This window comes from Triticum dicoccoides, chromosome 3A, assembly GCF_002162155.2.
Source record: "Triticum dicoccoides isolate Atlit2015 ecotype Zavitan chromosome 3A, WEW_v2.0, whole genome shotgun sequence".
Classification (NCBI taxonomy): Eukaryota; Viridiplantae; Streptophyta; class Magnoliopsida; order Poales; family Poaceae; genus Triticum; species Triticum dicoccoides.
Genome location: NC_041384.1, coordinates 90,432,494 through 90,504,582, shown reverse-complemented (window position 1 = coordinate 90,504,582; position 72,089 = coordinate 90,432,494).

Below are 72,089 nucleotides of genomic sequence, written 5' to 3'. Positions count from 1 at the left end.
TCATTTCCTTATATTTATTTGTTCACCTTTCGAGGCGTCGCTTCAGACACCCGATCGATAGTTATTTATGTTTTGTTGGGATTTTAGGCGGACTACCGCCGTTTCCCTTTTACTTACCTTGTTATGCTAATTTTTGAATGTACATTGGTGAATTATTCATGACGCATCCATGCATGCATTTGTTATATCTTACGTCCGAACTGTCTTGCGAGTACTTTCAAAGTACTCACTGGCTTGTTGATTTGGCCAGATGCTGACGAAGGCGATCTCATGGATGAAGAGTTTGATAGCGAGTCCGACACCTAGAGGAGTCCCAGTCAGTCTCGTGCGACCCTCGATTTGGTCACTGTTTTATATCCACTTCCGCTACCAAATAAATTCATCGAGCCTCACCCCGACGCTCGATGAGATGATAGACTTAGAGTCTTGTATTTCCCTCCCTGCTGTGTTTCTCCACCACCGCCCTATCCTCGAGTCAGTAGTATGCCTCCACACCACTGTGTCATGTCCGCCATTATGTATAATTATTGGCATGCTTGTAATAATTTGGTTGAGCAACCGTAGTTCGACCCTGTAATATATTTTATGCTACTGGCTTATTGTATCAAGAATTTGTCTACCAGTGAGGAGGATTTCTCTCATACTGGACTCAAAAGATTGGTTTCTCAATAAATTTTTTTATTGGAAAACCGGTCGTGACATGCTCGACGTGGGGAGGAATTTGTTGGTGCTGGTTTATGGTGGCGGCATCAGTGGCAGTAGCTGGGTGTTGTGGATGACCCATGGGCACACGCCGAGCTCGCGAAATAGCGGCGCCACCCGTGGAGTTGCGAGGATCAACATTGTTGTTGATGGAGGGTGTAGTCCGCAACTCATCAAGACGTGACAAGATGTCCTTTAGCTGTGTGTTTGCAACACCCTGTGCATCCTCTATGGCCTTGAGCCTTTCTTCGGTCGCAATCTGAGCACCCTCAAGTTGGGCAAGACGCTCGCTGGTGACTTTCACATCCGCGGTGAGACCCTCAAGTGTGGGTTGATCCTGTGACATTGTTAGCAAAAGAGAAAAAACACAATTTATAATCCCTATCAACTAACAGGATGTGGTGGACAAAATTTCTCTCACACTTAAGCTTAGTATGAAATTCTTACTTGTTCTTACCAATGCAACAGGTGGTGATTGGCGCGTTGGTGTTGGCCTCAAACGACCGATGAAGATTGGATGGAGCGATAACCAGGAATCAGTAGAGCTGGAACCTATACTTATTGGTAAAAAAAGTGTAGCTTGGCAAAGGCTTCTCAACTCACAATATTAGTGGTACAATTTAGCAAAAAGCAATGCAAGTTGAATAATTGCTCAAACTCCTAACTAGTGCTGGTAGTCGACTAGTAAGAGAGAAAACAATCTAAATCCAGATACTGAATCAAATGAGTGGAAAGCCGGTGAATAGCTCTAAGTAGATGGTATTAAGTGAGGTATAAATGGCAATGTAGAGTAGCCAAGTGCACAAATTTATGATAGATGGAGTGGTGATCACAGAGCAGCCAAAATTAATATCCTAATGGCAATTAGAACAGAGCAGTTCAAAAGCGATGCTAGTCGGCCTGATTTTTTTTCTTTTTCTTCTCTTTTTTGTTTTCCTTTTTTTCTTTTTTTTGTCACTCTTTTTTTCTTTTTTTTAGGCCGTTACCAACAAGTATACGCACGAAGATGCGAACTGAAGAGAAAAGATGCTACTAAATCAATTGCCACTAGAAGCTCAGAGTCATGTACTAATTTGGCACTAGAAATAATCAATCAACGAATGCGTGTCACTACAGAACTCCAAAGGTGCAATGATTAGTAGCAAGTAGGCGGCCGCTGGATGGCACAGGGGACAGCGGCGGCGATGCCAGACACAGGTGGAATTGTGTCTGGTTTGAAGCGTGGGCAGGCGGTGGAGGCAAAAACAAGGGCGTAGAAAGGTCTAGGCCTACACGGCAAAAGTTAGACGGAAGCAAAGTAAAAAAAGGATCTCCAGAAATAGCAAATAATTTTTTTTACGGCCGAACAAATGCGATTGAGCGGAAGAGATTTTTTATTTTAGGGTGGACAAAAATCAGAACGATCTAGTAGATGATTTTCTTTCGCACTAATCTAAACCAGCACTAGTATTAGATGAATGCAACCAAAAATTCAACTACACAAATACTAGAAGCAAAAATTACTAAAGGCTAAAAAGGTAGGTGTAGCGGATGAACTAATCTAATTCTTTTTGGCTTTTTTGAGGGTTATAGGATAGAAAATCTAATCTAATAAAACAGTAAATCTCTCACCGGTGAACCTGAAAACTGAAACCACTTGATGTGAACTGGGGACCCGATCTTTCGATGAGAGGAAGATAACTACGATTTTGGGTGGGACTTGACCCTCACGATCCGGCTACCAACCGTACAGGAAGAACCGTACACGACTGATATCCATGGCAATCGCTGAACCAACTCCACGGCGTTATCGACCGAGCCAACAGCGCAATCGACCTATCCACGAAGAATTTTTCCTGCAAGCAAATCGAAGAACATGCAAGAAAATAATAGCCAAGCAATCTCAAAATTGCGAATGTGCTAGATGGGATTAATCTCACAAGATGGGGTTCCGATAGGATGTCTTGACGGTCGCACTAGACGCTACGAGCGAAGACAAATAAAAGTAGCAATAGCTAAACTTCTCTAAACAAAACCCGAGTCTAAACCCTAATAGATGACGACTATTTATTAATTACGGAGACGCGTCCGATCCAGACTGCAGCAGCCACCGCGGACGTGTTGGACCGTCCCAACTCCTTCGTGAGGTTCACGCAAGCGACAATAAATATTGGCCCACGCTGGCCCACCTATTTGCTGCTCGTTGCATGCATTGCATGGTTGCAGGACTTGTTGGACGTTGTTATGCATGCTCAAGGGCCCACCATCTTGATTGATTTTGACATGTTGATTGGAGGCCGCATCATGACCGTGGCACTTTGGTAGTGCCAGTGCATGCATACGCACACACGCCTGTATGCATATATTGATAAACATCTTCATACGCTCTTCTTTAATTCTGCACACAATAACTAAATGTATAATATATTTGTATCCATTACTAAAACAAATAATTAAATACTTGCTATTAGAAATCACCTGAAAAACATGTCATTTAATATTTATAGATGCAACTATGTCCACATCAATGGTATAGGTATTTTTTCCCTTGTACAAGGTGGTTTTTGCCAACCGTAGGTTATACGGTGAGGATCAATCCAGACCCATTTCCTGCAGGAGAAACCATAAATGGTTGACCACCATGAGATATCGATAGTTGTTTAGTATTGGTGCCAGACCCGTCAGCTAAGAAGACCCAGTCACAGAAGAACCTTACCTAGATGAAAGACACAAGAATTGAGGAAAAGGTTATGCCACTACCGAAATAGCCCAGATAAGGAATTATCCTGAAGATCTGAGAAGACCGACACTGTTAACAATATGGATGAAGTATATGAGTTTTGATGGAACCGTAACCATGCTTCTAAGGGTGGTAGCACCCCAAACCCCCTCCTGCGATAATCAATGGATTTGAGGAGACCCCAAACCTAACCTATTTCTTTCTAGCCTCTCCGAATCTCGAGGACGAGATTCATTTTAAGATTGGTAGGTTTGTAACATCCCAAAATTCTAAATTTTGGAATGTTATATTAAATAGATAGATTTGATTGATTGTTTGATTGATTGTGTGAAATTGAGTGAAATTCGAAACTTTTGGAAGTTAAATGAGAGGGAATAAAAGGACTTTCCCAAACTTTCATTTTACATTCGTGGTCTCTGTGAATTCAAATTCTTTTCAAATACAAAATCCTTGAGCGAAGATGATATGACTTCTTCCATTTAATTAAATGAATGGGTATTTGAAAATAATTGAATTTCATTTGGAAATATTTCAATTCATAAAATTCATGCAGCTCAATGATTTTCATGAGAGAAGATAAAATGACTTCTTCAAATTATATGAAATTTGAGTTGGGAGTTTTAAAGAATTAAATTCAAAGTTCTTTTGAATTTATTTTCAATTTGGAATTATTTGAGTTTTATTCAAATTATTTTTCTCCAAAAATAAAATATATGGAATTTAGGGTAACATGATTCCATACAACAGAGAATTGGAGAGAAATAAATTTGAAATCATTTTGATATTTTTAAAATGATTTTTATTGGATTTTATTAGACCAGTAGCACTCTTTCAATTATCTAAATTTGTGTGGATTTTATTTGGCATTATAAAAATATCCATGTTGTAGAAAATATTTTTCTGCAAATTTTGGTATATTATATGCCTATATAAAATTTTTATTTTATCTTTGCTATTTGGTTTTCCTTCTGTTTCTATTTAAAAAATAGTATGTGCGGCCCATATTTATTTATCGCATACATGCGCAGTATAGTAGCTTCTGGCGCCCCATTGTTTTTTTCTCTCTTAAATGGGCCAGGCCCAGCCAGCCTTTTCATCTTTTAGGCCGAATTTTGTTTAAAAAAAACTGCAGCCGCAGCGTGCGCGCGGCCGGCCGAAGGCCTTTAGGCCCATCCGTCTCTTTTCTTCTCTGTTTCGTATATTTTCGTCTATGTTTAGTCCCACATTGCCTAGCCTTTGACCCCTAAGACTCTTTTCCACCAATAAATATAGACCCATAGAGCCTCCAAAAATCATCCGATTCGGATTAAATCAATATTTTGGTTTGACTAGATTCATTTAAGAAAAATATTTTTCTCCTCTCCGGCGCGACTTCTGGAAGTTGTCTCCTCTCTCCAAAGTTGTCTTTTCTCTACCTTATAAAGGTATCTTTCTTTGTTTTTTTTCTTCTTATACTTCCGTAGTTTATTATTTTTAGACTAATACGATAGAATAATTAGATTATCAATTAGTCTACGTATTTATACTTTAGACCTTAACCGTAGCTATTTTTCATTCGTAAAACAGGTTGGTCCTGATTTTTTCAAATAGCCATAACTTTTCACTCATTTATCCAAATTAGATGAAACCAACACCTATAGCTTCGTCTTGTTTTCACCTATCCAGTGAACCTGCCACAACAACTGTTTAAAATTTTCAAATTTCGAAATTTGTTCATATTCATATTCAAACTTCTTTTGTTCATAACTTGAGTTTCATAACTCCGATTTAGTTGATTCTTTTTGCAAACCGAAGCTCTTGACCTAAACTTTCTGATAAGGCCAAATTCACATAATTTTGGTACTGTTAGAAATTGTTTTATGTTGCAAGATTTATTTGCTTGGTTTTGATGTTTTCCAAACTGTCTTCTTCGTTCTTCCCGATCTTCTGAGTGATTGCTTATGTGTGGTTACTATTGCTTGCTCCCGATAGATTGAACGGAGTGTGACGAGTAGAACTATCAAGAGTTTTGAGTGCGAATCATCTTCATCAACATTGCAGGCAAGTTCACACTTTGATCATACCCCTTTATCACCCAGTTTTTATGCATTAGCTCCAATCCTCAAACATTGCATGGTTAGGATGTGATTTAACATGTGGGTTGGGAAGTAGTTGATGAGGTAGAACCTATTGCCCTGTTACATTCAAACCCTTGGGAGTTACTTATACGTGTTGCTTATATTGCTATGCTATGCTCGTAGACGTGGTTTGGGAGAGTGAAATCCATGACAGATGTGAGATTGTTAATTAATGGTTCAACTTAAGGTGGCAACTTAAATACACATCTGGGTGGATTGAGGCACCTGGAGTACCCGGTGTTGCCTGTATTTTTGGAAATCCTGGACTACCCATGTGATCTTCCTATGGACCGCCACCTAGGCTCAAAGGGATCATAAGATTATTCATGCTTGAAACTTCCGTATGAAGCCACAAGCTATTATGGGCTCTAGCATAGTTGAGTAAGTTACGTGAAGCTCTCGAAGAGGTAGAACAGCAGGTAGTGGGTTGTAGGTTTGGTATGGTCTGCCCGGAGTAGAGAGTTAATGTTTCTGAAAGACTGTGTCTCGGTCATCCGTTTCTCAAACGCCCTGTAATGCGAGAAATCCAACGGAGGCGATCGAGTCTTGTGGGGAAAAGTGCGCAAACCTCTGGAGAGTGTACAAACTAATCATGGTTAGCCGTGTCCCCGGTTATGGACATCTTGAGTATCTGGTTCTTGGATTATCATATTGATCTCATCACGTTACTTAAATAATTTGTTGGGTTAATGATTATTATTTTGAGATTGACTTGGAGGAACCTTCTCAATATTTTCAACCAACTTTGTAGTTAAATAAAATATATTCCTTTGCAGTAGGGAAAAATTGGCTTTTTGAAAAAAACTATAACCATAGAGCTTTTCCACCAGGCAAATATGCATGTAGTGATAGCCTTTATTCATCATTCTCCTATGGTGTGAATTCGCCAGTACATTCAATATACTGACCCTTTGTGGCTGCAACGTCTCATGTTGCAGGACTTCTTACGACGAGTAACTGATACGTTAGGGTTACGATTTCTACACTCAACTTTGCCGTTGGTGTTGATGGGAATCCACAACGTTTGTTACTTCCGCTATTTGGATTGAGGTAATAATATTTACGTTATTTTATACATGTGATTTACCTCTGTTATAAATCCTCGAGTACTGTGTGTGTTAACATACCGATCCAGGGATGACACTTAAGCACAGAGACTTGACCGTCTGAGGTCGGGTCGCTACACGACATTCGGTCATCGGAGCCATCATAATCATGTCCTTCCTCCTCCATTGTTCGATAACCGTAGCCTGCTTCACCCTCTCCTTCCAGACCATCGGTGTCGTTGAGATACGTCATGACATCACCTTTGGCTGCGATTACGTCCCCCAACACATGTTCTACTTCCTCGTCTCGTCCGTGCTCCATAGTTTCTGCAATTATTACAACATGGCAATTATTATACAAACATGACATATGGATATATTAGTGCCAAACATAGACCTAGCTAGCTAATCACAACAAGGAATCATATTAGTGGCCTCGACGCTTCTCTAGGATTTGGGGTGGCCTCAACAACACTTCTAGGGTTCGGGTGGCCTCGATGGGAACACTCTTTTAACTTGGTAAATTTGGGTGGCCTCAGCAGCGCTTCTAGGGTTTGGATCAACTTTTGCACATCCATAATGGGGGCATTCTTGATAAGTCTGGACCCTCGACCCCTAGACGACCCTCTACCCTCGACTACTCGGTGATCAACGACCCTCTACCCTATTTCCCGACCCTCGACACCCTCATGTCACGATTGTCTTGTGTCAAAGGATTCAACAAAACCATGTCTTCATCATTAGGCGAAAGTAACAAGCGCATGATGGTACGAAGTTCTGCAAGGTTGTTCTGGAACAAAGTCCCAGATAGGATAATTCGCTTTTTGGTACAAAGTTCAGCAAGAGCCTTCCGGATATTGCTATTTGGAAGGCCTTTGCTGAAATTCATACAAAAAGGCGAATTATCCTATCCAGGACTCCGTTCCAGAACAACTTTGCACAACTTCGTACCATCATGCCCTGGTTACTTCCGGCTAATGATGAAGCCATGGATTTCCTCAATACTTTGACACTAGGCAACCTCTCGAGCCGTCGGTGATCCTCGACCCTCGACCCTCAAACCCTCGGCAACCCTCGACCCCTCGGCATTCCTCGACCCTCGACCCCTCGACAACTCTCGACCCTATGTCATGTCCGACGTCCCCCCTCATGTCATGTCTGACGTCCCCCCTCTTGTCATGTCTGACGTCCTCCCTCATGTCATGTCCGACGTCCCCCCTGCTGTAACCCTCTCAAATTAAGAAGAGGAAGAAGAATAAAAAAGAGGAGAAAAAAAGGAGAAGAAGAAGGAATAGAGGAGAAGAAGAAAAATATATTCTTCTTCTCCTCTATTCCTTCTTCTTCTCCTTTTTTCTACTTCTTCCTTCTTCCTTCTTCCTTCTTCCTCGTTTCTTCTTTTTTGTTTTTCTCCTATTTTTCCTCTTCTTCTTCTTCTTCTTCTTCTTCTCCTTTTCTTTTTCCTTTTCTTTTTCTTCTTCTTTCTTCTTCCTTCTTCATTCTTCCGATCCTCGAGAACTAACCTAAAATGCAATAAATCAACTAAGCTAAAATACACTAACCTAACATCGATATCTACTAACAACCTAAATAAAACATTAATACATATATGAACAAAAAAATTCATCATTCATCTCATTTTCTACATCCATGCATACATATGAACAAAAAAACATCAAATATATGATCATCTATGAAGAAAAAAGCATAATATGAACAAAAAAGCATATATATGATCAGGGGAGGAAAAGGGGCCAGCCGCCGGACTGAACGGGGAGGGGTGGCATGCACCGTCAGGGAAGGGCACGGGCGCGGGCGGCGTGGACACGGCAAGCTCTGGGCAGGGCGTGCAGGGGCGCGACAGCGGAGAGGATACAGTGAGCTCGGGGCAGGGTAGGGCGAGGGCGTCGATGGCGAGCACTGTCAGGGGCGTGGCGGCGGCGCCTCGATGGTGAGCTCGGGGCAGGGCGACGGGCGTGGCGGTGAGCACGGGCAGCCTGGAGGCGTCGATGAGCTCGGTGTCGTCGGGGGGGGGGGGCAATTGGCGATGAAACTGCCAAAATTTCTAAGTGCGGACTTATATACCCACACCATTGGTCGCGGTTCGTGGCACAAACCGGGACGAATGCCCCCCTTTGGTCCCGGTTCGTGCCACCAGCCGGGACCAAAGGTCTCTTTTCGGCAGCCCAAAGGGCGGGAAGCAGAGACCTTTGGTCCCGGTTGGTGGCACCAACCAGGACTAAAGGGGGGCATTAGTCCCGGTTGGTGGCACCAATCAGGACCAAAGGGGGGTGCTGCTGCCGCGGCCAAAACTTTAGTCCCACCTCGCTAGCTGAGAAGGGCTCAGGGTGGTTTATAAGCCCTGTCGAACCGACCACTTCGAGCTCCTCTCTACTGCAGGCTTACAGGCCTAAATCCACTCTCTGTGCCTGTGGGCCTACTAGGCCTACCGCGGGCCTGCATCCTGGCCCAACAAGCGGGTTTCTAGTCGTATGCAGGTCGTGGTGGCCGAGTAGGCGACATTTTTTTAAAAAAAATTCCGGTATTTTTGTTTTGTTTTTTTGCATTATTTATTTTCTTTTGTTTTTTTGCTTTATTTTTTAGTTCTTTTTACTTTTAGGTCAGAAAAAATATAAAATTTCTGTAATGTCCATTACTTTTCAAATTTAAATAGTTTAAATTTTAATTCTTTGAAATATGTGTGAATCACTAGTTTGTGATTAACTTTACTATAAAAATATATTTTGGAGTGATTCTTTTTCCTACTATTTAATATTATTGTGTTTTATCATTATATTCAAAAAAAGTTTTTGTTAATTTAGTTTCTAACAAAAAAATCTTTATGATAATTATTTTTGCTATTAAAGTTTCTAACAAAAAATTTCTTTATGAAAAGTACTTTAGATGAACTCTGAAGAGGTTGAAAATTGGCATGGTATCAGGGTTTCGGACGAAAACTCATCTGTTACAAAGGGATTTCAATTTTTTTGAACTTATTTGAACTCCAAACTTTTTTTGTGTTCAAAATGCACCATTCGAAGCGACATCATCAATTTTCAACCCTTTCTGACTTCATTTGTTATTTTTCATGCATTTACTGATTTTTTAGCTATATGACCCTGAAAATGAAAAGCACTACAAATGAACTCTGAAAAGGTTGAAAGTTGGCATGGTATCATCATTTTACCCAAATAGCATGTGCTAAAAAGTTAAGAGGGTTACGGCAAAAAATGGATGCACTTCGTGTATGAAACGGACAATCTGTTTCAAAGTATCAGGGTTTCAAACGAAAGCTCATCTGTTACAAAGGGATTTCATTTTTTTGAACTTATTTGAACTCCCTACTTTTTTTGTGTTCAAAATGCACCATTGAAAGCCACAACATCAATTTTCAACCCTTCCTGACTTCATTTGTTATTTTTCATGCATTTATTGATTTTTTTGAGCTATATGACCCTGAAAATGAAAAGCACTACCAATGAACACTGAAAAGGTTGAAAGTTGGCATGGTATCATCATTTCACCCACATAGCATGTGCTAAAAAGTTGAGAGGGTTACGGCAAAAACTAGATGCACTTCGTGTACAAAACGGACAATCTCTTTCGAAGTATTAGGGTATCATACGGAAACTCGTCTATTACATGGATATTCTAGATCAAAGGCATCATCATAATAGTTGTGGAGAGAAAGTCTTCACCTTTTCTTTGCTTGTGTCCTTTGCTTATTGCATCGTAACCATGGATAATCTTCATCGTTTAACAGGGTGCTTGGGTCAGCCTTGACTTTGAAGGGAGGAATTTCAAGAAACATTTCATAATGCTCGGACATGTCTGTCTTGCCCTCCACTCCCATGATGTCTCTTTTTCCTGAAGGAACTATGTGGCGCTTTGGCTCATCGTATGATGTGTTCGCTTCCCTATATTTTCTTTTTCTCGGTTTGGTAGACATGTCCTTCACATAGAAAACATGCACCACATCATTGGCTAGGACGAATGGTTCGTCTATGTACCCAAGATTGTTCAGATCCACTGTTGCCATTCCATACTGTGGGTCTACCTGTACCCCGCCTCCTGACAGATTGACCCATTTGCACTTAAAGAAAGGGGCCTTAAAATCATGTCTGTAGTCAAGTTCCCATATGTCCACTATGTAACCATAATATGTGTCCTTTCCCTTATTGGTTGCTGGATCAAAGCGGACACCGCTATTTTGGTTGGTGATCTTTTGATCTTGGGCGATCGTGTAAAATGTATTCCTATTTATCTCATATCCTTTGTAAGTCAATACAGTCAAAGATGGTCCCCTAGACAACGAGTACAACTCATCAGAAACAGTGTTGTCACCTTTGAGACGTGTTTCCAACCAAGTGCCGAAAGTCCTGATGTGTTCACTTGTAATCCAGTCGTCACACTACACCAGGTGTTTGGAGCGCAGACTATTCTTGTGTTCATCGACATATGGGGTCACCAAGGTAGAGTTCTGTAGAACTGTGTAGTGCGCTTGAGACCAAGAATGCCCATCCCAGCATATTATTGAGTGCCCTCCTAGCGTGCCTTTTCCAGCCAGTCTCCCCTCATACCGCAATTTAGGGAGTGATACGTCTCCGTCGTATCTACTTTTCCAAACACTTTTGCCCTTGTTTTGGACTCTAACTTGCATGATTTGAATGGAACTAACCCGTACTGACGCTGTTACCAGCAGAATTACCATGGTGTTATTTATGTGCAGAAACAAACATTCTCGAAATGACCTGAAACTTCACGGAGCAACTTTTTGGAAAATATAAAAAATACATGCAAAAGCTGAAGGCCAGGGGCCCACCACCTGTCCACGAGGGTGGGAGGTGTGCCTACCCCCTAGGGCGCGCCCCTACCTCATGGGCCCCCTGGTGCCTCTCCGACTCCAACTCCAACTCTATATATTGTGTTTCGGGGAGAAAAAAACCAGAGAGAAGGATTCATCACATTTTACGATATGGAGCCGCCGCCAAGCCCTAAAACCTCTCGGGAGGGCTGATCCGGAGTCCGTTCGGGGCTCCGGAAAGGGGAATCCGTCGCCATCGTCATCATCAACCATCCTGCATCACCAATTTCGTGATGCTCACCACCATGCGTGAGTAATTCCATCATAGGCTTACTGGACGGTGATGCGTTGGATGGGATCTATCATGTAATCGAGTTAGTTTTGTTAGGGTTTGATCCCTAGTATCCACTGTGTTCTGAGATTGATGTTGCTATGCTTAATGCTTGTCACTAGGGCCCGAGTGCCATGATTTAAGATCTGAACCTATTATGTTTTCATCAATATATGAGTGTTCTTGATCCTATCTTGCAAGTCTATAGTCACCTATTATGTGTTATGATCCGTTAACCCCGAAGTGACAATAATCGGGATACTTACCGGTGATGACCGTAGTTTGAGGAGTTCATGTATTCACTATGGGTTAATGCTTTGTTTCGGTACTCTATTAAAAGGAGGCATTAATATCCCTTAGTTTCCGTAGGACCCCACTGCCACGGGAGGGTAGGACAAAATATGTCAGGCAAGTTCTTTTCCATAAGCACGTATGACTATATTCGGAATACATGCCTACATTACATTGATGAACTGGAGCTAGTTCTATGTCACCCTAGGTTATGACTGTTACATGATGAACCGTATCCGGCATAATTCTCCATCACCGATCCATTGCCTACAAGCTTTCCATATATTGTTCTCTGCTTATTTAGTTTCCCGTTGCTATTGCTATCATCACTACAAAATACCAAAAACATTACTTTTACTACTATTACCTTTTGCTACCCTTACCACTACTATCATATTACTTTGCTACTAAATATTGTGCTACAGATACTAAGTTTCCAGGTGTGGTTGAATTGACAACTCAGCTGCTAATACTTGAGAGTATTCTTTGGCTCCCCTTGTATCGAATCAATAAATTTGGGTTGAATACTTTACCCTCGAAAACTGTTGCGATCCCCTATACTTGTGGGTTATCAAGACTATTTTCTTGCGCCGTTGCCGGGGAGCATAGCTCTATTCCTTGAGTCACTTGGGATTTATATCTGTTTATCATTACGAAGAACTTGAGAGATCCAAAAACCAAGATTTATCCCTCAACTATGAGGGGAGGTATGGAACTGCCATCTAGCTCTGCACTTGATTCACCTTCTGTTCTGAGTAAGCTTGCGACACCTAAAACTGCTTCTGTTATTCGTTCTGATATGTCACATGTTATTGATGATGATACTTCTGCTATACATGATACTTATGATGAAACTACTTCTATGCTTGATACTACTGTGCCACTTGGTGAATTTCTTGATGAACAACTTGCTAGGGCTAGAGAGATTGAAAATATTGAATCTGATAATACTGATAAAAGTGATGGTGAAGAATCACTTGTTATTCCTAAGGGTTATGTTTTTGATCAAGAAGCTTCTTTAGCTATTTTAGCTTGCAAAGATAGATACGAACTTAAGAGGTTATTAGCTAAATGGAACAAGCAATCTCTAAATGCTAGAATGAAACCTGACCCTGCTTTTGTTACGTCACCTATCTGTGTTACCGATAAGGATTATGAATTCTCTATTGATCCTGATATAATTACTTTGGTTGAATCTGATCCTTTTCATGGCTATGAATCTGAAACTGTTGTGGCACATCTTACTAAATTGAATGATATAGCCACCCTGTTCACGACTGATGAGAGAACTCATTACTTTTATATCCTTAACATATTTCCGTTCTCATTAAAGGGTGATGCTAAGATATGGTTTAATTCTCTTGATCCTGGTTGTGTGTGTAGTCCCTAGGATATGATTTATTACTTCTCTGCTAAATATTTCCCTGCTCATAAGAAACAAGCTGCTTTAAGGGATATATATAATTTTGTGCAAATTGAAGAAGAGAGTCTCCCACAATCTTGGGGGAGGCTTCTCCAATTACTTAATACTTTGCCTGATCATCCTCTTAAGAAAAATGAAATACTTGATATCTTTTATAATGGACTAACTAATGCCTCCAGAGATTACCTGGATAGTTGTGCTGGTTACGTTTTCAGGGAAAGAACACCGGATGAAGCTGAAATTCTATTGAATAATATGTTGACGAATGAAAATAATTGGACACCTCCGGAGCCAATTCCCGAGCCTATTCCCAAACCAACTCTGAAGAAGAGGGGTATTCTATTTCTCAGTCCTGAAGATATGCAAGAGGCAAAGAAATCTATGAAAGAAAAGGGTATTAAAGCTGAAGATGTTAATAATTTACCTCCTATTGAAGAAATACATTGTCTTAATTTACCGCCTGTTGAAGAAACATATGATCTTAATCCTCTACTTATTGAAGAAACTCATGGTCTTGATAACCCGACACAGGTAGTAAAGGTAAATTCTCTCTATAGATATGATAAAGCGGAAATCCCATTTACTAAGTTTGCTAGCCCATGCTTAGATGAGTTTGATAAATTTATGGTTAAGCAAGAAGATTTTAATGCTTATTTTGGTAGATAATTGAAATACAATTCAAATATGCTTGAACACTTGGGTGATTATATCGCTAATGTTAAAGGTGAACTTAAACTTATTAGTAAACATGCTTCTATGGTTACCACTCAAGTAGAACAAGTTCTTAAAGCTCAAAATGATTTACTCAATGAATTGAATAGTAAGAATAATGATAATGATGTTAGAGTTATGACTAGAGGTGGTAAAATGACTCAGGAACCTTTGTATCTTGAAGGCCATCCTAAGAGAATTGAGCAATATTCTCAGAGAAATAATATAGATGCACCTAGTCCTTCTAAAAGGAAGAAAAAGAAAAATGATAGGACTTTGCATGCTTCTAGTGAACCTGTTATTGAAACACCTGAGAATCCAAATGATATTTCTATTTCTGATGCTGAAACTCAATCTAGTAATGAACCTGAAACTAGTAATAATGTTAATGATAATGTTCATGATGATACTCAACCTAGTAATGATAATGATATAGAAATTGAACCTGTTGTTGATCTTGATAACCCACAGTCAAAGAATCAACGTTATGATAAGAAAGATTTTGTTGCTAGGAAACACAATAAAGAAAGAGAACCATGGGTTCAGAAACCCATTCCTTTTCCTCCCAAACCATCCAAGAAAAAGGATGATGCGGATTTTGAGCACTTTGCTGAAATGATTAGACCTATCTTTTTGCATATGCGATTAACTGATATGCTCAAAATGAATCCTTATGCTAAGTATATGAAAGATATTGTTACAAATAAAAGAAATATACCGGAAGCTGAAATTTCCACCATGCTTGCTAATTATACTTTTAAAGGTGGAATACCTAAGAAACTTGGAGATCCCGGTGTACCAACTATACCATGCTCCATTAAAAGAAACTATGTTAAAGCTTCTTTATGTGATCTTGGAGCCGGTGTTAGTGTTATGCCTCTCTCTTCATATCGTAGACTTCAGTTGAATAAGTTAACACCTACTAAAATATCCTTGCAAATGGCTGATAAATCAACTGGTATACATGTCGGTATTTGTGAGGATGTGCCTGTTGTAGTTGCAAACGTTACTATTTTAACGGACTTTGTTATTCTTGATATTCCCGAGGACGGTAGTATGTCTATTATTCTTGGAAAACCCTTTTTGAATACTGTAGGGGCTGTTATTGATTGCACTAAAGGCAATGTCACCTTTCATGTTAATGGTAATGAGCATACGGTACACTTTCCGAGGAAACAACCTCAAGTTCATAATATCAACTCTATTGGAAAAATTCCATCGATTATATTTGGAGGTTTTGAATTTCCTCTATCTACTTTCAAGAAGAAATATGGTATTTTTATTATTGGGGATGTGCATATCCCCGTTGAGGTAACATAGTGTTATTCGAAATTTCTCCGGTTCCATGTTATTCGGAATAAGTTCGTTAACAAGACTTGATCAACCTTGTTAGTGGATTCCTTTTGATGATCATGAGATGGATGAAACTAGAAGGCACAACCTGCTATACCCTCCTTTTGCTTCCTGATATTTATATTAAATAAAATAAAAATAGTATTTTTCTGTCTGTTATCTGATTATCCGTGCAATATAAAAATATCCCGAAAATAAAAGTTCTCCAAATGCCCTGAAATTTAAATATGATCTTTTCTGGAATATTTGAGAATATTTGGCACTGAGAACACAGCAGGGGGGTCAACCACCTGCCCACGAGGGTGGAGGGCGTGCCCCCCGCCTCGTGGGCCCACGGTGGCCCTCCTCCACTTACTCCTGTACCCACACACTTCTTTTTCCTCCCACAAACACGAATATCCAGCTCAAGCACGAGTTCTAGCTCATCTTGCTGCCATTTTCGATCTCCTTGCTTAGAGCACCTCTCACAAAACTGCTTGGGGAGATTGTTCCTTGGTATGTGACTCCTCCATTGGTCCAATTAGTTTTTGTTATAGTTCTTTATTCATTGCAATTTTTTGCCGCTTAGGTGACCCTGTTCTTGAGCTTGCATGTCAAATTTATATGGTCAAAAGTAGTTTTGATGCATGATATAGGCCCTAGGCACTTGTAGGAGTAGTTGCTATCAATATTATTTAGTTTGGTTTACTTTTATTTTTGAAGTTACTAAAAGTTTCATATTTTTTTAGAAAATGATGAAGAGACTTTTGAGGGGCTCATCGAGCAAGTATAATCTGCCTCGCACCGCGGAGGTTCGGGCGTGTGAATGGCCATCCGATGATTTCTTGAGAGCAGTCGGGATTTATGAAGATTTTTATGAATTGGCTAAGAATGCAGGCCTCACCGCTTTCCTCCACGACCAATGTGATCAGTATCTCTTACTCACAAATATCTTTGTACAAAACTTTCATTTCCATTCTAGGATCTCACCACCTACGGTGGAGTTTCATTTATATGACGAGCATAAGGAGATGTCACTTTATGATTTTTGTCGGGTCTGTTTAGTCCCTTTAGAGGGCAAGACAGAGGAACCACATCGTGAGGATGTGGATGGGTTCATTGACACTATCACTGTAGGGGAAACAAGGAATGTTTCCGATGCACGAATCACTAGCATACATTTTCCTGTTTTACGCTATTTTGCATTATTTGCTAGTCGTTGTTTAATTGGTCGCGGGAACTATGGAAACCTTAGTGCCCCTGATATTATTATTTTGCTCCACGGTTTATACGATGATAACTCTGTTAGTATGGGCGGCATTATTGCTAAACAGTTAAGTCTGAACCGTACCAAGGGCCCCATCTTTGGAGGCATCTATGCCTCATGCCTAGTTGTGCATTTTAACACACCTATTAGGCATTATGAGAAGGAAGAAAAGGTTCTGCCGCGTGTTTATTTAGATTATAAAAGTATGGTGGCACATGATTTTATTGTTAAGAATAGGGAAGGAGAGCATAAATACAAATTGTTGTTTGATAAACATCATCCTGAGACTATTACCCTACCTGCTCCTTCTTTGTTTGATTTATCTGCAGGCTAGTACCTTGTTCTGTTAAAGGCTATTCAAGCCTACCGGAACCCTGCACCAGCTATGGAGCCAGAGCCGGAACCACGAGTTGATCCTTCACGACAGTCTAATTACTAGTGGGATCCAGAGATGATTGCCAGCCAGTAGCAATCTGAGTCTATTTCTTCATCGCAGTGCGACCCCAACTACTATTATGGATATCCGCCAGGCCAGCCGTGGCCATAGACCAACTTAGGCCAAAAGCCTAAGCTTGGGGGAGTACGTATTTCCCACCGACATTACATTCATGTTCACACACTCATTGCTAGATGTCGGTGCTCATACTTTTTCATTGTATCATCCATGCTAGTTTATTTTCTTTTTTATGCTTTCTTCTTGTGTGTTTGATAAACCTTAAGAAAAACCAACAAATTAGTTGTAGCTTTTAATTAGTTTACTTTCCATGCTTGTAGTAGTAATTAAAAAGAAAACCCAAAAAGATTTCCTGTTCTTCTTTTACTTGTTGGGAGCTCTCCCGTGTAAATAGTTTTATTTCTTTTCTTTTCTTTGGGGGTCGATAGGAGAAGACCATGATCAAATTGTCGAAGTGGCTCTTATATGCATAAATGTTGATCTGACAAAACAGCCCATATTTCCTTGTCTTCTCATCTTTATTGAATGCTTGCAGATTCCAGCTTAGTCCAATGCACGCGCACTATTATTATTATTCACATCATTCGGTCGTGCAAGTGAAAGGCAATTATGATGATATATGATGGACTGACTGAGATGAGAAAAACTGGTGTGAACTCGACCTCTTTTGTTTTTGTAAATATGATTAGTTCATCGTTCCTGATTTAGCCTATTATGAATAAACATCTTTGCAATGACTACTAGAGATCATAGTTTCTTGTGCCATGCTTGATTAGCTATGAGTTATAATGGTTTACCTTGCATTCCAACATGCTATTAAAATGGTTATGATGTGGTATGATAGGGTGGTATCCTCCTCTGAATGATTTAAGTGACTTGACTTGGCGCATGTTCATGCATGTAGTTGAAACAAAATCAAGATAGCCTTCACGATATTTATGTTCATGGTGGATTATATCCTACTCATGCTTGCATTCCGTGTTGATTAATTTTAATGCATGTTCATGACTGTTGTCGCTCTCTAGCTGGTCGCTTCACAGTCTTTTCCTAGCTTTCACCTGTACTAAGCGGGAATACTACTTGTGCATCCATCCCTTAAACCCCAAAGTTATTCCATATAAGTCCACCATACCTACCTATATACGGTATCTACCTGCCGTTCCAAGTAAATTTGTATGTGCCAAACTCCAAACCTTCAAATAAATATCATGTTTTGTATGCTCGAATAGCTCATGTATCAACTAGGGCTGTCCGTATCTTCCATGTTAGGCGGGTTATTCTCAAGAGGAGTGGACTCCACTCCTCACTCACGAGATAAATGGCTGGTCACCGGGATGCCCAGTCCCATGCTTTATGCAAACTAAATCAAAATAATTGCAAACAAAACTCCCCCTGGGACTCTTCTTAGTTTGAGGCACTCGTTGTTTTGAGCAAGCCATGGATTGATGCTTGTTGGTGGAAGGGGGAGTATAAACTTTACCATTCTGTTTGGGAACCGCCTATAATGTGTGTAGCATGGAAGATACCGCCATCTCTTGGTTGTTATGTTGACAATGAAAGCATACCTCTCAAAATATTACTCACCTCTATTTCAAAACTGAGCTCTGGCACCTCTACAAAACCCTGCTTCCCTATGCGAAGGGCCTATCTATTTACTTTTATGATGAGTCATCATCCTCTTATTAAAAAGCACCAGTTGGAGAGCACCATTGTCATTTGCATTCATTACTATTAATTTACATTGAGTATGACTTGACTGGATCTCTTTTACCATGAATTACAATGTCTATTCAGTCCTTGGTCTTTAAAGGTGCTCTGCATTTATGTTTTGCGGTCTCAGAAAGGGCTAGCGAGATACCACCTTGTTATATTATATTATGATTGTTTTGAGAAAGTGTTGTCATCCGAGATTTATTATTATTGCTCGCTTGTTGATTATGCTATTGATATGAGTAAACTTGAGACCTAAGCGTTATTGCGAATGTGGTTAGTTATAATCTTTGCTGAAAACTTGAATGCTGACTTTACATATTTACAACAACAAGAGCAAACAGAGTTTGTAAAAGTTTTTCTTTATCACTTTCAGTTTGTCAACTGAATTCCTTGAGGACAAGCAAAGGTTTAAGCTTGGGGGAGTTGATACGTCTCCGTCGTATCTACTTTTCCAAACACTTTTGCCCTTGTTTTGGATCTAACTTGCATGATTTGAATGGAACTAAGCCGGACTGACGCTGTTTCAGCAGAATTACCATGGTGTTATTTATGTGCAGAAACAAACGTTCTCGGAATGACCTGAAACTTCATGGAGCAACTTTTTGGAAAATATAAAAAATACCTACAAAAGATGAAGGCCAGGGGGCCACCACCTGTCCACAAGGGTGGGGGCACGCCCCCTACCTCGTGGGCCCCCTGGTGCCTCTCCGACTCCAACTCCAACTCTATATATTGTGTTTTGGGGAGAAAAAATCAGAGAGATGGATTCATCGCGTTTTACGATACGGAGCTTCCGCCAAGCCCTAAAACCTCTCGGGAGGGCTGATCTGGAGTCCATCCAGGGCTCCGGAGAGGGGAATCCGTCGCCATCGTCATCATCAACCATCTTGCATCACCAATTTCATGATGCTCACCGCCGTGCGTGAGTAATTCCATCGTAGGCTTTGTTGGACGGTGATGGGTTGGATGGGATCTATCAGGTAATCGAGTTAGTTTTGTTAGGGTTTGATCCCTAGTATCCACTATGTTTTGAGATTGATGTTGCTATGACTTTGCTATGCTTAATGCTTTTCGCTAGGGCCCGAGTGCCATGATTTCAGATCTGAACCTATTATGTTTTCATCAATATACGAGTGTTCTTGATCCTATCTTGCAAGTCTATAGTCACCTATTATGTGTTATGATCCATTAAACCCGAAGTGACAACAATCGAGATACTTACCGGTGATGACCGTAGTTTGAGGAGTTCATGTATTGACTATGTGTTAATACTTTGTTCTGGTACTCTATTAAAAGGAGGCCTTAATATCCCTTAGTTTCCTTAAGGACCCCGCTGCCACGGGAGTGTAGGACAAAAGATGTCATGCAAGTTCTTTTCCATAAGCACGCATGACTATATTCGGAATACATGCCTACATTACATTGATGAATTGGAGCTAGTTCTGTGTCACCCTAGGTTATGACCGTTACATGATGAACCGCATCCGGCATAATTCTCCATCACCGATCCATTGCCTACGAGCTTTCCATATATTTTTCTCCGCTTATTTACTTTCCCGTCGCTATTGCTATCATCACTACAAAATACCAAAAACATTAGTTTTACTACTGTTACCTTTTGCTACCGTTACCACTACTATCATATTACTTTGCTACTAAATACTTTGCTGCAGATACTAATTTTCCTGGTGTGGTTGAATTGACAACTTAGCTTCTAATACTTGAGAGTATTCTTTGGCTCCCCTTGTGTCGAATCAATAAATTTGGGTTGAATACTTTACCCTCGAAAACTGTTGCGATCCCCTATACTTGTGGGTTATCAAGGAGACCAATCTTCTTAAGGCCAATAATGAAGTCAACACAAAACCCAATGACATCCTCTATTTGATGGCCCATGGAGATGCTTCCTTTTGTCCTAGCGCGGTTATGGACATATTTCTATAGGACTCCCATGAATCTCTCAAAGGGTAACATATTGTGTACAAATACGGGGCCCAGAATGACAATCTCGTCGACAGAGCAGTGTGGAGTGCTCTTCTTGCCGGCGAGGGGGTATATATAGCCACCTCATTGGTCCCGGTTTGTGGCTGGAACCGGGACTAAAGGCCACACTTCTGTCCCAGTTCCAGCCACTAACCGGGACCAATGGTTGTGGGCCAGGTGCGAGGACCATTGGTCCCGGTTCGTGCCTTGAACCGGGACAAATGGGTCCACACGAACTGGGACAAATGCCCCACGAGGCCCGACCGGCCCCCTGGGCGCACGAACCGGGACGTATGCCCCCCATGGGTCCCGGTTCGTGACTGAACCGGGACTAATGGGCTGGCCAGGCCCCAAACAAAGCCATGTTTTCTACTAGTGCGCGATTGGCGAAGTAGTTGGATCCCGCATGAGTGCATAGTAAATTTAAGTTTTAATCATTGAAACTTATGATTTTTTATCTGATACTTGTGATTTTCACTCTCGCTTTTGTCAAGTTTCATAGATAAAACTGAAAGCATATTTTTGTGGGTCGTAGGCAAAACAATCGAGATTTTATCGGTCCCGCGTACTATGTTTCAAGAGCCGAGACTTAACATTTATTTTTAAAATTTGTCAAACATATTCAAAATGGATCTTATTTGCAGGCCCTCAACACAAGAAACACGAATATGAAAATAGAACTTAATTTGAACTTTTTATTTAAAATATATGAAAGTTTGAAACTGAAAAGCCAAAAGAAAAATCACACATGAGGGACTCAGTGCCCCGCGCCTCCGTATACTACCTACCATATGGTAATAGGTTGAAAAGTACAAGTTTCACTAGGCTACAGTACATGAAATTAACACATAATTTCGAAACAGCTATAATGTCATTGCATATTTGCTCATGGCAAAAATAATTTATGTATTTGCAAATGACAATCTTGAAAGAAAATAGAAGACTTGTATTCCTTCGTTTTGGCTTGTACAGTCCTATCATAGTCATGTGAAATACTTGTTATATCATTGGATCGGTTAGGGTTAGGGATCCCGACAGTCCTACCTTCTTCTTTGGCTGACGAGCTCAAGCCAGAGGCCATCGTGGTGTTGTGGTGCACGGTGATGGCGGAGTGTGGGCGAGGTGGTGGCGGCGGAGCTTCCTGTCGGCCTAGCGCAAAACCCTAGATCGGATTGCTGTGTTGGTGGTGTTGTGGTGCACGGTCAACCTCCTAATCCTTGCCCCGGCACCCCACCTCTTTATATTGCGCTGGCGACAAGGGCCCACCAACCATGGTTTGGTTGGGCGCCCTCGATCAGGGTGCGAGGCAAGGGGCCCATTCGACTCATTGGGTTCGAACGAGAGAGAGATCAACCTAACATTCTCCCCCTTGATCTCAACTTTACTTTTAACCTTATACTTTCTTGTTTATTTGTTTCATCACATATTGGTACATAGAGCATGTTTCATCGTTATAGCTTAATTGCCGATAGAATCATACTGCTACAACTTATGTTTTGTTCAGACACAAATTATGTTCCTTTTGGGCCTATCCAGGAATCATAAGGCTTTCCCTTAAACCCATGCCGGCTAAGTGTTCCTTGAACACATTGGGTGGTAAGCCTTTCGTCAGCGGATCCGCAAGCATATCCTCTGTCCTTATATGCTTGAGTCTTATAGTTTGATCCTGTATTTTATCTTTCACAACATAATACCTTATCTCTATTGTTTTGGCAGCATTACTCGACTTGTTGTTGTGAGCATAGAATATTGCGGGCTGGTTGTCGCAGTACATCTTTAGTGGTTTGTGAATACAATCAACCACTTTCAAGTCGGGTACAAATTTCTTTAGCCATATCGCCTACCCCATGGCTTCAAGTATGCTATGAATTTTCCATACATCATGGATGATGCAACTATCGACTGTTTGGAGATTTTCCACGAAATAGCTCCCCCAGCGAGGGTGAATACGTATTCTGACATAGATTTCCTATCATATTTGTCCCCTGCAAAATCTGTGTCTGAATACCCTTTTATCCCTAGGCAATCACTTCTCCTGTATATTAGCATGTAGTCCTTCATCACTACTGCAGGATGCGGCTAACATGATACTATGATCAGAGACCCTTTCACGAAACTGTGTGCGATGCATTAATCATAAGCGGGGATCTAAAAAATCATCAAAAAGGTTCAAATCGTTTGCAATGGAGGATGCATTAAACACGGTTCAGATTTTAGTTGTGTGTGCGATCCAGGTCATACGGTTCAGTCCAATGAACCATTTGCTATGAGGTGGAACAAAAGAAACGGACAAGCTGATGAAGGCGTGTGTGATGTACATCATACAGTTCACTCGGATGAACTGTTTGTGATTAGGCCACTCAAAAGAAACGGGCAGCGACATCAAGGTGTGTGCGATGTGCAGCATATAGTTCACTCAGATGAACTGTTTGTGATTAGGCAACACAAATGAAACGGTCAGCCAGATCAAGGTGTGTGCGATGTATGACATGCGGTTCACCCGGATGAACTGTTTGCGTTGAGATAAGAGAATAGAAATGGTTCAATATAACAAATACGATAAATATTGCAAGGTTCAAATTCAATGATTACAACTCCCAAATGCAAACATTGCAAACCGGGTAATTTCTGAAAATGGATCAGCCGCTGACAAGTCATGTATGGGTTTGACACAATAACTTCCAATTGCTTTGCCATATGCTCTTCCAATACGAAGTTTGGCATTTTTGGAGGCACTTCCATTCCGCAGTACCAGCCGCCTCTGATAATCATACCATTGATATTTCCTAATTAAATTCGTGTTCAACCTCAATACCCTCAGCACCTTTGCTCTGGCAAGAAAGAACATGGCGAGTGTAATCTCCGGTGGGGTCCCTCGATAGGAGTTCAAAGTAATATTTGAGAGATGCAGGTCCAGGCATTCGATGTGATTGTTGTTATCAACATCTTCCACCAGGCCTAATATGCACTGCAAAAGAAGAGAACGTGTTAGTGCCTACATGCAGTTTTGAACACTGCTACACACCCATTTGGTTTGCAGGATTTGTAAAACGCACCAACGTGCCATCTTCGATCTGTCATGATTAACATGAGCATTAATTTGATTACAATCTAGAAACATGTAGCCTTCTTCACAAGAGGTTGGATTGGATGAAAAGTTCCCTAAGAAAACTAGTACAGATGAATCCAAAGGAGAAATGCTTATGGACGATTATAACCATATGAATGAAGCAACCAATATGGGGTGGGGGTGTATGTCCTAAAATCCTCCAAAATTCCTTCAGAAATCATAGTACATAGTCATTGTAAACTTGGGAAAAGGTGCAAAAAATTGAACTCCCTTATGGTTAACATTTAACAGGAAAGGAACATCACCTCGATATACAGCTTCTTCAGGCACGGAAAGCATCTCAGGCAACTGAAAACTTGTTCTAGGTTGGGGACGACATATTCTAGTGCCAAGACCTTCACTATGCCCAGAGTCTAGGTGAAGCTTCGCTAGATGACAGACGAACATACATCTTCAAAACTAGAAATAACGTTGATATCAAGAAGGAGAGGTATATAAGGCGATTGATGTACCTGAAAGTTGTAGTATTTGACAGACGAGTAGCCCACCACTTTCAATTTCGGCGCAAAAATGACATTGATTCTTGTTGGACCTTGTTGATCAACTACAAGTAATCTCTCAAGTGAAGGTGTATCCTGGATGACCATATTGTGGTCCACCTTTTGTGATCTCTCATTGCAGCACCAGCAACACATATAAATAGTGCAGAGAAGCCTGGAGGTGATGTGCAAGGTACTCAACCAATTCATCGCCTGAAGACAATAGAACTCGAGTGCAGTACAACTATGGAGGAGGCGCTCCATGTCATCATTTGGGATGCGGACGACGACGAGATTGAGGTGCTTCAGTCGTGGTAGAAAAAGAGCGGGCATGTCATTAAGGGGGATGGCAGTTCATAAACTTGGTGAGGCGCAGTGTGGGCGCGAAGCGGGGCGCGGACGTTGGCAGCAAGCTCATATGCCCATCATTATAACTTAGCTTCTCGAGCTGATCTATGGCGTGGGATCGGAACCACTCGCCAAGCTTGCCTCGCTCCTTGCCATTGGAACAGAACCTGCCCGCGATAGGGCCTTTGATTGGGCCATGGTGACTGCCGAGGATCTGGGACAATGCATCCAAGCTTTGGTGATAGCCATGGCAGATCTTGGTGGCGTGGAGGAGGACGACAAGGGTGCGGAGCCAAAGGGTGCTCCACCGCCGGGAAATGGCGGCTGTCCTCGCCCGATTTCTGATTGGGAGGAGGGATATGATGACTATCAACATATCATCGGGGAGGTTGTTGATGAAGTCTAGGCTTGCTGGAGTCACTTGTGGTTCTTTCTCGACCCGCCTCCGCTTGTTGGCAGCCTCGTTCTCCACCTCGTCGGCGGGGATGGGAACCTTTGTCTCCATATTCACGCCATGCTCCAATGCTTCAGTAGCCCCGACGTTGCCACTCCTTCCGATGGGGCGCTTCGGCGGCATCCTCGTACAATGACGGCTTTGAGGACTCAGAGTCGCATCGAGGATGATGGTGGAGAGAGAGGAATTGTGTGTGTGGCGAGGATGGGGGGTGCGTCCGCTTGGCGGCACCATTAATATAGACCCGTGGGAGCGAGACGGGCGACGGTCCAAGGCTATCTCGCTTTCGGTGAGAACGACTGCTTAATCTCTAGTATGAGTGAAATCTATGCTTAATTACTGAATTTTAGTTGCAAAAAATAGATAGTGATATTTATTTTTAGCTGCATATTTTGAAAAATTGCAGTGTCTCTTGGCTTAGCGCCGAAGTCTGGCTTTAATTTGCATATCGTAATCTGAACCGTTTGCGTTGAAGAGATGCACAGATCCTGCATTGAACAGCTTGTACGCTTCCCGGTGAGCCTGCACACCGGACTGCGCTCTCATGCCTCCCGTTCAATCAAGAAGCTGTCGACATGGCACCTCCTATATCCATTAAAAACAAGACACATGGCGTCACGTGAATGGTTAACCGAACACACATGGTTTTAATTATACAAACGTTTGAGATATTAAAGTGGCAGCTATTTTTTAAAAATGCCTTTGTTGGTTGTCATTATTCGAGTGCGCCTTCTCTCAAAACAGACACAAAAGATACCACAGCATGTCGGGTGCCCTTCCATGATAGCATGCCAAGTTTCATGAATTTCACACGACTTTTGGATTTACTAGAATTTAAAAACCAGGCATCTCAATGTTTTGCCGGCAATCAACGGTGCCCTGGTGTTTGAAATTCATTCCCATTTCTTGCATGGGACCTAAGCATGCACCCAAGGACACATATTTGATTTTCAACCAATTTATATGCACTGGAGCATGCACATGTAGTTCAAATTTGAATTATGCACATAAATGCATTGAAAACTCAGTTAATGCATAAAAATATCCAAACGAACCCCGAAAAATCACAAAAATTCACACAACACTCCTGTTGTTCTATTGACACGAGAAAAAAACTTGAAAGCAATAAGAGGCAATGGATATCGTTTGGTCCCCAAAGGTGGGACGTTCCCTACCGAACACCATCATGCTTGTTGTGAGAAGCTCCGGCTTGTGAGAAGCATATACCCAAACCTGCCTCAAATGGGACAAAATTTGTACCACGGCATGTTGATGCTGCTCCATGATAGCATGCCAAGTTTCATGAATTTCAGACGAGTTTTGGATTTACTAGAATGTAAAAAACAGGCATCTCAATGTTTTGCCTGCAATCAACGGTGCCCTGGTGTTTGAAATTCATTCCCATTTCTTGCATGGGACCTAAGCATGCACCCAAGGACACATATTTGATTTTTCAACCAATTTATATCCACTAGAGCATGCACATGTAGTTCAAATTTTAATTATGCACATAAATGCATTGAAAACTCAGTTAATGCATAAAAATGTCCGAACGAACCCTGAAAATTCACAAAAATTCACACAACACTCATGTTGTTCTATGTTTACAAGAGAAAAAAATTCAAAGCAATAAGAGGCAATGGATATCATTTCGTCCCCAAAAGTGGGATGTTCCCTACAGAAAACCATCATGCTTGTTGTGAGAAGCTCCGGTTAGTGAGAAGCATATACCCAAACCTGCCCCAAATGGGACAAAATTTGTACCACGACATGTTGATGCCGCTCCATGATAGCATGCCAAGTTTCATGAATTTCAAACGAGTTTTGGATTTACTAGAATTTAAAAACCAGGCATCTCAATGTTTTGCCGGCAATCAACGGTGCCATAGTGTTTGAAATTCATTCCCATGTCTTGCATGGGACCTAAGCATGCACCCAAGGACAAAGATTAGATTTTTCAACCAATTTATATGCACTGGAGCATGGGCATGTAGTTCAAATTTGAATTATAAACATAAATGCATTGAAAACTGAGTTAATGCATAAAAATGTCCAAACGAACCCCTAAAAATCACAAAAATTCACACAACACTCCTGTTGTTCTATGTTGACTCGAGAAAAAACTTGAAAGCAATAAGAGGCAATGGATATCGTTTCGTCCCCAAAGGTGGGACGTTCCCTACCAAAAACCATCATGCTTGTTGTGAGAAGCTCCAGTTTGTGAGAAGCATATACCCAAACCTGCCCCAAATGGGACAAAATTTGTACCACGGCAGGTTGATGCCGCTCCATGATAGCATGCCAAGTTTCATGAATTGCAGATGAGTTTTGGATTTACGAGAATTAAAAAACCACGCATCTCAATGTTTTGCCGGCAATCAATGGTGCCCTGGTGTTTGAAATTCATTCCCATTTTTTTCATGGGACCTAAGCATGCACCGAAGGACACGGATTTTATTTTTCAACCAATTTATAAGCATGGGAGCATGCACATGTAGTTCAAATTTGAATTATGCATATAAATGCATTGGAAACTCAGTTAATGCATAAAAATGTCCAAACGAACACAGAAAAATCACAAAAATTCACACAACACTCCTGTTGTTCTATGTTGACATGAGAAAAAAAACTTGAAAGCAATACGAGGCAATGGATATCGTTTCGTCCCCAAAGGTGGGACGTTCTCTACCGAAAACCAGCATGCTTGTCGTGAGAAGCTCCGGTTTGTGAGAAGCATATACCCAAACCTTCCCCAAGTGGGACAAAGTTTGTACCACGACATGTTGATGATGCTCCATGATAGCATGCCAAGTTTCATGAATTTCAGACGAGTTTTGGATTTACTAGAATTTAAAAATCAGGCATCTCAATGTTTTGCCGGCAATCAACGGTGCCATGGTGTTTGAAATTCATTCCCATTTCTTGCATGGGACCTAAGCATGCACCCAAGGACAAAGATTTGATTTTTCAACCAATTTATATGCATGGGAGCATGCACATGTAGTTCATATTTGAATTATGCACACAAATGCATTGAAAACTCAGTTAATGCATAAAAAAGTCCAAATGAACCCCGAAAAATCACAAAAATTCACACAACACTCCTGTTGTTCTATGTTGACAAGAGAAAAAAAACTTGAAAGCAATAAGAGGCAATGGATATCGTTTCGTCCCCAAAGGTGGGATGTTCCCTACCGAAAACCATCATGCTTGTTGTGAGAAGCTCCGGTTTGTGAGAAGCATATACCCAAACCTGCCCCAAATGGGACAAAATTTGTACCACGGCATGTTGTTACCGCTCCATGATAGCATGCAAAGGTTCATGAATTTCAGACGATTTTTGGATTTATTAGAATTTAAAAACCATGCATCTCAATGTTTTGCCGGCAATCAACGGTGCCATGGTGTTTGAAATTCATTCCCATTTCTTGCATGTGACCTAAGCATGCACCAAAGGACAAAGATTTGATTTTTTAATGAATTTATATGCACTTGAGCATGTTCATGTAGTTCAAATTTGAATTATGCACATAAATACATTGAAAACTCACTTAATGCATAAAAATGTCCAAACGAACCCTGAATAATTCCAATTCTTTTATGATCACTGCAGATAAAAGGTCTAGCAATTCAAACACCGTCCATGGCCGCTGTGACCCCATTATGTAATTCAAATCAAGTAGACCCCACACAGTTTATTATAACCAACCATGTGAGATGTAGCATGAAATATCTTCGGACCGTGTTTGAATAAGGGACCATGTCTGATGACACTTTGCGCGCCAGTTTTTTGTCTGAAGCTATTCCAAATTTTTGGCTTCCGCGAAAATATCTACCTCCCCTCCCCCTCCCCCTTACCAAAAGCCACATTTCTCCTTTTTCCGCCTTCCTTTCCAAGTTGAAACATTCACTCCTTGCTTGCAGCGCCGCCGCCTCCTCGGCAGCGACCCTATGTCACGCTACTCGGCCTTGCCTATCCAGGCAGGTAATCCACACTCGACCCCCATCCTCCTCCTCCTTCCACATCCCACATGCCCCGACCGCCGCGCGAGCGCAACACCTTCCACCCAAATCACTGACCCCTCCACCAAAAAAGTGCCGACCTAAGCCATGGTGCACGCAGTATAGCCAGGACCTCAAGGAACATTTTACAGCGGAGAAGCAAATCGTGGCCGCACGCGTGGATGAGGTCGCGATGGTTGCAATTCGTGCCGACCCCCAGATCTTGGAGGAGCACCTCGCCGTTGAGGCCACCATTGACGCCTCATGCACTGACGCCGCGGCGCGGTTGGCTGGTTTAGACGATAGTTCGTGGTGTTTTCTCGAGGCCACCGTCAATGCCTTCGACGAAGACTACGAGGTGTTTTCTCAGCGCGCACGTGCTTACCTCATCTCGAGAGCTAGCAGGTTGGTGGCCGGAGCAGCTCAGCCAACTCACCACTACAACAAGGGCACCCACGATGTGGAGGCCTCCCCCTCTTCCATGTCCAAGGAGCCAATCGTCATCGATATCTCCGACAATGAGGAGTAGCTTGTCTTATTAGCTCACTATAAGGACCCATGTTCAGTTTGCTGGCTACTGCCTTTCCTTAACAAATTCTAGTGAATTGTGCTATCTACTTTTACCATGCAATCTTATGCTATAGTGTATATGTTCTATATGTCATGCAATGTGGTGTTCAATTAACTCCTTGGTTCAATTTTGCAATTGTGATGTTCAATTCTTCAGGGTGCAATATTTCCAATTTGTTAAGCATGCTTGGTTTGGTTAACTGTCGGATCTTCTATTAGGAGTATGTTATATTGTTCAATTGGTGTTTAGTTAACTGCTTGGTTCATTTGTTGTGGCTTTGTTCACTTGTTGTGGTGTTTAGTTAACTGCTTTGTTCAATTCTGCATTGCGATGTTCAATTGTTGTTGCTGCATTCTATTATTGTATACCATGTGAGGAATAAATCGAATTTGGCTGTACTAAATACATGAGAAACAAATACAATTGCTATATTTCCATGTTGTTACGCATGCTTGGTTTGGTTAACTGTTTGATCTTCTATTAGGAGTATGTTATATTGTGCAATGTGGTGCTCAGTTAATGTTAGGTTCATTTGTTGTGGTGTTTAGTTAACTGCTTACTTCAATTCTGCAATGCGATGTTCAATTCCTGTGGCTACATTCTGTTATTGTATACCATGTGAGGAATAAATCGAATTTGGCTGCACTTAATACATGAGAAACATATACAAGTGCTATATTTCCTAGTTCTTAATCATGCTTGGTTTGGATAAATGGGTTTTCCATGTGGCTTGAATTAATCTGATGAATCTGCAATGTGCTTACTTATCATCAACATATTTTACTAATAGCATGCGAACCCTTACTTAACCTGATGACTAACTACCTTATATGTGTTGCAGGGAAACAATGGGAAGCACCGAGGTTTACAAGATGGTACTAACCATTATACTTTGCCTTTTTGTATTCGTTTGCCCCATTTCCAATATAGAGACGATATTTATGCACATCCTTGTTTTCAGGCTTCACTGATGATTACCTCTCAAACCACCTCTATGGTCAGGAGGCGAGGAAAGTTTTCATACAACACCCACGGTTCAATATTGAAGTGTTCCTGAAGAGGTCGAATGATGGACGGTCAATCCTCCACAGGCACTATCCTAAAGTTGCAAAGACCTTCAACATGAATGAAGGCTCAATATTCGCCTTCCGCTTCAGCAGTTTTCCATATGAGATGCATCTCTCTATGTACCGTCTATGATGCTAATTTCGAAAGGTTCTAGGTGTTGCATGTGAAACTTGCTGATGGTGCAGTTGTGTAATGGGGTAGCTGAGTGCTGAAGCTATATCATGTTGTACTCTGATGTATTTTAATTATGAAATCCTGCTTCCTTAATATGGAATGGAATATATTATGTGCTTAATATGAATGTTAATTATATTAGTAAATGGATTATTAATAATAGGGTAATTAGCCTGCTAATTGGCCAATTAGCTTGCTAATTGGGTTTTCCTATTGCAAACGATTAATGAGAAAACACCGTGGGGGTTGACCTCGGGCAACACACACAGTTTCTAGGAATAAACCGTGTTGGATCAATGAGCAATCACACACGACATTCTCTTCAAAACTGTTTGCCTTACGCCACCTTGTGCAAACATTTTCCTTGTAGTGAATGTGTGGAGTGTATATACGAACGGAAACGTTTAGTGGTGACTGACTGTGTGGGATGTACTTACGACCAGAAATGATTTCGCCTGTATAATTGTAATTTTTTAGCACTATTGTGCGTATTTCTGTATTTGAGTGCTTGCCGGTCGCACACGACCTCATTTTGTTGAGCATGTGTGCCAGGAGGGCATATCCCCAACGGTTTCTGGGTCATGTAGGCAGGACCCCCCTATCGCTCACACTCACTTAGCGACGGTTCTGAATGCCATCGCGGAAAGGGGTTAAAAACCGTTTGTTTAGGACCTACGCGCACCAGTGCGTGCCTTGCGCATAACGTAATGCTTTATTTACCATCTTCCAGTGCTCTATGCCTGGATTCTCTTGATATCTACCGAGTACCCCGGTGATAAAGGCTAAGTTAGGGCGAGTGCACACTTGTGCATACTGTAAGCTGCCAATTGCCGAAGCATATGGTACTGCTTTCATTTAATCGATCTCGTACTGGTTCTTGGGACATTGGAATTTCCCAAAACTATCGCCCTTGACTATTGGAGCGGGTGTGGCTTTACTCGCATGCATATTATACTTTTTAAGAACCTTTTCTAAATATGCTTTCTGCGATAGTTCTCATACTCCATTGTTCCTATCTCGGTGAATTTCTATGCCCAATACATACGGTGCTTCACCAAGATCTGTTATGTCAAAATTTGAGGATAAGAAGTTCTTTGTTTCTTGTAATAGACTAACATCACTGCTAGCAAGATACAAGATTAGGAAAATATATTTCCCATTTTTAAACTTTGCATAAATGCAGTTATCCTCAATATTTTCTTCAAATCCAAAACTTTTAATCGTTTGATTAAACTTTAGATACCACTGTCTAGAGGCTTGCTTTAATCCATAAATGGATTTCTTCAGGCGGCATAACATATTTTCCTTGCCTTCCATGATAAAACCCTTGGATTGTTTCATGTAGAATTTTCTTCTAAATCCCCGTTGATAAATGTCGTCTTTACATCCATTTGATGTAACTCTAAATCAAAATGAGCAACTAATGCCATTATGATTCTAAAGGAATCATTACATGAGACTGGAGAAAATGTCTCATTATAATCTATCCCTTCTCTTTGTGTAAATCCATTTGCCACAAGTCTTGCTTTATACTTTTCTACATTCCCTTTGGAGTCATACTTAGCTTTGTAGACCCATTTGCAGCCTATTGTCTTGGCTCCTTTAGGAATTTCGTCTAAGTCCCAAACATCTTTGGAACTCGTCGATTTCATCTCGTCTTCCGTTGCCTTCATCCACTTTGATGAATGAAGGCTTCTCATGGCTTCTTCATATGAGGTGGGATCTTTTTCTGTATGAACTATTTACGTGTTATAAACTTTATAATCAGTAGAAATAGCTGACTTTTTGTGTCTTGTAGACCTTCTAAGGGCCTTAGTTTCTAGCACATTCTGTGCCTCAACATCTGGCACCTCTTCTAAAATTTGTTGCTGCACCTCCCTCTCATGCTCAACAACGGGTTTAGTCGGCTCCTGATGGACAGGTTCCAGGTCTACCCCCATAGTTGTCATGGGTGGAGTTGCAACTGGTAGTGAGAAAAATGTCTCATGAATCATTGGATTAGGTGCATGCAGCTTCTTCTCCTCAGGATCAATTTTCCAAGCTACCAAGCCCCTCCTCATCTTTTCGTCCTCTAAGAAGACTGCATGTCTTGTTTCTACAAACTTTGTATATCTGTCTGGGCAGTAGAAACGAAAACCCTTTGATCTGTCTGGATAGCCAATGACGTGGTAACTCACTGTTTTGGTATCTAACTTTGCAATGTTTGGATTAAACATTTTGGCCTCAGTAGGGCACCCCCACAGCCTGAAGTGTTGTAGGGAGGGCACCCTTCCTGTCCATAGCTCATATGGTGTTTTGGGCACCAACTTGCTTGGTACTCTATTGAGAATGTGAATGGCGGTTTTAAGCGCCTCCATCCATAATCCCAATGGCAAGTTGGAATAACTCATCAGCTGCGCACCAGATCCATAAGTGTATGGTTGCGCCTTTCAGCTACTCCATTTTGCTGAGGCTCGCCCGGCATTGAATACTGGGCTACTATGCCAGTCTCCTGCAAGAACTTTGCAAAAGGTCCAGGGACTTGGCCATATGGAGTGTGCAGACCGTAGTACTCTCCCCCACGGTTGGACCTTACTATCTTTATTCTTTTATCATGCTGATTTTCAACCTCAGCTTTGAATATTTTAAATTTATCCAACGCTTCCGATCTTTCTTTGATTGGATAAATATAACCATAGCGAGAGTAATCATCTGTGGATGTTATGAACAAGTCATATCCATCCACACTTTTCACTCGAAATGGTCCATAAATGTCAGTGTGGATGATTTCTGGTGTGCCTGTGCTATGGATTGCACCTTTTTTGTTTTGATTTATATTTTTTCCTTTAATGCAATCTACGCATTGTTCTAAGTCTAAGAATTCTAACGGAGGAAGAATTTCAATTTTGACTAATCTTTCTATTCTCCCCTTGGAAATATGGCCCAAGCGACAGTGGCATAATTTCGATGATTCGAATGTTCTCTATCTTTTCTTTTGTTCTTTATTCGACGCGGAAACATGTTCTTTCAGATTGCATACAGAATAAACTTTTTCATGAAGTGATAACAAATAAATCTCATCGTGTAGTAAAGCATCACCCGCATAAGAATTATTTAACCATATGGAACACTTGCCATGTCCAAAATAACATTCATAATTATCTTTGTCCAAACAAGAAACACTTATTAAGTTTCTATGACATGGTGGAACAAATAAAACATCTCTAAGTAGAAGATTGAATCCATCAGCTAACTCCAAGGAGATGTCACCGACAGCTTCAACTCCGTTTGCCACTTGAATGTGTCTTTCGCTTCTTAGCGTAGTCCGCATCGACTGGAATCCATGTAAAGAATTTGCAACATGAACAGTTTCTCTTGAGTCAATCCACCAAGTGGATTTTGAAAACTGTGTATACAAGGATTCAATTACAAATGAAACTATATTGTTACCTCTTTTTGCCATGCTTGACTTTAGCCAATCGGGGCAGTCGACCTTATAATGCCGGTCTTCTTACAATGGAGACATGTGTCTTTGTCCACCGAGAAAGGCTTCTATTGATGGTGATAGGGAACTTTGCCATGTGGCTTGGAGGGGGAACTTTTGATGTTTTTCTTGTAATTCTTTTTCCTCTGATCCTTCACATAGTTGAGTGAACCACCATGTGAGGTTTTGAGTCTGTCCTCTTCTTGGACACACATTGCTATTGTCTTTTCAATGTCCCATATTCCAGGTGACATATTGTAGTTTACAACAAAAGTTTCAAACTCCTTTGGCAGTGAAGCCATGACCAGATGAACTAGGAGCTTTGGTTTGATCTCCAGATCCTCATCCATGGGCTTGAGCTTTGCTTCCATATTGCTCATCCTGAGGATGTGCTCTCTTATTCCACGATGTAGCACCCCGTATGTAACATGCCAAATTTGTATTCCAACTCTTGCCTTTTCCGGCTCTAAGTTATGATATTTCCTCGTTGTCGAGTTTTTGTCTTCGTGTGCTTTTGTCTTGTCATGCATCTCATATCATGTCATCATGTGCATTGTATTTGCATACGTGTTTGTCTCATGCATCCGAGCATTTTCCCCGTTGCCCGTTTTGCATTCCGGCGCTCCTATGTCCTCCGGTGTGCCTTTCTACCTCTTTTTGTGTGTGGGTGCTAAACGTTTTCGGATTGGACCGAGACTTGTCATGCGGCCTTGGTTTACTACCGGTAGACAGCTTGTCAAGTTTCGTGCCATTTGGACTTCGTTTGATACTCCAACGGTTAACCGAGGGACCAATAAGGCCTCGTGTGTGTTGAAGCCCAACACCTCTCCAAAGTGGCCCAAAACCCACCTAAACCCATTCCATCATCTAGGCCGTTCGATCACGATCGCGTGGCCGAAAACCGTGCTCAATTTGGAGCCTCCTAGCTCCTCCTACCTATAAAAAGGCATCACCACCCGAAATCCCGGATCACTTCCCCCCAAACCCTAAAAAATCCGCTCCCAGCGCCACCGGACACGTCTGGAGCAGACCGGACACGTCCGCCTGCCGCCTCAGCCTATCCCCGCTCGACACGTGGCACCGCGGGAGCCCCACTTCGCCGTGGCCCGTTGCCACCGCGCCGCCTGCGCCCTTCCTCGTCCTTCGCCACTCCGGCGACCGCCGCCGCGCGCCGCCTCGTTTCGCCGCGCACCGCCACCTCGGTCCATGCCGGCGAGCCCGCCGCCTCGCTCCTCGCCGGCAAGCGCCTCGCCGGACGCCCCGGCTTCCGCACCGCCGACGCCGCGCCTCCTCCGAAGCCCGGCCGGCCTCTCCTTCCTTCTCCGCGTCCTCCCGGCCGGCCACCGCGTCCCTGTTCCGGCGAGCCACTCCGGCGAGCACCTCGGGTTCCGTGCCGCTACAGTGACCTCGATCTGGATCTGGATCTAGAGACCTAACGGTTGACCTAATTTGCCCCGTTTCATTAATTATTTGCATACTTCATCATGTCATAAATTTGCACCCGTGGCCCCGTTTTACGCGTGTAGCATATCAGAATGTTCATCTCGACGAGTACTTCATTTCATCTCATTGCATCATGTTCATTTGAGATCATCTTGATGCCCTAAATGCTGTTGGAAGAGTGCTAGTTTCTGTTAGTTTCAGATCCATATCAGTAATTGGACATTTGTCATTTTTGCCATGATTGATGTGTGCCTCCTATGATGTTGAGCCCTACATGATTTTTGAAGTACGCCATGCCATCTTTACAGGGGTGTATGCCATGTATATTTGTGATCTCTGTGGTGACTAGCACAAGCATGCAAAGTAGCCCTCTCAATGTTGCTGTTTTCAAGGACTTAGAAATATTCTAAGTCTTTGTTCTGTCTATATTTTTATGCCATGTGTTCATGTTGCTACCGAGTGATCTATGCCTCTTTTGAGCATGATAAGTAAGGATGTTTTGTATATATTGTGGTGCTCTATCCAGCCATGTCTTTGTTTGCATTTATGGAGAACCCTAGCTTGAGTCAATCGAGCTCTACTTTTTCTATAAAATGTTCCTGGCAGAATGTTTACATGTTAAGCATTTTTGCCGAGGTTGTTGTAGTTGATCCGTGCATGCTATGATGTTGTTTTTGCCATGTTTAGCTTCTATGCCATGTCTACTTGCTGGGTGTATGCTTAGTTTGTCATGCAATGCTTTGTGGTGAGTGCATCGAGCTCGTACACATGCCTACTTGATATCTGTTTTGCCATGTTCCAGTTTTCTGCTAAGTCTGAATCTGTTAACGATAATTGCTATGTTCACATGGATGCCATTGTACTTTCTGATCCCTTTTGGCTTATGTTCAGTAAGGGACTTTTGTTGTATGCTTTGAGTAGCTTCATGCCATGCTTAGCTTTTCCATGATATGTTCCTGTAGCATGTTGTTATCGTGCTCTAAACATTGCTTCCTGATGTTAAATTCTTGGCATGTTATTTTCTCCAAGTCTGTAACCTGATATCTTTTGCACTTTTGCCATGCTTGTTTGAAACTGCTATTGAGTGAATTAGCCGTAGCTCAGTGTTCATCTTTTGTCAAGAATCTTGAGTGGATCCCTGCCATGTATTTTGTTGCTATGTTAGAGTGATGTAGCTTGTTGTTCTTGATGCATTTATATGGCCTCGTGCTGTTAATCACAAATCGGTGCCATATTTGTTTCGCTTGCCATTTGCAAACCACGTATCCGATTCCGATGATCTTTATATCGATTTCGACCGAAATCAACTCCTCCTTCCAGTGGCACTCTTGGTTTTCCAAGTTGAGGCCAGTTTCAATCTTTTTTCCAAAACATGCATATGCATCGCATATCACGTCCCGCATATCATGCCATGTTTTGCATGATGTTGTTTGTGCATTGCTCGTGGTTGATTGTGTCTCCCTTTGCTTGTTGTTCTTGCTTTGGGTAGAGCCGGGAGACGAGTACGTGATCGAGGAGCCCGTTGAGTATGCTTACGAGGATCAAGCTAACGTCAACTCAGAGAACTTTGCAGGCAAGATGACCATACCCTCGAAATCACTTCTATCTTTGCTTGCTAGATGCTCGCTCTTTTGCTATGCCTATGCTATGATACCTACCACTTGCTTATCATGCCTCCCATATTGCCATGTCAAACCTCAAACCCACCTTGTCCTAGCAAACCGTTGTTTGGCTATGTTACCGCTTTGCTCAGCCCCTCTTATAGCGTTGCTAGTTGCAGGTGAAGATTGGAGTTTGTTCCTTGTTGGAACATGTTCTTTGTTGGGATATCATTATATATATCTTGTCTATTTTAATGCACCTATATACTTGGTAAATGGTGGAAGGCTCGGTCTTATGCCTGGTGTTTTGTTCCACTCTTGCCGCCCTTGTTTCCGTCATACCGGTGTTATGTTCCTTGATTTTGCGTTCCTTACACGGTTGGGTTACAATGGGAACCCCTTGACAGTTCGCCTTGAATAAAACTCTTCCAGCAATGCCCAACATTGGTTTTACCATTCGCCACCTAGCCTTTTCCCTTGGGTTTCATGGACTCAAGGGTCATCTTTATTTTAACTCCCCCCCGGGCCAGTGCTTCTCTAAGTGTTGGTCCAACTGAGCGATGTCCGGGGCTACCACGGGCAACTCTGGGCTGGCCTACCCGACGACTGGCTCATCTGAGTGTGCCCTAAAAACGAGATATGTGCAGCTCCTATCGGGATTTGTCGGCACATTCGGGTGGCTTTGCTGGTTTAGTTTTACCATTGTCAAGATGTCTTGTAACCGGGATTCCGAGTCTGATCGGATTGTCTTGGGAGAAGGAATATCCTTCGTTGACCGTGAGAGATTGTGATGGGCTAAGTTGGGACACCCCTGCAGGGATTTGATCTTTTGAAAGCCATGCCCACGGTTATGGGCAGATGGGAATTTGTTAATGTCCGGTTGTAGAAAACCTGAAACTTAACTTAATTAAAATGAATCAACAGAGTGTGTGGCCGTGATGGTTTCTTTTCGGCGGAGTCCGGGAAGAGAACACGGTCTCGTGTTATTCTTGATCGTAGGTTGTTCTAGGATCACTTCTTAATCATAGTTCATCGACCGTGCCTTTGCCTTCTCTTCTCGCTCTCTTTTGCGTATGTTAGCCACCATATATGCCAGTCGCTTGCTGCAGCTCCACATCATACTTTTACCCTTCCTATAATCTTAAATATTCTTGATCGCGAGGGTGTGAGATTGCTGAGTCCCCGTGACTCACATATTACTTCAAAAACCAGATGCAGGGACCGATGATACCGCTCCAGGTGATTCGACTGAGCTCAAGTGGGAGTTCGATGAGGACTCAGGATGATACTACGTTTCCTTTCCAGACGATCAGTAGTGGTGCCCAGTTGGGGCGATCGGGGACTTTGTCGCATTTGGGGTTGTTCTTTATTTGGTTCCTTAGTCGGACCTTGATTGTATCTGGATGAATGTAATGATATTTATGATATTTGTGTGACGTGGCGAGTGTAATACAACTATGTATCTTTTCCCTTATTCATTACATGGGTTGTTGTGAAGATTACCTCACTTGCGACATTTCTTACAATGCGGTTATGACTCTAAGTCGTGCTTCGACATGTGGGAGCTATAGCCGCATCGTGGGCGTTACAAGTTGGTACTAAGAGCCTTCCCCGACCTTAGGAGCCCCCTGCTTGATCGAATCGCTGGCGTTGTTAAGTCTAGAAAAATGTTTTGAGTCATTTAGGATTATATATATCGGAGAGTAGGATTCTTTTTACTCCTCAATCCCTTCGCCGCTCTGGTGAGGCATCCTGACGTAGAGTTTTGACTCTTCTCTTCTCAAATTTCACTAAAAAAATTTAGGATCACGCGGGTATCTTGGAATCATTCCGATGTTTTTGTGACGAGAACATTGTTCTTGGTGCCTCCTGACATTTAGGGGTTGTGGCAGTGTTTCGGGGAGTTGAGCTCTAAGGTGTTGTCGTCACAATTTTATCGTTGCAATTCTGGAATACCTGAGTTTCCCCGACATCAAAAATCTCTTTTATGCAGTTGTTGGTGAGATAACCTCGACGCCACCCAGTACTGGGCGGGAGTTCAGTAGTATTGCCATAACTCGTATAACGGATGCTTTTCGAAGGTTGAGGTAAATGATTTCCGAAGGTTTCTTGGTTATCTGTTGAAGGATGGATACAACTAGATGTAGGATTTGCTAGCTTTGGGTGAGATATTATGCTTCCCCTATATCCCCAACACCTAATTGCATAACCGGGAGAATTTCGGGAGTTTCATAGCTGGGAGTTCATGTAGCTCTAGTATTTCTTCCGCGGATATTTGGTTTGTGATTGGGTAATCCTCACCAAGTATTTGTTCATGTTCGTACCTTGTTGTTTTATTCTTCTACCTCTATCTAAGTGGCTTCTCAATTTATGGAAGTGTGACCATTTCTATTGGAATGCATTCGTTCATTTTGTTCGGATGTTAATACTATAAGTTGCAATTTTCGAACCATTTGATTCAGCTTGAATATTGAATGTCAAGATGCTAACGGATGTCACCCTCTTCAGGATGGCTCCTCCTACGCGTTCGAATCTTGATCTGCCACCACCACCTCCACCTCCGGAGGCATGCCAAGCTGTGATGGCCACTACCAATGCCAACACTCAGCTGATCATGCAACTCTTGCAAGAACGCAACCAAGGGAATCAAGGCCATGGCAACAATCAAAATCAGTTTTCTACACTCAACCAGTTCCTTGCTAACCAGCCAAAGACCTTCAGCAACTGTGTCGAGGCAACAGACACTGATGATTGGCTCATGGATATCTGCAAGCATTTCGAGTGTAGCAACGTCAGGCCTGAGGACTTTGTCAAGTTTGCCTCGTTCCAACTCAAAGACCAAGCTGCACAGTGGTATCAGCAGTACAAAGATTCTAGAAGAGGTCATGTGATTACCTTGGATGAATTCCGTCAAGACTTCAAAGCTCACCACATTCCTCAGAGTGTTGTTAAGAGCAAGCATGAGGAATTCCGCAACCTAAAGCAAGGCAGCTTGTCTATTTACCAGTATAACATCATGTTCCAAAAGCTCGCTCGTTTCGTTAAGCAGGACGTCCCCGACGAGAAGAGCATGATTTATCAGTTTAGAGGTGGCCTCAAAGAAGATCTTCAACTTGCTCTTGTGCTTTTTCAGCTGCAGAAGTACGACGAGTTTTACAACATGGCAATGAAACAAGAGACAGCTCAGCTCAAGTGTGATGCTTCCAAGAAGCGAGTCAGAGATGCAACTCCTTCTTCCTCAACTCAAGTGGCAACTAAGCAGCAAAATTATTGGTTGCCTCCTCCTCCTCCGTTCCGTCAGCCTTATCAGCAGAAGAGCAAAGGTGGCAATGGATCTTCCCACCCACCCAACCTAGGCTTTCAGAACAAGACTTTGTCTCATGCTCCAAGATCAAGTGCTCCGTATCACCGTCCGCTCTCGGAGGTCACGTGCAACAAGTGTCAGCAGAAGGGTCACTATGCCAACAAATGCTTCAATCAGAGGCATCTTCCTCCTCCTCCTGTGAGATCTGCCAGCACCACAGTGGTCAAGCATAACCCCAAGTCTGCTAAGGTCAACTTGATGAATGCAGCTCAGGCAGAGGACTCGTCGGATGTGATAATGGGTAACCTTCCTATTAACGACATTCCTGCAAAAGTTGTTTTTGACACTGGTGCATCGCATTGTTTCATTTCAAGACCATTTGCATGTAAGCATGAGTTGCCTTTCCAAGATTTGCCTAGACAATTATCAGTTGTTTCTCTGGGTAAATTCATGAATGCAAGCTCTACGATCCCGGATGTTACTATCACGTTGGGGACTATAAGTTTCTGTCCTCTCTAGTGGTCCTTGGTAACTCGGATATTGATCTTATTCTCGGAATGGACTGGCTTTCTAAGCACAAGGCTCAGCTTGATTGTGCTGGCAGGCAGATTCAATTGACACATTCGTCTGAGGATGTTATCGTCTTTGCCGCTTGTGATGATACCATCAGACTGTTTTTTCTCAATGAGAAGGGCGAGCTGGATGCCATCTCTCAGATTCCAGTCGTTTGTGAGTATCAAGACGTCTTTCCAGAAGAGCTTCCAGGAATGCCTCCGCACCGGCCTGTTGATTTCGTCATCGATCTTGAGCCTGGCACGGAACCTGTTTGCAAACGTCCTTACAAGCTTGGACCTGAAGTGTTGAAGGAGCTAAAGAAACAACTCGATATTCAAGAGCGTATGGGTATCATCCGACCAAGTTCTTCTCCATGGGGTTGTGGTGTTCTTTTCGTCAAGAAGAAGGATGGAACGGACCGACTTTGTGTCGACTACCGTCCATTGAACAAGAAGACCATAAAGAACAAGTACCCACTTCCCAACATCAATGAGCTTTTCAAACAACTCAAAGGTGCTCAAGTATTCTCCAAGCTTGATCTCTGTATGGGCTATCATCAGATTCGCATTCGTGAAGAAGATATCCCCAAGACAACATTCAGAACAAGCTATGGTTCATATGAATACACTGTCATGTCTTTTGGCCTCGTCAATGCTCCCCCAACATTCTCCCGCATGATGAACTTCATCTTCAACGCCTACACAAATGACTTCGTCTTGGTCTACCTCGATGACATTTTGGTCTTTTCCAAGAACAAGGAGGATCATGCCAAGCATTTGAGAGTGGTGCTGGATAAACTCATAGAACATCAGTTCTATGCGAAGTTTTCAAAGTGCGAGTTTTGGCTCAATGAGGTTCTCTACCTTGGGCATATCATCTCTACCAAGGGCATAGCTGTTAATCCTGAGAAGGTGTCTGCAATTGTGAATTGGGAACCACCTCAGAACGTGAAGCAACTCCGCAGCTTCCTTGGGCTCGCAAGCTATTATCGAAGGTTCATTGAGAACTTCTCTAAGATCGCGAAGCCTCTTTCAAACCTCCTCCAGAAGCATGTGAAGTACGTCTGGTCGCCTGAATGTGACATCGCTTTCAACACCCTAAAAGAGAAGTTAGTCACTGCTCCAGTTCTGACTCCTCCTGATGAATCCAAACCGTCCGAGGTCTTCTGTGATGCTTCCCTTCAAGGTCTTGGTGCAGTACTGATGCAAGAGAAGAAAGTTGTGGCCTATACCTCTCGCCAGTTGAAGCCCAACGAAAAGAACTACCCCACTCATGACCTCGAGTTGGCGGCAGTTGTCCATGCTCTTTTAACTTGGAGACATCTCTTATTGGGAAGAAAAATGGACATCTTCACTGATCAGAAGAGTCTCAAGTACATCTTCACTCAGCCAAACCTCAACCTCAGGCAGACTCGTGGGTCGAAATGATTCAAGAGTATAATCCGAGTATCGAATATACTCCAGGCAAGGCCAATGTAATTGCTAACGCATTGAGCAGGAAGGCTTACTGCAACAGTTTGATTCTCAAGCCTTACCAACTGGAGCTTTGTGAAGCTTTCCGCAAACTCAATCTTCAAGTTGTTCCTCAAGGATTACTGGCCACCTTCCAAGTCTCTCCTACTTTGGAAGATCAGATTCGCGAGGCTCAACTTCTTGATGCTATGGTGAAGAAGGTGAACATTGGATCGCCAAGAGCCAACCCAAGTACAAGTGCTATCGCCTTGATGACAAGGATACTCTATTCTTCGAGGATCGCATTGTTGTGCCTAAAGGTGACCTTCGTAAAGTCATTATGAATGAGGCTCACAATTCACTCCTCTCTATTCACCCTGGAAGTACAAAGATGTACCAGGACCTCAAGCAGTTGTATTGGTGGACTCGAATGAAGCGCGAGATTGCTCAGTTCGTGAATGAATGTGATGTCTGCAGAAGAGTGAAAGCAGAACACCAACGACTAGCTGGTCTCCTCCAACCTCTTACCATTCCAGAATGGAACTTTCACCATATTGAGATGGACTTCGTGACTGTATTTCCCAAGTCCAAGCGTGGCAATGATGCTATCTTTGTTGTCATCGACAAGCTCACCAAAGTGGATCATTTTCTTCCTATAAAAGAATCTATCACAGCAGCTCGGTTGGCAGAGATATATACCTCCAGAATTGTCTCGCTGCACGGCATTCCGCAGTTGATATCTTCAGATCGTGGGAGCATCTTCACCTCTAAGTTCTGGGATTCTTTTCAGAAGGCCATGGGCACCAACATTCGCTTCAGCACAACTTTTCATCCTCAAACTAGTGGCCAAGTCGAGCGAGTCAATCAAATTCTTGAAGATATGCTCAGGCCATGTGTCATCTCTTTCGGTATGAAGTGGGAAGATTGTCTTCCATATGTCGAGTTCTCCTACAACAACAGCTTCCAAGCGAGTTCGGGAAAGGCCCCATTCGAAATTCTCTATGGCAGGAAGTGCCGTACTCCTATTAACTGGTCAGAGACTAGTGAACGTCAACTTCTTGGCAATGATTTAATCACAGAGGCAGAAGAAATGTGCAAAGTCATTCGTGAAAATCTGAAAGTCGCGCAATCGCGCCAGAAGAGTTACTATGATAGCAAGCATCGTGACTTGGCTTTCGAGATCGGAGACCATGTCTACCTCTGCGTCTCTCCAGTGAAAGGTACTCGTCGCTTCAGTATCAAAGGGAAGCTTGCCCCTAGATACGTGGGTCCTTTCAAGATCATCGGCAAAAGAGGCGATCTCGCCTATCAACTTGAGCTTCCATCCAACTTTGCAAACGTGCACGACGTGTTTCACGTGTCTCAACTCCGCAAGTGTTTCAAGACTCCTGACCGCACCATCAACTTTGAAGAGATTGATCTCCAAGAAGACCTGTCTTATCATGAGCACCCCATTGCTATTATTGAAGAAACTGAGCGCAAGACTCGCAACAAGTCTATCAAATTCCTGAAAGTCAAGTGGTCACATCGTTCCGACCGTGAAGCCACCTGGGAACGCGAGGATCACCTCCGTTCTGAATACCCGGAGTTTTTCCAGTCCTAGATCTCGGGATGAGACCCTTTCGTAGTGGTGGAGTGTTGTAACACCCCGTATGTAACATGCCATATTTGTATTCCAACTCTTGCCTTTTCCGGCGATAAGTTATGATATTTCCTCGTTGTCGGGTTTTTGTCTTCGTGTGCTCTTTTCTTCTCATGCATCTCATATCATCTCATCATGTGCATTCATATGCATATGTGTTTGTCTCATGCATCCGAGCATTTTCCCTGTTGCCCATTTTGCATTCCAGCGCTCCTATGTCCTCCGGTGTCCCTTTCTACCTCTTTTTGTGTGCGGGTGTTAAACGTTTCCGGATTGGACCGAGACTTGTCATGCGGCCTTGGTTTACTACCGGTAGACCACCTGTCAAGTTTCGTGCCATTTGGACTTCGTTTGATACTCCAACGGTTAACCAAGGGACCGATAAGGCCTCATGTGTGTTGCATCCCAACACCCCTCCAAAGTGGCCCAAAACCCACCTAAACCCCTTCCATCATCTAGGCCGTTCGATCACGATCGCGTGGCCGAAAACCGTGCTCAATTTGGAGCCTCCTAGCTCCTCCTACCTATAAAAAGGCATCACCACCCGAAATCCCGGATCTCTTCCCCCAAAACCCTAAAAATTCTGCTCCTCGCGCCGCCGGACACGTCCGGAGCGGACCGGACGCGTACGCCCGCCGCCTCAGCCTATCCCCACTCGACATGTGGCACCGCGGGAGCCCCACTTCGCCGCGCCGCCGCCCAGCCCGCTCGGCCCGCGGGAGTCCCCCGCGGCCGGTTGCCACCGCGCCGCCCACGCCCTTCCTCGTCCTTCGCCGCTCCGGCGACCGCCGCCTCGGTCCATGCCGGCGGGCCCTCAGCCTCGCTCCTCGCCGGCAATCGCCTCGCAGGATGCCCCAGCTTCCGCGCCGCCGATGCCGCACCTCCTCCGAAGCCCGACCGGCCGCTACTTCCTCCTCCACATCCTCCCGGCCGGCCACCGCGTCCCTGTTCCGGCGAGCCACTCCAGCGAGCACCTCGGGTTCCGTGCCGCTACAGTGACCTCGATCCGGATCTGGATCTGGAGACCTAACGGTTGACCTAATTTGCCCCATTTCAGTAATTATTTGCATACTTCATCATCTCATAACTCTGCACCCGTGGCTCCGTTTTGCGCGTGTAGCATATCGAAATGTTCGCCTCAACGAGTACTTCATTACATCTCATTGCATCATGTTTATTTGAGTTCATCTTGATGCCCTAAATGCTGTTGGAAGAGTGCTAGTTTCTGTTAGTTTCAGATCCATATGAGTAATTGGACATTTGTCATTTTTGCCATGATTTATGTGTGCCTCCAATGATGTTGAGCCCTACATGAGTTTTGAAGTATGCCATGCCATCTTTATATGGGTGTATGCCATGTATTTTTGGGATCTCTGTGGTGACTAGCACAATCATGCAAAGTAGCCCTCTCAATGTTGCTGTTTTCAGGGACTTAGAAATATTCTAAGTCTTTGTTCTGTCTATATTTTTATGCCATGTGTTCATGTTGCTACTGAGTGATCTATGCCTCTTTTGAGCATGATCAGTAAGGATGTTTTGTAGATATTGTGTTGCTCTATCCAGCTAAGTCTTTGTTTGCATTTATGGAGCACCCTAGCTTGAGTCAATCGAGCTCTACTTTTGCTATAAATTGTTCCTAGCAGAATGTTTACATGTTAAGCATTTTTGCCGAGGTTGTTGTAGTTGATCCGTGCATGCTATGATATTGTTCTTGCCATGTTTAGCTTCTATGCCATGTCTACTTGCTATGTTCACATGGATGCCATTGGATTTTCTGATCCCTTTTGGCTTATGGTCAATAAGGGACTTTTGTTGTATGCTTTGAGTAGCTTCATGCCATACTTTGCTTTGCCATGACATGTTCCTGTAGCATGTTGTTATCATGCTCTCTAAACATTGCTTCCGGATGTTAAATTCCTGGCATGTTGTTAATTTCTCTAAGTCTGTAACCTGATATCTTTTGCACTTTTGTCATGCTTGTTCGAAGCTGCTATTGAGTGAATTAGTCGTAGCTCAGTGTTCATCTTTTGTCAAGCATCTTGAGTGGATCCCTGCCATGTATTTTGTTGCTATGTTAGAGTGTTGTAGCTTGTTGTTCTTGATGCATTTAGATGGCCTTGTGCTGTTAATCGCAGATCGGTGCCATATTTGTTTTGCTTGCCATTTGCAAACCGTGCATCCGATTCCGGTGATCTTTATATCGATTTCGACTGAAATCAACTCCTCCTTCCAGTGGCACTCTTGGTTTTCCAAGTTGAGGCCAGGTTCAATCTTTCATTTCCGAAACATGCATATGCATCACATATCACGTCCCGCATATCATGCTATGTTTTGTATCATGTTGTTTGTGCATTGCACGTGGTTGATTGCGTCTCCCTTTGCTTGTTGTTCTTGCTTTGGGTAGAGACGGGAGACGAGTACGTGATCAAGGATCCCCTTGAGTATGCTTACGAGGATCAAACTAATGTTAACTCGGAGACTTTGCAGGCAAGATGACCATACCCTCGAAATCACTTCTATCTTTGCTTGCTAGATGCTCGCTCTTTTGCTATGCCTATGCTATGATACCTACCACTTGCTTATCATGCCTCCCATATTGCCATGTCAAACCTCTAACCCACCTTGTCCTCGCAAACCGTTGTTTGGCTGTGTTACCGCTTTGCTCAGCCCCTCTTACAGCGTTGCTAGTTGCAGGTGAAGATTGGAGTTTGTTCCTTGTTGGAACATGTTCTTTGTTAGGATATCATTATATATATCTTGTCTATTTTAATGCACCTATATATTTGGTAAAGGGTGGAAGGCTCGGTCTTATGCCTGGTGTTTTGTTCCACTCTTTCCGCCCTAGTTGCCGTCATACCAGTGTTATGTTCCTTGATTTTGCGCTCCTTACACAGTTGGATTATAGTGGGAACCCCTTGACAGTTCGCCTTGAATAAAACTCTTCCAGCAATGCCCAACATTGGTTTTACCATTCGCCACCTAGCCTTTTCCCTTGGGTTTCGCGGACTCAAGGGTCATCTTTATTTTAACTCCCCCCCTCGGGCCAGTGCTTCTCTAAGTGTTGGTCCAACTGAGCGATGTCCGGGGCTACCAGGTGCAACTCTGGGCTGGCCTACCCGACGTCTGGCTCATCTGAGTGTGCCCTGAGAACGAGATATGTGCAGCTCCTATCGGGATTTCTCGGCACATTCGGGTGGCTTTGCTGGTTTAGTTTTACCATTGTCGAGATGTCTTGTAACCGGGATTCTGAGTCTGATCGGATTATCTTGGGAGAAAGAATATCCTTCGTTGACCGTGAGAGCTTGTGATGGGCTAAGTTGGGACACCCCTGCTGGGATTTGATCTTTCGAAAGCCATGCCTGTGTGTCAGGACCCCAACTCAATGTCACATCGATCTAGCCGGTAACACCTCATATCACTTTGCGGCCTCACGCACGGTATCCCCACGGGTGTCGCCTTACCTTTGCCCGGGACCGTTTGCGCCTTTTGGCTCACGTATATGATAGTGTCGCTAGCATCCATATGATAAGGAGCCCGGGCTGACATGACTAGTCGTAAACCCAAAGTGGCACAGACTTACAGGGACAGGCATCCATGACCCAGCTTCGAACGTGTCGGTCATCAGCAAGTGGGTCCGGGCTGTAGCACTGGGCTAGCAGGACTCCGGTAAACCGGGCTGTAGCGGGCTAACAGGACTCCGGTACTCAAAGCGTGACATTTCCCCGAAGGGACAGACACCGGAACGAAGAAGGACACATGCCGGCCAGCCTAAGTGTTCCAGAGCAGTAGCAAGCTACCATGGCTCAGCGGTAACACTAGGAGACATTTCCCGGTAAGAGAGGCTACTAAAGATAAACAACTAGATAGTCAGATCCCACACATACCAATCATTTCAATCATACACACAATATGCTCGATATGTGCAAATACAACGAAGCATCACAACATGACTCTACGACACAAGTACTTTATTTAAGGCTCAGGGAGCCATACATAACATACACAAAGGTACGGGTCTCACGACCCAACATACAAGTCATACAGTCATACAAACCAGCAGCGGAAGTAACTTGTCTGAGTACAGACAACTAGTAAAATAAAAGAGGCTTGGAAAGCCTAGCTATACTACGTGGTCCTTCACAAGCTCAGGGTCACCACCTGGGTCTTTAGCCTACTCGTTGATGTCAACGTCTACATAGAACCCATCAGAAGGGGTTGCAGCGTCTTCTGTAAAATGTAGATTATAGAAACATGAGTACAAAGGTACTCAGCAAGACTTACATCAGATCCTACATATATGCATATTATCAAGAAGGGTTGGTGGAGTTATTGCAGCAAGCCAGCTTTGACTCTTGGCTAGACTATCCTACGATACTCCAACTTGAAATGGTTTTGCGCACACGAGTCCACTACTCACCACTTCAATACAATACCGAGGATCCGCCTCCGTCTTCCTACGGAAGAGCCATCCTCGGCACTCACACTTATCTTGAGGCTTTTAGCAGTTTCCATTTACTTGTCTATGAACTGTATAGGCAACCAAGTAGTCCTTTACCGCGGACGCGGCTATTCGAATAGATCATGATAACCCTGCAGGGGTGTACTTCTTCATACATGTTTCCACCACTTAGCGTCTGCACACTATATGTGCTCGGCAGACTTCAAGCGAAAGCCGACGTGGGTGTAGACCACGACCTACCTAAACACTTAAGCCTCTAGTCCAGGTTTATCGCCTATTTAGGTTCCATCCGCAGGGAGTCCGGCCGAGGTTTCCCATACGGCCCCGAACGATGTGAACAGGGTTCCCGAGATACCTAACGGGTATTCGGTACACCGTGCCACGTACCTACCGCATCACAGCCCACCCCTGCGGTCAGCGCTGTCCACGGCCTCCAGTAGGCTACAAACACCAGAAACTACTTGCAACTCCTGGACAGAGAGCTAGGGTGAATAAGAAGTCGAGCGGGGTCATATTTCAGGGCCCAATGCATGGTAGTAGCTGTATCTTAAATCACACATACAGATCTCAGTGCTTAAGGTCGGCTTCAATGAAACAACCCACCATGTACTCCTACATGGCCTCTCATCGATACCTTTACCAAATCATGTTCACCACACCACTCTCATTTCCGACATAATCATTTCACTCTAGCCATCACCCAGATGAACCAGACCTGACACAACTCTAAGCATAGCAGGCATAGCAAGGTAGGAACAACACATACATATGGCTCAATCAACTCCTACACATGCTAGTGGGTTTCATCTAGTTACTGTGGCAATGACAGGTCATGCAGAGGAAATGGGTTCAACTACCGTAGCACACAGCAGTTTGAAACGCGTTGTCTTAATGCAGTAAAAGAGAGCAGGAGCGAGAACATGGGATTGTATCGATATGATCAAATGGTTGGTTGCTTGCCTGATGGTTCGATGCACTGATACGGTTCTTCGTTAGGGTAATCACGGTACTCCTCGGAGGCAGAACCTGTCGCAAAGGACATCGATACACAACCATCACCAAACAATGTGCAACAAAATGATGCATGCATGAAACATGGCAATATGAGTGTGTTGGGCTAATGCAACTAAAACCAGAAGGGTTTGAACAAATTTGAATCAAAGATTCAAATTTCAAACTCAAACATGGCCTTTTAAAGTGCTTTTCCTTGTTCTGCTTAAAACATCAATTTAACTTGTTTGATCATGCATGAAAATAGTACAGATGGATAGATTGGATTTTTCTGATCATTTTTCATATATAATTTGTCCAATTTGGAGTTACAGAATAAAAGTTATGAATTTTTGAAGTTTAAATAATATTCTGGAATTTCCTGATTTAATTTAAATCCAGAAATATAATTATTGCGCCAGCATGACGTCAGTGTGACGTCAGCAGATCAACGGAACAGGTCTGGGTCAAACCTGACGTGTGGGGGCCACACGTCAGTGACAGGGGGGGTTTAACAGGTTTAAATTAATTCTAATTAGGGATTAGTGGCGCTGGGGCCCACTGGTCAGTGTCAGGGGGTTAACTAACAGTGGTTAGCGCTAATCCTAATTAGCTACAGGGCTGGGCCCACCTGTCAGGGACTCAGGGGGGGTCCTGCCGTGGTCAAAGTGGGTCAAACCCACCGGCGACATGACGCCGGCGAGGCCCGAGACGGTGGCGCGATGCGGGATCACGCTACAGGGCACGGGCGAGGCCGTGCTTGGGCTCGTTGGAGAGCCCTTGCTCCCGCGCGTCGAACGGTGGTGGTGGCCGTGCCTAGGGTGGTCTGTACCGTCGACGGCGAGCTCGTGAGCGGCGGCCGGAGTTCGGGTGCGGTCGGAATCGGCGTTGCAGGGTGTTTGGGGAGGCGTTGGTGCGTGCTGCGTGCTCCTAGTGAGGTGTGGACCATGATAGTGTGCTCGGTTGGGCGCTACGGTGACCGTGGCCACGACGGCGACATCGCCGGCGGCGTCGAGCTTCGGAGCTCAAGGGGGCGGCAGCTACAGAAGGCTAGGGACGACGGGGCAAGGGGGAATCGAGTCGGTGGCTCACCGCGGAGCTGCAGGGATGGTTAGCGGGCTCGGGGACGGCCGGAGTGCAGCGAATCGACGGCGATGACCTCCGGTGGCCGAGGAGGGGAACGGCAACGTAGGCGGCGGTGCAGGGCTTCCGGAGACCCGTGGAGCGGTGGGGAGGAAGAGGGGGTCGAGGCGGAGCTCCTGAGCTAGTCGGGGGAGCGAGGGGTGGCCGGAGACGGCTGCTGTGGCGAACGGCGGCGAGGGTGGTGTTCGGCCGTGTGAGAGAGAGAGCGAGGGAGAGGAGGGAGGAACTGAGGGAGAGTGAGAGAGCAGGGGGGAGGCGTGGCGTCGTCCGGGGCATCGAGCGAGGAGGGAAGGGCAGGCAGGCAGCCGAGCAGGTGGCGTGGCGCGGTGGCGCGCGCGCGCGCGCCGGCCACACTCCCCTCCCTCTGTCGAGGACGAAGACGACAGAGGAGGGAGGCGGGCTGGGCCGCCTGCTGGCTGGGCCAGCCAGCTGGCTGGGCCGCACAGTGGAGGAGCCCAGGTAAGCCCCTCCTGTTATTTGATTTTCTGTTTTCTAATTTCTGACATTTGTTTTGATTTGAATAATATATTAAATCATTTATTTACCTTATGCCAATTTTTGCAGGAGCTAGATATATTATTCCAGAGCTGCTTTATAATTGGCATAATATTTGGACATATATTAATATATATAATTGATATATTTCCAATGCAAATATTTATGCATTAATTCCAAATGCCCAAAATAAATACCTATGAGCTCTTAAAAATATTGGTTTGATTTTTATCTCTGTCCAATATTTTCAGGGAGCAACATGAGCATTTTCTTGGACCCTTTTGGAGAAATTTTTATTTGGATCATTTTCAAAAATGATTCTGAGGGTTTCACAGATCCCCATTTCAAGTTTCTGATGAAAGAGTAAACATGATGCAACACTCTAATGCATGACTAGCTAGGGTGTGACACTGTGGTTGTGGGTAGATGGGAATTTGTTAATGTCCAGTTGTAGAAAACCTGAAACTTAACTTAATTAAAATGAATCAACAAAGTGTGTGACCGTGATGGTCTCTTTTCGGTGGAGTCCGGGAAGAGAACACGGTCTCGTGTTATTCTTGATCGTAGGTTGTACTAGGATCACTTCTTGATCATAGTTCATCGACCGTGCCTTTGCCTTCTCTTCTCGCTCTCTTTTGCGTATGTTAGCCACCATATATGCCAGTCGCTTGCTGCAGCTCCACATCATACTTTTACCCTTCCTATAAGCTTAAATAGTCTTGATCGCGAGGGTGTGAGATTGTTGAGTCCCCGTGACTCACAGATTACTTCCAAAACCAGATGCAGGGACCAATGATACCGCTCCAGGTGATTCGACTGAGCTCAAGTGGGAGTTTGATGAGGACTCAAGACGATACTACGTTTCCTTTCCAGACGATTAGTAGTGGGGCCCAGTTGGGGCGATCGGGGACTTTGTCGCATTTGGGGTTGTTCTTTATTTTGGTTACGTAGTCTGACCTTGATTGTATCTGGATGAATTTAATGATATTTATGCTATTGGTGTGACGTGGCGAGTGTAAGCCAACTATGTATCTTTTCCCTCATTCATTACATGGGTTGTTGTGAAGATTACCTCACTTGCGACATTGCTTACAATGCGGTTATGCCTCTAAGTTGTGCTTCCACATGTGGGAGATATAGCCGCATCGTGGGCGTTACACATGACTACTACCTGTATAGTGTTTTGTCACCGGTTGCTTTAACACTTCGGTGGCATATATCTTTGAAGAGTCGGTGAAGTGGCTCTTTATCTTTGTAAGCAACTCCCCTGCGAAAGTGCACTCTGCAATGGAGCCCACAATGGTGCTCTTAATTGTATTCTTTATAAATGCCATGCACTTTTTGTTTGCATTGACCCACTTTTGATTTTCTATGGAGAATGACATCTGCAAAGGAGCATAATCCCCCCTCTTTATATCCCATGCAGCATCATCATCAGTTGCCGCTCTTACTAGCTCTGTAGGCTTGACCGGCTGTGGAGTGTCCACAACCCAGTCTAGCTCGGCACAAACAAATGCCTGTTCTAGCTACTTTCTTCCTTCACTCAGTGTAATTGTCACCTCTGAGTGTCGGAACATCTTTTAGCAACTCATCAAGTGAAAGCCTCCTAAAATCACAATTTAAGTGAGATCTGTATAACCAATCAGATGCATTAATCTAACGTTGGTCAAATTAAACATACAATTTTCTAAGCAATTAAATCTATATTACCGTTGGGTAAAATATTAGAAATAAATGCACCTTTATTTCAATAATAAAACATGATCATGTTATTAACAACGTTGGTCATAAAAATAACATAATCGTTTCATTTCAATAATCACTTTTAACATGCTCTTAAAATATAATTCTATCTAAACTTTTATTTTCTTTGTAAAAAGCACTATTAATTATTTACGCAGCGGAAAAACAGGAATAAAAATCATGAACTTTTTTATTCATTTCAGGAACTTCTCTTTCACTGAATAAAAATCCTGAACTTTTCTTTTTCTGAAAATTTTCTAATTTAATTTTAAGTTTACTTTTCTATTTTCTAAACAAAAAAATTCGATGGAAAAAAATTTGCATAGAAAAACTATTTATGAAATCTGCCAAAAAATAATGGACAAAAACTATTAAAAACATGTAGCTTGAGCCAGCCTCGGCCTGGCGTAGGAGGCCCGCAGCAGCCCATGGCCTCCTCCTCCGCGCGCTCGTGCGAGCCGGCGTCGCCTCGATCTGGGCCACCGGCCTCAGCCCAGTGCTGCCTCCTCCTCTTTGGCCCAAAAGGCCCAGCGCCGCTTTAGATTTTTGATCTGCACTGCCCGTGGAGATCCGACGGCCAGCCGCGTGTTTCGCTCGAACAAAACAGATCGCCAGCCGCTCGAACAGAAACCCCAGATCCATTCTTTCCCACGCACTCGCGCCGCTCGCCTCCTCTGTTCATTTGAACACGGCGACGGCGGGCCAACGGTGGCGCTCAGCCAGGCCGCCGGCGACGGGATCGAAGACCAACGCAACGCGCGTGCCTCCGCTTTCTTGCCCTTTCTCTTCATCCTGTTCTCCCCCACCCACCGAATCTTCTGGCAAAGAGGGAGATGCGGCTAAGTAGGTGCGGGTGAGATCCCCGCCGGCCGCCAGCGACAGCGTCGAGCCACCACGCCGAGCGAGCCGCCTTCTCTTTCCCTTCCCTCTTTTTCTGTCTCCATCTCTACTTCAACAGAGAGAAAGAGAGAGAGAGAGAGACTGGAGAGCCTCCTCTTCCCCTCTGTGCCCGATGGACGATGACAATCTATGGTGTCGTTGCCTCCCCTTCGCCAGTGACGCATTTCCCTTAGCGGAAGCACCCCGCCGTCGAACGACGTGGCTGCGGTGCCCCTTTTCCCTTTGCAGGGTGTGTTCTTCTTCCGAACAGCTCGGCTTGCCGATGCCCGTTTAGATTGAGAGGAACTGGCGCGGCCTTGCGGCGGCGCACTTCGCCGGCGAGCACGAGGAACTCTCCTGTGAGATCTTTTCCCTATTCTAGGGTTCTTTCGGGAAGGGAAGTTCTTTTGATTTCGTACCGAAAATCCAAAACCCAAACTCTGGTTGATACTATTGTTAGATCACTGGATCGGTTAGGGTTAGGGATCCCTGCGGTCCTACCTTCTCCTTTGGCTGATGAGCTCGAGCCAGAGGCCATCCTGGTGCTGTGGCGCACGGTGATGGCGCAGTGTGGGCAAGGTGGTGGCGGCGGAGCTTCACGTCGGCCTAGCGCAAAACCCTAGATCGTATTGGTGTGTTGGTGGTGTTGTGGTGCATGGTCAACCTCGTAATCTGTGCCCCGGCACCCCACCTCTTTAAATTGCGCTGGCGACAGGGGCCCACCAACCATGGTTTGGTTGGGCGCCCCCGATAAGGGCGCAATGCAAGGGGCCGGTTCGATCTGTTGGGTTCGAACGGGTGAGAGATCAACCTAACAATACTCACATTTTAATTAGAGTATAAAAATAGTTTGAGTAGGCAAAGACTCTTCAACTAGGAAGAAAAGTCCTCCCTTGAGTATCTTGCATGTCATTGTCATGTTAGGTTATCTTTGGTTTGGAGGAATTTTAACATGTTTTTGGTTGATTCTAATTACTCTATGTGAACCAAGCTCTTTTACAGTACCTCAAAATTGTTGTGAGCCACCCATCCATCCTAATCTAGCTAATAGTCAAACTTATATGGTACTCTAACATAAAATTTAAGGAGTACCACCTCCAAATAGGGGAGAGTACCTTCATTATAGTGGTAAAATTGTACTCAAATGTGATTAAAGAAAATAAAATTACTGAAATAGTTAATTATCAACCAGGATTGGACTTTCTCGTACATGTGACTGCAATGTCGAGTCCCAAGATCAGAAGAGGCAAGGGGCTTGGGAATAGGCAAAATGGGGTTCATTGTGTGTGCATGTGCCTCGCTCTCATGGGTGTTGCTTAATGGTTTCATCTATGGCAGAGCAAGTTTGGCCCACACATAACATGCAAGTCACTTGTCGCCATGCATCGGCTTGAAAGACTTATTATACCCGAAGAGGTTGAGAAGGGACCAAGCATATAAGGTGTGGCGGGGTACACCACATACGATCTACCGATCGAACCATTTTGTAGACACAAAACGTAGTTCTCATATATGGTTATAGAAATCATTCTAGAAAAGTAGGAAGTAGGGTATTACCTCGAACCGAGGGCCTGAACCTAGGTAAACCTCTTCTCATGTGCACAATGACAATGAGTGTGCCTAGACTATTATTGTTTGGAAAATACAATGACAATGAGTGTTGAACATATGCAAGTGTTGGTTGAAATTTTTTATTTTAACCTAAATAAGCTAAATAAAAAGTGGGTGCACATGGAAAAGATTCAGCTATCCATTTCTCAATTAACTTACTTCTACAAACATGGGCTTTCATGTAAAGTAAAGAGCAACGTTAACACTTAACACATAAGCAACAAGGAGTTAAACTATTTCGTGAGTTCTCTCTCTCTCTCTCTCTCTGTCCTATGCTCTTGATGGTGTTCCCTAACCAGCAAAGATGCTGGCATGTACTACTAATGATAAGCACAAAAGGATCAATCGCATAACTTTTGTCGCACAACTGTGTTCATCTTTGGGCTTTCACAGATTATGAAAATGAGGGGCCAACCAAGTCCATGCAACCCTATGTCAGTGCAAATACATTAATACATGCAGATCATATAACATCCGAGATTAGAGCATGACGGAGCAATTGATGGACACTCATACAATGTATTTATAAAGCGTATACCACTCAATGATAGGATGAAGATGTAACTGTCATCCCTATTCGAACAAATTAAAATATATCCACATTATACCCATAATGGTACTACTTTGATGAAACCACAAAATCATCCTAGGAATAAGAAAATGAGGGGGAAATTGATATATCTATTACCACCACACAACCACCATAGCCTTGATGGACTACTCACACATTATCGAATAACTGTGGAGGTTTCGTGGATTGGATCTATTACCATGGGTACAAACCAATCCTTCGCAATTTATCGTGGATTTCAGTGGAGAAAAGAGTTGGGTAGTATTTTTGCCTCGAATGATTTTTCTTTGTCCGTGGACCGTCCTTGTTTGTTCCTCTATAAATACACCCATAAATGAGGTCCTCTCTCTCTCTGCTATGCTCTTTATGGTGTTGGCTAACCAGCAAAGATTCTGGCATGTACTACTAGTGATAACCGCAAAAGGAAAGATTGCATAGCTTTTGTCACACAACTGTCTCCATCTTTGGGCTTTCACGGAATACAAAAAATGAGGGGCCAACCAAGTCCACGAAACCCTATGCCAATGCAAATACATTAATACATGCACATAATATAACATCCCAGATTAGAGCACGACGGAGCAATTAATGGACACTTGTCCAATGTATTTGTAAAGTGTATAACAACCAATGATAGGACCAAGATGTAACTATCATCATTACACATCCTCGTTAGAACAAATTAAGATGTCTCTACCGCATACCCATAATGGTACTACTTCAGTGAAATAACAAAACCATCCTAGGTCTAAGAAAATGAGGGAGAAATTGACATATCTACTACTACACAACCTCTATAGCCTTGATATACTACTCACACATTATGGGATCATCGTGGAGGATATGTGGATTGGATCCATTACCATGGGTACAAACCAATCCTTGGCAATCTATCTTGGATTTTTTTGGAGACGAGAGTTGGGCAGTATTTTGGCCGTAAATACTTTTCCTTTGTCAGTGGTTCGTCCTCCTCCATTCCTCTATAAATACACCCATAAATTAAATTATTATGACGGATGCGATCTAGGGTCAAAATGGTGGCGATAATGGTTGGATGAGAGGGGTGGAGCGACTGGTGGGCCCAACAAGCCCTATCGTGCCCTCTTGCTACACCCCATGAATGTAATTTTTGTATGAATTGCTTTGTCTTCCTATTCTTTTGTATTTAGGATTTTTCTATTTATTGTCGTCATTCTTTGACATTTCTCAAAAAGGGAGATGATATAAACTGTCATATATGGCAGCAAAATTGGAAACAAAGTAATGTAACTGATAAAAAAGACACATAGTGGCACACATGTGCGGGCACTGACCCCATCTCATGCTTTTTCTTTGGACTTCCAATTTGAATTTATTATATCTTTTAAAGCAAAAGTCCAATTTATGTTTCATTTGCATATTGGGTCCTAGTGATGAGGGCATTGAAATAAAATCACTTTTGAATATGTTATACCATGTTTTTACAACTTCACTACATTTCACATGCTAAAACATGGTAGGAATGAATGATAAATTCACTAAGTTTCAGAAGCTAAAAACCCAAAACCATGAAGGGAACTTTGAGGAGTCAAACGAGTTTGTGTATTGTGAGGAAATTATGTTGAGGCCCGACCAGGCAGGTGTGTGCACCTACGAATTTCCGGTTAAAATGACATGAATAGACATCATAAAGGTAGAAGAAGACGTGACTGTTTTTGGACGTATTAACACCTTCATACAATGCAATGCGCCACGATGATGTAACAGCCATGAATAACCCATTTCAATACAAATACCCAATTCACATGAATATATGAATATGAATGCTAATGTGCAGAGACATGTTTCTCGATTTATCTGGTTCATGCAATGATGTAGTGAGTTGCATTAATTATGCCTTCTTGTATGTATTCTTATTATGCTTTCCTGTAAATACTGCAAAATAGAATGCCACAACACAAGGGGGCTAGCTAACAATGGCGATGATAAAGGTGCCGAGATCACGAGAGGAGAGGAAGAAGAATAACACTGTTTTGTGGGCTGCCGACATGAAAACTATGGATTCAACCTGAAAGAAAAGTGTACATTAGCCACGACAAATTGCACATGTTACTAGTGCAATTGGGCTGTAAGATATTTATGGTACTAATACATCTCAAACATATCGATAATTTTTTATTTCATAATATTATAATATCACGTTTGAATACTTTTTATAGCAATTTTTTTCCAGATGAACCTATTAATTAAGTGCACAGAGCCAGTTACCGTTTTCTGCATGTTTTGACTTCTCAGAAAATAAATATCTGTGGAACTCAGAATACCATAGGGTCTTATGGTGATTTTTTGAAGTACTACCTTGTCCTGGTTTATTGGTCCCCATTGTAATCTATGCCAAAATTTGACCATAAATTTAATTAACAAAATGTTCATGCATGTCATAGAAAATTATATCATAAAAAACTATGTTCAAATACGAATACAACGATATAATTTTTGTTAACATGCACTAATATTTTGTCAGTTAATTTTTTTTGAAGGTTAAGACAGTGGGAAAGATCCCTACTGCATATGTATTAAATAAAAAATGGAACTATTACATTGTGGTAATTACAAAGGTGGGTAGTAGTTGAGGGCTAACAATGTACAACAACTAAGAGTCCTGATGCAGGTGTTGTAGGATGGAAGAGACAACATGTCTCTTATGCTCTGGCAATGTATATTGAATGTTGCTAAAGTCACATTTGAACTGATCCCACCAAGAGGTCATGGAAGGCACGATGTGTCTAAAGTAGTGATTGTTGTGCTCCTTCCATAGGCTCCAAGTAGCAACCAGGAAAATTTACATGATCATTTTGCGAGGACGCCGTGTCTTCGGTTGTTCCACAATAACCAGCCTATTCCCAACCGTAGCCCAGGTGATGTTCAGCCGCCGCCAACAATCCTTGCTAACCAAGAGATGTTCCAAGAGATGTTCTACTGTTTCGTCAACGTGAAGACCGCAGAGCCGGTTATCAAGGTTGGAACCAATGTTGTAATGCCTCCTTTTTAGCATGTTCCGAGTGTTTAGGCAATCTGACAAAAGGAACCAAGCGAAGACCTTGATTTTTGGGGTGCACTTGGTGCACAAAAGCCAACGGAAAGCCACGTGTGCGACTACATCTCGAAAGAAGAATCGATAGTACGTGCCAGTCTTGAACACAGTCGACCCCCAACAATAAGACCAAACATCGTCCTGCTCATCAAAAGTCACCGCCGCGACTGAAAGTGCAACTATCCCTAGGTGGTTTTGGTAATTCATAACAACATATAGCTCATTGAGCTAATACTATTCCAAGATAATTATTTCAGGAAAGCTCAATGATTGGCATGGCATGGATGTGAAAGTGGAACCCTTAAAATGCTAAGGACAATGGATTGTCTCAAGCTCAAAAGCTCAAGACTCTTCATTTTATATTTTAGTGATCCAAGATCACATTGAGTCCATAGGAAAAGCCAATACTATTAAGGAGGGATGAGGTGTTTCTTAATGAGCCTCTTGCTTCATGTGCTTAGTGATATGCTCCAAAAACCCTCAACTACTTTCCCATATCCACATATGACCTAAACTCTAAGCCAAACTTGGTCCTACCAATTCTTCCTATCCGGTGCCACCGAGTTTCACTTGTCATTAGCCACTGCCAAACCCTAGCAATTCGGTTCTACCGATAAGGATCTCGGTCCCACCGAGATGGGGTTGCAAACTCTCTGTTTCCCTTTCATAACTTTTTGGTCCCACCGAAAGAGCGAATCGTTCCCACCGAGATTGCAATGTAAACTCAGTGTTTCCCCTTTGTAACTTTTCGGTCTCACCGAGTTCCACTCGGTCTCACCGAAAGAGCAAATCGGTCCCACTGAGTTTGCCTGACCAACTCTCTGGTTAGCTAATTACCAAATTCAGTCTCACCGAGTTTGTGTAATCGGTCTCACCGAGATTACGTTATGCCCAAACCCTAACCGAATCGGTCCTACCGAGTTGCATGTCAGTCCCACCGAAATTCCTAACGGTCACTAGGTTTACTATTTCGGTCAAACCGAGTTTTCTGATTCGGTCCCACCGAGATTGGTAAATTGTGTGTAACGGTTGGATTTTGTGTGGAGGCTATATATAACCCTCCATCTCTTTCTCATTCAGTGAAAGAGCCATCAGAACACACACACCATTCCAACTCATATGTTCTGAGAGAGAACCACCTACTCATGTGTTGAGACCAAGACATTCCATTCCTACCATATGAATCTTGATCTCTAGCCTTCCCAAGTTGCTTTCCACTCAAATCTTCTTTCCACCAAATCCAAATCCTATGAGAGAGAGTTGAGTGTTGGGGAGACTATCATTTGAAGCACAAGAGCAAGGAGTTCATTACCTACACACCATTTGTTACTTCTTGGAGAGTGGTGTCTCCTAGATTGTCTAGGTGTCACTTGGGAGCCTCCGACAAGATTGTGGAGTTGAACCAAGGAGTTTGTAAGGGCAAGGAGATCGCCTACTTCGTGAAGATCTACCGCTAGTGAGGCAAGTCCTTCATGGGCGATGGCCATGGTGGGATAGACAAGGTTGCTTCTTCGTGGACCCTTTGTGGGTGGTTGCTTCTTCGTGGACCCTTCATGGGTGGAGCCCTGTGTGGACTCGCGCAACCATTGCCCTTGGGTGGAGCCCTGTGTGGACTCGCGCAACCGTTCCCTTTCGTGGGTTGAAGTCTCCATCAACATGGATGTAGGATAGCACCACCTATCCGAACCACGGGAAAAACATCCGTGTCTCCAATAGCGTTTGACTTCTCCAAACCCTTCCCTTTATACTCTTACAAGTTGCATGCTTTACTTTCCGCTGCCCATAAACTCTTTGCATGCTTGCTTGAATTGTGTGATGATTGCTTGACTTGTCCTAAAATAGCTAAAATCTGCCAAGAACTAAAATTGGGAAAAGGTTAAGTTTTTAATTGGTCAAGTAGTCTAATCACCCCCCCTCTAGACATACTTTCGATCCTACAAGTGGTATCAGAGCTTTGGTCTCCATTTGCTTGATCTCCATAGCTTTTGGTGGTCATAGCCTTGGTTTCACAACCTAGGAGAGTATGGCGTCTAGCGAGGGAAATTATCACCGTAGAGGTCCTTACTTTGATGGTACTAATTTTGCTAGTTGGAAGCATAAAATGAAAATGCATATTCTTGGACATAACCCCGCTGTTTGTGCTATTGTGTGTGTTGGTTTGCAAGGTGACTTCTTTGATGGGAGAGAACCAAACCGTGAAGCTACCGCGGATGAGTTGAAGATGTTGCAATACAATGCTCAAGCTTGTGATATTCTCTTCAACGGATTATTGCCAGAAGAATTGAACAAAATCAGCCGCCTTGAGAATGCAAAGGAAATTTGGGACACTTTGATTGATATGCACGAAGGTACCGACTCCGTCAAGGAATCCAAGTTGGATGTGCTTCAAAGCCAACTTGACAAGTTCAAGATGAAGGATGGTGAAGGTGTCGCTGAAATGTACTCTAGGCTTGCTCTCATCACAAATGAGATTGCCGGCTTAGGAACTGAAGAGATGACCGATAGATTCATCATCAAGAAGTTCCTAAGAGCCTTGGATGGAAAATATGATACCGTGTGCACATTGATCCAAATGATGCCCAATTACAAAGATCTCAAGCCAACGGAAGTGATTGGAAGAATTGTTGCTCATGAGATGTCACTTAAGGATAAAGAGGAACTTCACAACAAGTCAAGTGGTGCCTATAAAGCCTCATGTGAAGCCCCTACATCATCAAGTGAGAAACAAGACTTCAATGAAGAATTGAGCTTAATGGTGAAGAACTTCAACAAGTTCTACAAGAGTAGAAGCAAAGATAGAGGCTCCAAGTCAAGGTCCTACAATGACAAAAGATCTTCTAGTCGAGAGAGAAACTGTTACAATTTTGGAAGACCCGGACACTATTCCAACGAGTGTACGGCTCCCTACAAGAGAAGAGAAGATTCTCCAAAAAGAAGAAGCAAAGGATCACCACCAAGAGAGAGAAGGAGTAGAGATGATCGTTATGAACGAAGATACTCACGGAGAAGCAAGGATTCGGAAAGGAAGGAAAAATCATCAAGGAGCTACACAAGACGAAGACATCAAGCTCATGTTGGTGAATGGGTATCCGGCTCCGACTCCGACAGCCACTCCGAGAGAAGTTATCACTCCGACTCCGAAGATACTCAAGATGAAGGTGTTGCCGGTCTAGCACTTGTGTCAACCAACTCCTACAACATATTTGACTCACCAAATGAAGGAATTGGAAGATGCTTCATGGCCAAAGGTCCTAAGGTAACACACCCCGAGTATGTTGATTTCAATAGTGATGAAGATGACTTGTTAGGTGATGATTTGCTTGGTGACAACTCTAGTGATGAATACTATGATGAAAGACCAATTAATCATGCTAATCAAGATAAAACGAATGGCAATGATAAGGAGAAGATTGAGGTTCTAACTAAAGAACTAAAAACTCTTAAGTTAGCTCATGACACTATCTTTGAAGATCATTGAGAACTTTTAAGAGCTCATGAGAAGCTACGCTTTGAAAAGCTCAATCTTGAGCAAGAGCATGAGTTCTTATAGGCAATCAATGATGATCTCCGCAAGAAGAGTTCTTCTTACATTGCCAAGCGTTTACTCTTATCCACTTATATGCCTCAAGTCAAATCTAACAAGAAAGATTTTTCCGCTAGTAGTAACAATGATCATGCTAAATCCAATATTGTTGCTTCTAGTAGTTCTCTTGATTCCACTAATGATTCTCTTAGCCAAGTTACACTTGAGCAAGAAAATAGCTTATTGAAGGGAATTATAGAGAAAGGAGTGTACAAAAGCCTTGCTGGGAGTAAGCAATTCAAGGAAATTGTGCGCAAGCAAGGAATGCACCGGAAGAATCAAGGTATTGGTTTTGAACGAAAGTTCAATGCCAATGGAGTTGAATGGGAAGAAAATCAATACCCCAAGACAAAGTTTGTCCCTCAACAAGAGAAGTTTTTCAAGGGGACACAAGCTCAAGATGATCTTCCACCACAAGACTATGAGCAAAAAGGCAAGGACAAGCTTCAAGAGGAAATTGATGCATTTGAAGAAGCTCCTAAGACCTTAGTCAAGTGGATTCCCAAGACTACCTCAAGTTCCACTTCAACAAGTACGACTACAACTCTAAGGATTCCCATCAAGATGATGTGGATCCAAAAGAAGAAGAACTAGAAAGTTCTTGAGGGTGACTCCACCAACATACTTCACTCTTATCATTTTGGCAAGAACAAGTGCAATCAACTTCCACATCTTGCACTAGTTCAAGGAGTCACAAACCCTCTTGTTGGTAAGACAAGGGACAAGGTAACCTAAAAGTTTTCATGGACATCATCTTTTGTGTGCATCACTCTATGTCTATGGATATCCTTGTTTGTTCCTTGTGGGACTAACCCATGTAGGTATTGAAAGTGCAATTCACTCAAATGGATAGCTCCAAGAGATCTACATCAACATTGAGCATCCACATCTTCAATGTCTACATGAAGTCATCATCGACAAAACCCAAGGTTAGTTCATCCCTCTTAGGGGGGATATCACATCTAGGGGGAGCTTTACTCTAAGACTGAGCTAAAGCAACTCTAAAGATGTGAACAAAACAATGCTTTATGTAAAAGTGGTAACGCCACTTGAGCTTAAACGATGAGTATGACATACGATCAAGTGTTCTCACTTGACTCCTAAGTCAATATACTCATATATAGATGACCTAGTCATCGCAAATTGCTTGATAGATGCTAGAATTGGTTGTGCATGCTTTGCCACATATTTCATTTGCTATCTTATTGTGTGAGCATGCTGATTGCATATTTTACTCATTCGAGGACATCCACTTGTTGCTTTGATTGTTCGGTTTTATCTTCTTTTGCCAAGTGGATGGACAAGAATGCCTAAGAACCTCCTCTAGCTATCTATGCTTTTCTCGTCTCAAACTCTATTCATGTTGCATCACAAAATTTGATCAAGTCAGATTCGAACCACTCTGTGTGAGGAGCGCTCGGAGTCCCCGATTCGTCATAGACTTAAACTTCCAAAACCTCTTTATGATTCTCGGTCTGACCGATACTCCACTTTCGGCCCTACCGAGATCACTAAGTTGATCTAAGTTTTCAATCTCGGTGCAACTGATTTGAACCTTTCGGTCTCACCGAGTTTCAGTAACTTCACGTAGTCATGAATCTCGGTGCCACCGAGTTGTTCAACTCGGTCACACTGACAGGGTCGGGCTATATATAGTCACGGGCAAAATTTGGAAATTTCTCCGAACCCCTTCGCCCGCGCGATAGCCTGCTCTGCCCTTGAGGTCTCCGGATCGTCTTCTCGCCGCCAGCAGCCTCCAGTCGCTGGTCTCCATCACCGTCAATGGGATTTCTGCCCAGCCGTTGCCGCCATAGCAAGTCCACGCCAAACTAGGGTATGGACTTGATCTTTGTGCTATTCCTCAATCTGATTCCTAGCACATTGTGATCATATTGTTTCTAGCCACGTTTGATAAACTTCTATCCAGTCAAAACGCTCATAGATTAGGTTTGATTCGAAAATTCTAGGTTTAGGTTTCCGCCGAAACCATCTCGGACCCACCGAGTTGAAAAACTCGGTCCCACCGATTTGGCTTATGCCATTGCACAAGTAAAACTCGGTCTGACCGAGAATTACTATCGGTGTGACCGATTTTTGAACTCAGTGAAACCCTAGCAGTCTCGGTGCCACCGAACTGTGACTCGGTCTGACCGAGTTCACTAGTTTAGGTTCCAAAACTACTTCGGTATCACCGAGTTTGAAAATCGGTAGATCCGAGATGATTTCAGTGGGAAACTAAAACTAAGTTTTTGGATCATTCTTTTTGCAAAAATCTCTGCATTTTGTGATGCTCATCCACTCTATCTCCTCTATAATTTATTCACAGGGTCAGCAGTCAGTTTGCAACATGTCAGACCAGAGTGACAGCCAAAACTTGTCAGAGCAGCAAGTGCAGTTGAGTGAGGGCACTACCCCCTCAAGTTCCTCAGATGATGGCAGCAGGAGCACACCCAGCAACCTGCCTAAAGCTGCCACGAGACAAAGGAAGAAGAAAATCTTAGATTCTGAAGATGAGGACTATGTGGCAGAGGAAGAGGCCACCTCCAAGAGAGTTGAGCCAGCTCAAGGCTCAAAGCCAGGCCTGAAAATCAAGAGGCCAGTAGGCAGGCAACCCATGTCAAAGGCTAGAGCCTCAACTGAGAAGCCTGCTCCCATTGAGCCTGTTGCAGCTGAGGGCAAGAAGAGGAAAGAAAGAGTGAAGAAGACTGTAGCCAGAGTGCTTGGGAAAGCCTCCATCATGGTAGAAGAGGAGGAGGAGGAAGAGGCAGCTACACCAGCGCCCAAGGCAGCCAAACTTATGGGAGATGCCATAAGGTCAGGGGGAGCTGCATCCAAGCCCAAGGAAGCACCTAAGGCTGCATCTAAGCCTAAGAGTGCACCAAAGAGGAACACACGGAGCATTCTTGCAGTTGAGAAGAACAAGGCCCCAGTACCTGAGACTGTTGCTGAGGATGAGGAAGAGAATGTCCTTCGGAAGCTCAAGCCCAAGATCCCAGACCACAACGATGCTCATCCTGTGGCTGAGGATATGAAGCTCAGGAGAGACTCAGGGCTCAGGAAGTGGAGAGAAGCAGACCCATATGCTTCAAGGAGAAGAACTGCAGTGGACTATATTTTTCACACCAAGGAGCAGCAGGATTTCTATGAGACGGTGCTGCTAGATAAGAAGCCCATTGTCTGTGATATGCGATGGGTTGATTGGACATATATCAAGGAGAATGAAGAGTACTACCCAGGAGTTCAGGACAGCTTCAAGGCGTGTGGAGTAGAGGACTTTGTTGGGCAGAAGCTCACAAAGTGGAACGAGGAACTGATCATGCAATTCTACTCCACAGCACACTTTTATCCGGATGGCAGGATCACATGGATGTCAGAAGGTACAAGGTACAACTCTACTGTTGAGGAATGGGTGAAGCTAATCAATGCCCCAGAGGAGCAAGCAGATGACTTGGACATTTATGCCAAGAAAAAGATGGACCACAACTCCATGTCCAACATGTACAAGGAGATTCCGAATGAAGCACTTGACACGTTCAAGTTTGGCTCAGTGCATTATCTGCTCTCAAGATTGCCTACGATCAACTGGATCCTTAGGCACACCCTTATGCCCAAGTCTGGAGATCACAAGATGATCAGAGGTCACGCGATCAATTTGCTTCATGTTTTTGACGTGCCTCAAAAATTCAAAGTTATGAGCCTCATAGTGGAAACGATCAAAAGGACTGCGGTAGATCAGAAGAGGAGCTGTGGATATGCCCCTCAGATTCAGGAGCTCATCAACTCCAAGATGGGCACGGGCATATATTTGTTGGATAAGGAACACCTGCCCATCCGTCCAGATTTCGAGGACAATGAAGTTGTTATGACTGAGAATGAACCATCATCTGCTCAAGCATTTGCAAAGAAGGAGAAGGCGAGGAAGGAGAAAGCTGCCAAGATGCCCACTCAAGAGGAGGCATCTGAGTACTTCTTGAAGACCAAACAAGAGCAGCTTGGTTACTTGATTGCATCCACGCTGAGAATTGAGCAAAGTCTGGCCACCCTCACTAAGAATCAGCAGAGCCTAGAGAGGATCATGGAACAGAAGTTCTATGACTTGGACGTCAAGGTAACGGAAGTTCAGTCTGTCGTGGAGCAGCTCCAGGAGGACATGAATGAGAGGAGAGGCAGGACCACGACTCATGCTTTTCTAGAGTGCCATGAGGCCCGAGGTCGTCTGCCGTGCCAGTCGCTGACACCAGAGCCACCACTTCAGCACCAGCTACAGCCTCAGCTCCAGCATCTACTTCAGCTCCAACTCCAGCGACTACTTCAACATCTACTGAAGCCTTCGTCCTTGGAGTGATCCGGACTCCACCACCACCTGAAGATCAAGTCTGAGCATCGATCTAGTGCTATGCATTTTCTAGGAACTTTTTGGTAACTTGTTGCCAAATGGGGAGAAGATGTATAGATCATAGGCTTTGAGAGAGAGAGTGTTGATTTTCTCTCTTGCTTTATTTGGTGGTTTTTCGAACCTTGTTTGCTTGTGTGTGAGATACTACGTCCTTATGCTTGTGAGACATCGATGATCATGTGTTTGATCATAATCTACACTTAATGTTTGCTTAATGCTTGCTTAAATATTACCATTATATCTATCGTTTGTGATCATTCACTATTCTTGGTGATGAGTGCATGCATTTCAATCTCATCATTTTGAGCGCTCCACCAAGATGTATGTGACATGGAAGAGTAACCCATGACTCTAACTCTTTGTGCATTTGCAGTCCAAAGCAAATTTTAAATATGCACAAATTTAGGGGGAGCTCTTACTTATCACATACTTCTCAAAGCAATGATATATTTCATGCTTATTATCTTTTGTCGAAGCTTTGATCTATATGTTGTCATCAATTACCAAAAAGGGGGAGATTGAAAGTGCAACTATCCCTAGGTGGTTTTGGTAATTCATAACAACATATAGCTCATTGAGCTAATACTATTCCAAGATAATTATTTCAGGAAAGCTCAATGATTGGCATGGCATGGATGTGAAAGTGGAACCCTCAAAATGCTAAGAACAATGGATTGGCTCAAGCTCAAAAGCTCAAGACTCTTCATTTTATATTTTAGTGATCAAAGATCACATTGAGTCCATAGGAAAAGCCAATACTATTAAGGAGGGATGAGGTGTTGCTTAATGAGCCTCTTGCTTCATGTGCTTAGTGATATGCTCCAAAAACCCTCAACTACTTTCCCATTTCCACATATGACCTAAACTCTAAGACAAACTCGGTCCTACCGATTCTTCCTATCCGGCGCCATCGAGTTTCACTTGTCATTAGCCACTGCCAAACCCTAGCAATTCAGTTCTACCGATAAGGATCTCGGTCCCACCGAGATGGGGTTGCAAACTCTCTGTTTCCCTTTCGTAACTTTTCGGTCCCACCGAAAGAGCGAATCGGTCCCACCGAGATTGCAATGTAAACTCAGTGTTTCCCCTTTGTAACTTTTCGGTCTCACCGAGTTCCACTCGGTCTCACCGAAAGAGCAAATCGGTCCCACCGAGTTTGCCTGACCAACTCTCTGGTTAGCTAATTACCAAATTCGGTTTCACCGAGTTTGTGTAATCGGTCTCACCGAGATTACGTTATGCCCAAACCCTAACTGAATCGGTCCTACCGAGTTGCATGTCAGTCCCACCGAAATTCCTAACGGTCACTAGGTTTACTATTTCGGTCAGACCGAGTTTTCTGATTCGGTCCCACCGAGATTGGTAAATTGTGTGTAACGGTTGGATTTTGTGTGGAGGCTATATATACCCCTCCACCTCTTTCTCATTCAGTGAGAGAGCCATCAGAACACACACACCATTCCACCTCATATGTTCTGAGAGAGAACCACCTACTCATGTGTTGAGACCAAGACATTCCATTCCTACCATATGAATCTTGATCTCTAGCCTTCCCAAGTTGCTTTCCACTCAAATCTTCTTTCCACCAAATCCAACTCCTATGAGAGAGAGTTGAGTGTTGGGGAGACTATCATTTGAAGCACAAGAGCACGGAGTTCATTACCTACACACCATTTGTTACTTCTTGGAGAGTGGTGTCTCCTAGATTGGCTAGGTGTCACTTGGGAGCCTCCGACAAGATTGTGGAGTTGAACCAAGGAGTTTGTAAGGGCAAGGAGATCGCCTACTTCGTGAAGATCTACCGCTAGTGAGGCAAGTCCTTCATGGGCGATGGCCACGGTGGGATAGACAAGGTTGCTTCTTCGTGGACCCTTTGTGGGTGGTTGCTTCTTCGTGGACCCTTCGTGGGTGGAGCCCTATGTGGACTCGCGCAACCGTTGCCCTTGGGTGGAGCCCTGTGTGGACTCGCGCAACCGTTACCCTTCGTGGGTTGAAGTCTCCATCAACGTGGATGTAGGATAGCACCACTTATCCGAACCACGGGAAAAACATCCGTGTCTCAAATAGCGTTTGACTTCTCCAAACCCTTCCCTTTATACTCTTGCAAGTTGCATGCTTTACTTTCCGCTGCCCATAAACTCTTTGCATGCTTGCTTGAATTGTGTGATGATTGCTTGACTTATCCTAAAATAGCTAAAATCTTCCAAGAACTAAAATTGGGAAAAGGTTAAGTTTTTAATTGGTCAAGTAGTCTAATCACCCCCCTCTAGACATACTTTCGATCCTACAATGACGTCGAGCTGCAATAGCTTGAGCTCATCATGGGCTTGCGTGGAGAGCGGCAGCTGAAAGGTTTCATGCAGGGTGGTGGCCGTCAGGAAGTCTCGGACCGACAAATCTTCGTCTTGGACGTAAGAGAAAGCCCTCGAGTATTTATTAGCTTATACAACATTATTCCAGTTGTCTTTCCAAAAAAGTGCAGATGTACCCTATTTGATTTGAACATGAGTGATACCGCGATATATTGGCATTAGGTGAACAAGATCGCGCCACCAGCAGGAGCCGCATATGTCGGTTGCATGGGGGATCGAATCAACATAGTACGTCTCCCAAACCAGCTGCACCCAAGGAATGCCCATTTTGTTGAAAAACTTATGAAGGAATTTGAGAAGCAGGCCGTCATTTTGAACCTTCAGATCGAGAATCCCGAGGCCACCACTAGATTTAGGTCGACAGACCATGGGCCAAGCAGCTAGTGAGTTATGTTTGTCGCCATCCGCAGTTTTTTTTCTTCTAGAGACAGTATCTGCGTATTTTGTCCTACTGAGCAAGGATTTTCGGCGGCAGACACAGGGTGCCCATCGGATAGATGGCGAGCGAGGTAATGAGCGAGTTGAGTAGAGCCAACCTTCTGGCATGTGACATGACAGACATAGCTGCTGTGATCTTTCTTTCAGCTTTGCACACAAATGGTGTCATATCAAGAATAAAAGCTCGCGTGGTCCCTAAGGGCAAACCCAGGTAAGTAAATGGCATGTTGGCTTGGGTGCAACCAAAAAGGTTGGCCAGAGCATTGCAAGTGTCCGCCGGCGTGTTGATAGGCACGAATGTGGATTTATAAAAATATCTTAAGGCCAATGAAGGTGGCGTAGTCTTCAAGAATTTGTTTTATCTTGGCTGCTTGGAGAAGACACGCCGGCAACACTATGATAGTGTCGCCCGCATACTGGATTACCGGATACTTTGCATCACCTTTGGGAGGGATGGGCTGTCTGATTAGGCCTTGATCAAGTGCTTCATTAATGGCAGACTACAAGAGATCGGCCGCAATGACAAAAATGAGGTGAGACATGGGATCTCCTTGGCGTACTCCACATTTGCACTAAAAATGCCGACCAGGTACACCGTTCAAAAGCACAGAAGACTTGTCAGTTAAATTTTTGGTAAAAATTTAGCACAAATTACATAGGGGACTAATAAACTAGGACGGAGGCAATATAGAAGATTCCAATAAGTGATGGGAGAGGCCAGGGGGCCACCTCATGGATTAGACACGTGGGGCCCCCTAGCACCGCCATGCGCCGATTCCTTTGACCATAAACCCCATATTTTTCGAAAACATCTATACCATTTTCCATGCTTTTTTCCGCCGCCACAAGTTTCTGTTCCGGGGAGATCTAATCTGGAGGCCTGTACCAGCATCCCGCTGGAGGGTGAATCCATTACTGGAGCCATCTCATCAACCTTGTTACCATCAAAAACTTGTGTGAGTAGTTTCCTTAGGACGTTATGGTCCATAGCCGTAGCTAGATGGCATCCTCTCTCTCTCTCAAGTGATTCAATACAAAATTCTCATGAGGTGCCTGACATGATCGGCATCAATAAAATGTAATCATTGTTTATGTTTGTTAGAATATGATGAATTGTCACTTTATTATCAGATTGTTCCTTGAATTATATTTAACCTTATGAAGTTTCTTCGGTCCACAAGTGTATGCTTCTCAATCTATTTCTCATCTCTGACCATGATTGGTAGGTAGTTCTTTATAGATATTTGTGCATGGTAGTGAGTTCAACCTTGCGGTGAGTTTGACCCTATTGACAATAAGGGATTGGACACATATTGTATTGTTGCCACTAAGGATAAAATTGTACTTTCTTAATCACTTACATATGATAGTTCTATTGTCTACACTATGCCATCATACTTATTGCAATGCTTTGTTTATTATAAACTTAATGTTGGATAGTAGGCTTGGGGTGGAGTATTAGATGAAGATGCAGCTGGATAACGATCTGCATATCACGGACGTAATGCCTATGCAAGATCATGCCATGAATGATCATAGTCATTAATCCTATAAAGGATGCTGGAATACCAACATCCTTGGGCTCCTCACGGCGAAGAGAGGCTCCTGGTCGTCGGTCACCGTTTGGTTTGCGGCGGGAGGCTCTCAAGGCCGATGCAAGCCATCCGATTTGCCCGGATAGCTTGCGCGTGGGCGACCTACCTAGAGGGTACATGACGGATGGATTGTGTGCCAGCCCGAGGCCACTACCCTTGGGTGGTT